The sequence below is a fragment of the Marmota marmota genome, unplaced genomic scaffold, assembly GCF_001458135.2.
Source record: "Marmota marmota marmota unplaced genomic scaffold, marMar, whole genome shotgun sequence".
NCBI classification, from domain to species: Eukaryota; Metazoa; Chordata; class Mammalia; order Rodentia; family Sciuridae; genus Marmota; species Marmota marmota.
Genome location: NW_026000108.1, coordinates 44,453,273 through 44,525,361, shown reverse-complemented (window position 1 = coordinate 44,525,361; position 72,089 = coordinate 44,453,273).

Genomic DNA, 72,089 nt, shown 5'->3' with positions numbered 1-72,089 from the left:
CTGGTAATCTAATTTAGCCTTAAACACATTATATGAATGATAATTAGATATTTAATGAGTTAAAGACGTAAGCAAACAAAAAATATTTTTTTCTTTTTCCTGAGAAGTCAGCAATGATTTCACCGATGGAAAAAATGTACGATGTAAGAAAATCAGTTCCTCATTAAATACTTTTTTAGCAGTTTTTGACCCTAAAGCCTGAGTTATTTTTTTTCTTGGAATTATGGCAAAAATATCAAGTTCTAACACTGAGTGAGCAGTGATGGAAACTTTTATTCTTGGTCCAGAATAGGAGAAGTGGGAGAAAAGCTCAATATCACCCTTTGGGATTTGTGAGATTACAGATATAGAATCATAGAAATGAGGGAGAGTGATAGGCCAATGGAAGGGAGGAAGGTTCTTTTCAACTTGTAATGAAGTTAGCTACTCTGGTGGTCACTCTGGCAGCCATCTTTGATCTAACCCGTTCCAGCAAGTCCACCTGAGAAGAAACTGCTCTCCTGCAGGCATCCAGTCCAAAAAGATATAAGCCTGCGAATAAAAACTCACCAGGTCAATTAGGCAGGACAAGTCCAGGGCTGGGTAACACTTTTGCATGCCACACATAAATACATCACCAAAAACAACCCAAAAGATATTGAACATAGAATACATTTTAAAACAGGATGACAAAAAATCTCATGGAAAATTGAATGCTACTCTTACTGCTCAGGAATGCTCAGAAACAAAGATAAAAATGGTTTATGATTTCAAATGGTAATGGATATTTTATTTATCCTTACTTTTGACTTTTTACTTGGTATACCATTGCTTTTAATGTAACAGCCTCCTGAAAAATAACCCAGAAATACAGCTATATTTTGTGTAAAGTGTAGCAGACACACAAATAAGAATATTCATATATTCAAAAATAAATAAAAATTGCCTGTTTATGTAGATAAATGCTTACATGGACAAACTCTTCATTAAAGACTTAGAATACAGTGAGTCCTTTGACATTTGATACCCATAAAAATCTCCTCACAAAGTCTCAGTCATTGATGTTGCATTTGTGAATGGTAGGAATCACTTCACCTGACATCATTTTAAAGTTAACTTAGGGTGGGAGAGAGACAAATCACCTTGCCTGGCAAACAATATCAGTACTCAGAAGAGAGACACTTTCTTTAGTTTGTCTATCCTCAGTCGTGATTTGGTGCATTTTCCATCCAGAGGACAATCCATTTACAAATACAAAATTGAACAATAAGTTCTGCCTTTTTAGCAAAATTATCTCAAATTTTAAAAATTTAGGTTACTTTTTAGAAACATTTCCAATTCTTTTAATACTGGCCAATCATTTTTAACTGTAAAGCACAATCTCAATCTAAATTATTGACAAAATTCATATGTTTTATGAGAAAAACAAGCATTTACTGGAAGAAAACAAATCTTAGATGACTAAGGCATTATTACATATTGAGAATATGTAGAGTGTGAAAATTGTGATTGAAAGCAATTTTGAAATCAGCATTTCCTGGTATGGTAATATATCTCTTTATATCAATTTCTACCATATATATCATCTCCACCATCAAAAACAAGCCCCTCTGAGGCAAGGCAGCACATGATACAATCAGGAAATTTGTGCTGGGATGACAAAATTGCATGATAAATAAGCTTTCCATTTTACTGACTTCTCAATTTACAGTTATTTTTATGTCTATTTCTGACAGTAAACTTGTGTTGCATAATTATAAAGATTAAACTGCATTGGCTGAGATGTCTGTCAAAGACATTCAACTGGCACTTTGTAGTGTTTCAGACGAAGGAGAAAAATGTGACATCATGACAGAATTTCAACATTTGATTCCCAAACATTTGAAGAAAAATGGTCAGTGTGACCAAGGATGGCAGATGAGAGCCATGGTAACATGAGGAAAATGAAGAATACATTTTGATTGAATTTAAGTTCAAGTGTTTTTCCTGCCTCCCTTTCCCTATTTTTCTCCTTTTGTATTTCCTCTCCCTTTTCTTTTGATGCTGTAAAGGCAGTTTGTACGTCTGACTTTAATAGGTGTGCACTAATGACTTCTGTTACACTCTTGTTTGTTTCATCAAAGCAGTAAAAATTATGATAGATCAAGAAAATATTATGTCATATTAAGCATGGAGAAATGTGAAAAAATGTTTATGTTTTGCTAATAAAGAAGAAAATTGGAGTAAAATTCTTCTGCTGCTTAGGCCATTCTCAAAGAATGTTGATTATTGTAATGAAGAAAAGACTAGAAGGAAGAACACGTTTTATTTATTTTTTTTAAATGGCAGAACTCACTCTAATCATTAGCTTCATTAATTTTATTATTTAATTAAAATTATGATGGTCTACATCTTTTTTGAGGGGATTAAACTTTTTAAAGATAATTTTAAGGAAAATAATAAAACATTTAAATCAAGGAATTAATAAATAAGAGTAGATGTAGTTTAGTTTTCTTTCAGTTCATTGCCTCTTGATATCATTATTGAGTGCTTATTATGTGACAAGCATTTTATTTATCATTGAGGATACAGCATTTACTAAAAAAAAGACATTGGATTCACATTGAATTTGTATCTCAGTGTAAGGAAATAAGAGAAAAACAGGTAGACAAGTAAAACACTGGCTATGTAAGGAAACAGTAATCTTGAATGAATGCCATATTATAGATCTGGGACCAGGAAAACCCAAGATAAAACCCTGTAGTACCTTATATTGCTGGATTGTAAGGAAGTGGTAACCGAAATAGCAAGAAAGAAAAAAAAATAGAATAAAATAAAATGAAATAAACCCACAAACTGATGGGATAATGTCAAAGGTACACATACAAGTACCAGCTTGAAAGAGCTCCAAAATTTGAACACTTTCAGTAAAAAACAAATAATAATATCATTGTACTACAATCATAAAAATACAACATTCTAGTCCCTACTTGTATAAATATATGATTAAGTGAATATATAAAAGTAGAAGAAATCTATATTTTATTTATGGAATAATTACAAAATATATAGAGAGATATTTTCACTTCAGGAGATAGAGTTAATTCCTTTAATTTTGACTGTGAGATTGATGGTGACACTTGAATAGAGCGTAAAAGTTAAAATTAGTGATATTACAATGAACTTATATGTGGAAACCATCTTTCACATGTGTTCAAGGTTAATACTATCATTGTTAAGTTATGGCGATATCATATATATCTGTTACAAAACATGAGAAGAATCCTTCACCTCTACAATACTTTCCCCCAAATCCATAACCCACATTTAATAATAAAAAAATTCACAGAAGTTTTCAAGATGGCAGAATAGAGGAGGTTGCTTTCCTGGCACCTCAGGGATGTGAAACAAAGAAAGCAGATAGGGAGCTTCTCAGCAAGGTGGATGACCAAAAAAGAGGGAGACTTTACTGACCTTTAATACTGGACACTCAAAAGCAAATAAGGGACTCAGGAGGTTGGATGTAATAAAATAAGGAAAAAATCCCCAGCACCACTGCTGCTACTGCTGCCACAGCCAGAGTGATCTCTCCAGAGCAAAGTGGAGGGATAAGGGAATTTAAGGAACCACATTTTTTAGGAGGACAGAGACATGTGAGGGTACAGAGAATTTAGAGATCAAAGACACTGCTCAACACTGAAAGGTGCACTATGAAGTCCTTGTACAGAGAAAAAATAACATCTCTCCTGGTTGTGTGTTGAAGACAGAGGAAGTAAGAATTTTGAAGCTATGATGTGGAGGCTCTCAGATGAGGTAGTCAATTCCCAGAAAATCCAAGTCTGGCACAAAATCCAAGCCTGGCAAGCCCACACTGCAAGACATAGAGTGTGCCTCAGTGACTGGGAGAAAATCAGATGTGGAGACAGATTTGCACAGGGGAGCGTCAGTCACTGAATTCCACCCAAATCTCCCTCTCCCCCTCCAATCCAACTGTTTGCAAGATTGGCTGGAAGCGATGTACCTAGCCTAGAATTCAAAAGTGCAGGGGCAGGAGAGATTGAGTTTGGAGACTGAACCCAGGAAACATGGGGTCTGCCTGTGACACAGTGTGCTAAGAATAGTCTCTTCCACCACATGAGTGGAACCTAAGGGAGATCCCTGGGGTGAAGTCTTCCAGCACGCATTGGGAATTGCTGGGCCTTAGAGGCACTCTCATTTAAAAATCTCCAGATGAAATGGCATTCACTGAAGAGCCTGGAGCCTACCTAAACCTAAAACTCACCTCCAGGATTTCCACCTACAGGATTATCTCTCTTACTCTACTAATACCAACCTGAGGGGGAAGGAAACATCACACTCCAGATGACCGCAACTTACACTGCTATAAGAAAAGCTAAGAATTTTTTAAAATTCAACAAAAGAAATTCTTTTAGTTTTCATAGAGAAATTTCACCCGCCCTTTTATCTTTTCTCTGTTTAATTATGACCTTAATGGTGCATGGACATTTATACATACTCATATTTTTTTTCCTCATTTCGAGCATTTTTGAAGCCAGTTATTTTTCATAGATCAGTTTTTTTGTTTTTTTGTTTTTGTTTTTAGAATTAGGATGTTTGTTCACCATTAGAAATTTTAAATCTTTTTGCAATCTTACTGTTTTATTATAGTAAATAAAGACCATATCACTTTTGTATTGTGACAACATTTTAGAAGTCATAGCTGGAATTATTTGGTTTAATGCTATATGTTATTTGCATTGATAGTTGTTATCATTTGTCTCCCCCTAAATCTACAGGGGAGAAACAGGTCCACACTGTTAGATGTGAAGACACATAAACAACATGAAAAAGCAAGGGAACAAATAACACCAAAAACCCCAGGATACTTCAAAACCAATATCCATTGATATCACAGTGGAAGAAATGTCAGAGAAATTTAGAGCATATATACTTAAGCTACTCTGCCATGTAAAAGATGATGTATGAAGTGAAATCAGAGAGAAAATTCAAGAAGTGAAAAATCACTTCAATAAACACATAGAGATTTTGAAGAAAAAGAAGCAAAAATCCACAAAATGAGGAATCAATTAACCAAATTAAACATTCAAATGAAAGCATCACCATGAGACTAGACTACTTGGGAGACAGACTTTTAGGCAATGAAGATAAAATATATAATCTTAAAAATAAAGTTGTCCATGGGGAAAAAACATGCTAAAAGCCCATGAACAGAATTTCCAAGAAATATGGCGTAAACTGAAAAGAACAAATTTAAGACTTATCAGTACAAGTGAAGGGTCAGAGATACAAACCAAAAAAGTGCACAAAATTTTCAATGAAATAATATCAGAACACTTCCCTAACCTAAAGAATGAAATGGAAAATCAGATATAAGATGCTTAAAGGATCCCAAGTATACAAAAACAATAGGTCATGTTTCAAGGAAAGGATTCTGGATTTTGCTAATTTCTCAACTCAGACACTAAAAGCTGGGTGTCATGGAGTAATGCATACAAATCTCTGAAAGAAGCAGATGTCAGTCAAGAATATTATACTCAGCAAAATCAAGGTTCAAATTTGACAATGAAATAAAAACTATCCATGATAAACAAAAAAATTCACAACTCACAGCCTGCACTACAATGCATACTCAATAAAATATTTCATGAAAAGAAATGAAAAATAAAAGTGAAAAACAGCAAAGGGAGGAACTACACTAGAAAAACAGTCAATCAAAGGAGAAACTAATTCAATGTAAAAACAAGAAATAAATCAAGATGACAGGGAACAAAAATTATTTATCAATAATAGCATTGAATATAAATGTCCTAAACTCATCAATCAAAAGACATAGACTAGAAGATCAGATTAAAAAAACAAAACCAAACAATATTCAGTCTCCAAGAGACTCACCTCACAGGCAAAGATATCCACAGATTAAAGGTAAAGGAAAAGGAAAGAAAAATATCATTCACATGGTTCTCATAAACAAGCAAGGTTTTAATCAACATATCAGATAAATTAGACTTAAAGCCAAAGTTAATCAGAAAAGACAGAGAAAATATTTTACACTGCTTAAGGGAATTTTACATCAACAAAACCAACAATCATAAATATTTATGTCCCAAACAATGGGGCATCTACTTACATCAAACAAACCCTTCTCAACTTCAAAAATCAAACAGACTACAAAACAATAATACTGGGTGATGTTAACACCCCTCTAACGCCACTGGATATATCCTCCAAACAAAAACTAAATTAAGAAATTATTCCAAATATTCTCTATGATATACAGATGCTAACACAGAATGGGGTGGAGGCAGAAATTTGTTTGATTAGGAAAAGGGGAATGAAGGGAAGGGAGGGGAGATGGTAATAAGAAAGAGTAGAATGAATTGGACATGACTTTTCTATGAATACATGAGCAGTGTAACGCCACATCATATACAACCACAAGAATAAGAAATTATACTCCATGTATGTATACTATGTCAAAATACATTCTACCATCATGTATAACTAAAAACAACAAATAAAAACTATTTTTAAAAGCTATAGAACTAAAAATTATAATTAATAATTTAGACTTAACAGACATATATAGAATATTTCATTCACCAATGACTGAATATACTTTTTTTCTCATTAGCAAATGGATCTTTCTTTAAAATAAACTTTATCTTAGGCCACAAAGCAAAAATTGAAAGCATTCCCTCTAAAAACTGGAAGAAGATAAGGATGCCCTTTTTAGCACTTCTATTCAACATGGTCCTTGAAACTCTAGCAAGAGAAATTAGAATAAAGAAATTAAAAGAATAAGAATAGGAAAAGAAGAACTCAAACTATAACTATTTGCCAATGACATAAATCTATAAGACCCTAAAAACTCTACCAGAAAGCTTCTAGACCTCATAAATAAATTCAGAAACATAGCAGGATATACAATTAACACCCATAAATCAATTGCATTTCTGTATTCAATGATGAGTCAACTGAAATAGAAATTAGGAAAACAATTCCCTTCAAAATAGCTTCAAAAAAAATCCTTGAGAATCAATTTAACAAAAAAGGTGAAATAACTGCATAATGAAACCACAGAACACTAAAGAAATTGAAGAAGACCTACAATATAAAAAGCTCTACTATGTTTATGGATAGGTACAACGAACTTCGTCAATACAACCATACTATCAAAAGTGCAATACAAGTTTAATGAAATTCATATTAAAACTCCAATGATGTTCTTCATAAAAATAGAAAAACTAGTCATTAAATTCATTTGGGAAAATAAGAGGCTTAGAATAACCAAAACATTCTTCAGAGAGAAAATAGAAGCAGGAGGCATCACAATACCAGACTTTAAATTATAGTAAAAAGTTATAGTAACAAAAGCAGCATGGTGGTGGCACCCAAACACACATGAAGACCAGTGGTACAGAATAGAAGACACAGAAACCCACATACTATTATCTATTACTAGACATAGGCACCATAAACATACTTTTCCTGCCAGTAAAGCTGGACATCCATTTGTAACAAAATGAAATTAAAGCCTTATCTCTCACCCTGCCCAAAACACAATTCAAAGTAAGTGAAGGACCTAGGCATTGGACAAGAGACCTACCACCTACTAGAAGAAAAGGTAGACCCATTTCTCTATCATGTCTCTTTAGGAACCAAATTCTTAAACAGGATTCCTGAAACACAAGAAGTAAAATCAAGAATCAATAAATGAGATGGTATTAAACTAAAATCATTTTCACAGAAAAGAAAACAATCAAAAATGTGCACAGAGAGCCTATAGAATGGAGAAAATCTTTTCCATCTGCACCTCAGATAGTGCATTAATCTCCAGGGTATAAGAAGAACTCAAAAAACATAACAAACACACACAAATAAATAAATTAATTAAAATAAAAAATAACTAAATCAACAAATGGGCAAAGACTTGTTATGCTCGAATTCTGGACCCCCATAAGACCACCAGAGACCAAGATCTATGTAAGCAGCAAAGAGGTGTTTATTGCGAGCTAGCTCGGTCCTCCATGCACACACAGCAACTGGTGACGCTCAGAGGCCCCGAGCCCAGGGTTTTTGGCAGTTTTATACACTCTTTGGGTAAGACAGGAACTTCACATACATCATAGCATCTCTTAGCAAATCATCACACACCGTGGGAAAATCATAAAACAACTCTAAAACATGATTAGCACATTCACTGGCGGGAACAAGTTGGGTAGGGGTGATTGGTTAGTAAAAGAGGGGGATTCCTTTGAACTGATTGGTTTAAGCCATGAGGGAAGTACATGCTGAACTACATGGTTTCCCAACATGTTATCAACCACCATAAACTACTGGGAGGGTCATCTGACATCCCAGGTATTTCCCTGTCTCATGCTGATTGGTAGCTGCTAGAGGGTTGCTATGGGCCCCCACCTAGCCTGACTGAGTCAGGGACATCTGGCTCAGCAGATCTTTCCTGTTTTTTGTAGATAAACAACTCAGCAGGGTGGGTATGTGCCTAGGAGTGCTCTGTGGGTCTTTCCAAGGACAAGGGTCAAGCCTCCTTCCTCGGACAGGCTTTGCTCTGAGGTAGAGGCTGGTTTTTCAGACTCTGAACATGATGTCAACAATTATAGTAAAAATGTTCAATGTCTCTAGCAATGTATTAGTCATGGTTCTCTAAAGGGACAGAATCAATAGGAAGTATGATTATAAAGGGGAATTTATTAGAGTGGCTTATGTGACCAGAAGCTGGATAGTCCACAATGGCCATCTGCAGGCTGGAAAGCTAAAGGAACCAGTAAAGATACAGTCCAAGAGACTGGAGCCTGAGAACAAGATGGATCATTGGTGCTACCCCAGAATGAGTCTGAAAACTTCTGGAAACTCCCTATATAATCATTGGCAGAGTCTGCTTTGGAAGAGTGAAGAAGCAACAGTCTGATATCCTCAGATGATCACAGCAGCAATCAAGAACCCATTCAAGAAGAATCGAGCTTGCATCTTCTGCTGTTTTCTTGTTCTTTCAACTTTTATTCCATCCAGGCCACCATCCTATTGACTGTTCTGCTGATGCTTAGGAAGGGTCTCCACTTCAGTTTGCTATTCCACATGTCAATCATTCCTAGACACACCCACACTGACACATCTGGAAGCCTCTTAATCATCCATATCCCTTAATTCAATCAAATTGACAATTCAAATTAACCATTGCAAGCAATTAGAAAAATGAAAATTAATATTACCCTGAAATTTCATCTCACTCTAATCAGAATGGCATTTATCAAGAATACAAGTAATAATAGATGCTAGCAAGGATGGGGGGAAGTGGTACACTCATACATTGCTAGTGGGACTACAAATTGGTGCAACCACTCTGGAAAGCAGTATGGAGATTCTGCAGAAAACTTGAATGAAACCACCATTTAACCCAGTTATCCCTCTCCTCAACATTTACCCAAAGAATTTAAAATAAGCATACTATATTGTTGGGACTACATCAACATTTATAGTGGTTTAGTTCACAATAGCTAATCTATGAACAACCAAGGTACTCTTCAACAGATTAATGAATAAAAAAAGTGATATGTATACACAATGGAATATCATTCAGCCATAAAGAAGTATGAAATTATGGCATTTGCCAGTAAATGGATTGAACTGGAGACTATGATTCAATAAGTGAGATATGCCCATCTTAAAAAAAAAAAAAAAAAAAAAACAACAATGGCTAAATGTTCTCTCTGATATGCAGATGCTAACACACAATAAGGGAGAGAGGAGGAAAAAATAGAAGCACTTTGGGTTAGACAAAGGGGAATGAAGGAAAGAGAGGGGAGATTGGGATAGGAAAGTCAGTCGAATGAACAATACTTTGCTATGTTCATATATGAATATACATATAATGCAACTGCCTATCATGTACAACCATAAGAAGTGGAAGTTACACTCTATGTATGTGTAATACAAAAAATATATTTTACTTTCATGTACAACTAAAGAAAACAATTTAAAAAAATAGGAAAAAGAGAAGAAAACATCAGAGAAACCCAAGTTGAAGGCTACTCTTGCAACTAACAAACCAAATCTCTTCCAAAAGATTAAGGTCATGAAAAGTAAAAGTTAGAAAATATGGTCAGTAGAAGCAACTGAGGAGACTGGTTTCTGAAAGTGTCATGGTATCTTGGAATGAATCCTGGAACAGAATGAATAAGACAGTGTATAATTGGAGAAATCTGAGTAAATGTATAATCTATTCATTAGCATTACAGCAAAAGAAGTCATTTCAGAAAATTCTATTATCAGCTAGACAGGGTGAGAGTACTATATTTGCAACTATTCTGGCCATGTAGAATCAGAAAAATATAGATTTTTGTTTAACTTAAAGTGTACTATATATTTCAGATGGTGACAAATGAAACTGGACAGAGTATCCTAATGAATGGTGGGTCACAAAGACCCTCAGTGAGAAAGTGGTGGTAAGCAAACACAAAGAAAAAGAGCAATGCAATAAGATAATCTGCTATTCACTCTGCTGAAGTGGCCACAACAGAGGTCCAAAAGAAAGGTGTTTCTGGTATTTTATTAATCACTATCTAAATTGTTAACATCATAAATTTAAAGAAAGTGGTTTTCGTCTTGTGACATGTTTCCATTTTAAGTCCATCCTTTGCTTTAAAGACAAACATGCACAAAATCCCTTATTTATATATGTATATTTTTATTTGGAATTGATGTTGTGCATTTCTATTAAAATCTTTGACATATAATTTTTAAATAATAATATAATCTTTGAGTGACTCTAAAATTTGTGTTTAAAAAAAAAAAATTCCAGTCTGAAAACATGCCCTTCACTGTATGAACATAATTAGGCACAACTTTTACATGTTATAATGGAAAGAAGCATTTGTCTTTACAATGATAGATCTGGGACTAATGATAAACCATCTGGCATTAATATGCACTAGAAGTGCTGACCGTCAGCAGGGCCTTCAATAGCTCAGTTGGTATTGTGGATGACAGTAAAAGTGCTTATCATCTGATTTCTAGCTGTTTCAAAGCTTTACATATTTTTTCAATGCTCTTTTCAGACATCTACCTATTAGTGCATATTAGTAATACAAGAATGTTTGTAGTAACTATTGACTAGCATCTAATTCAAATAAATTGTCTTGCTGGTAATTGAAGTCTTATTTGTGAACCCAGTGACTATCTTTTTCTTTGGGTATTAAATGGTTATCAGTTCACTAATGAAATCATCTGGCTTAATTCTGTTTTCAGAGGTAATCTGCATATCCAATATTTTAGCTATATTTTGGGTCATGCCAGAAGCAATGTTAACACCTAAATCAAAGTATCTTTCTTTCCTATTATAAATACCTATTTCATTATTAACCTAAATAATGCTCACATAGGAAAAATAATCCCATCCACTGAAAATTGTGAGTCTTCAATAATGGCATTGAGACCACTGGTTAACTCCAATATTAGTCTGGTTTCTTTGGCTCTAATTTAGCACCACACCCTGGGTAATTTAAAAAGAATAGACATTTATTTAGTTAATGTTTCTGGAGGATGGAAAATCAAAGAATATGACTCTCAGCTCCTGATGAAGGTCTTCTTCCTTCACCATAAAATGGTGGAGGGTATCACATGATGAGCCAGAGAAAGCAAATCACAGAAAGCTTGCTTTTAAAGCCAACCTCTTCTGTGATGATCTATTAATCAATTAATCCACGAATGGATTACCTAGTGATTCAATCACTCTTCACAGGTTTCCCCTCCAAATACCATTAACATATGACGGGTGTTTCCAACACATAAATTCCAGGCAACAAGCATTCCAATCACAGTACTCCATGTGCATAAATTAACTCAGAATGGCCCAACAAAATGAGTACGAATACACTAATATGGCTATAAAGTAAAAGGGAAATAACAAGTCCTTGCAAGGCTGTGGAGAAAGAGTAATTCATGCATTAATTGTAAAAATGCAAAAAGGTTTAGTCCCTGTGGAAAATGACAATTCTTCAAAAAGTTAAAGATAGAATTATCATATGACCCAGGAATTCTGGGTATGTACTCAGGGATTCCACCAAAATTCTGTTAGAAATCTGTAATATGGGGCCTTTTAAGAGGTGTTTAAACTGCTAAAAAAGGCTTCTCAGAATAGGTTCAATCTCTTTTGATATTCTACCTTCCTTCATAAAAGGACACAGAAAGAAAGCCCTCACCAGCAGCTGGGATCTTGCTCTAATAAAATTGTGTTCTCAATACATTAGCCAGTCTTAGGTATTCTTTTATAGCAACACGCTGTCTCAGATAATACCTAAAATAAATAAATACTGAAATCAATTCTTGTTCATCAACGTTCATTGAAGCCCTGAATGGCATGCTCTAGCAAAAAAGGTGGAAATATCCCAAGTGTGTACCAAGAGATAAATGAATAAACTAATTGTGGTACTTGTATGTAACAGAATATTATCTTGCTTTAATAATGAGTGTGATACTGAGAGGGCTCCATGTTAGATGAATTTTGAAATCATGTATTTAAGAAATCAGACTCCAAAAGTCACATAAAGCAGAACTCTTTTTATATGAAATATTCTTATCAATCAAAACTATTGAGTCAAGTGTAGATTAGTAAAGATCCTGGGGCCTTGGGGAAAATGGTGGGGAAGTGACTGCTTAGTGGATAAGAGGAGTTCTTCTAAGATGATGAAATTTTTTGCAAATAGACCTTATGGTTGCATAAGATTATGAGTGCACTAAATGTCACTGAACAGTGTGCTTTAAAATGAGTAATTTATGTTACATGACTCTAATAAAAAAAAAATAAGTAGGAAATTCTAATGTATATTGCTAAGTTATCATTTTACTTTGTGATTTGGGGGAAAAATCACCTTTAAACTAGAAATATTATCTGCATGATTTAGAAATAATTGCTAAACTTCCAAAGAAGTAATGATATATGAATGAAAATTTAATGAGAGATTTGAATATTGGGACCATGCTTGAATGGAGACTCAGCATATTTTTTCTAATCTCAGTTTTAAACTATGTGTAGAATATTAGCTCAAGAGTGATGACTGAATTTAATTTAGTTTGAAGTCACTATCTAAACTACCTCCTCTTTGGGATGCCATTCAGAACAGAAATGAGAATTCAACTGGAAAACAAAAAAGCTACCTATGAACAGATGGATTCTTTTGTTGTGCATGAACAACACTTAGTATACTGAGTGCTAGTGAACAAGCTGACCTTCACAAAAATTTAAGTCTTTAGTCTTAGATAGGAGAGAAGATAAATAGCAAGAAAGAACAAGAATTCACTTTTATCTCATCCAACTGTGTTTCCCAAGGTAATTACTGTATCTCATTGGTGTTTAGAAATTGTTTTCAGTGTATTGACAAAAATACCTGCCATTAACAACTTAAAGGAGGAGAGGTTTATTTGGCTCATAGTTTTAGAAGTGTCTGTCTGAGCTTGACCTGCTCTATTGCTTTGGGCCTGAGTTAGAATATCAGGACAGAAGGGCACAGTACAGAAAAGATACTCAGTTTATGGCAGCCAGGTAGGAGGGACTGAAGAGCAGATAAGCTCTTCCAGGGTACAGCACACCATGATCTACTTCCTTCAACTTGGTCCCTCAGGCCAGTAGTTCATTCAGCTATCAAAGAATTAATCCACAATGAGGCCAGAGCCCTCAAGATTCAATTAATTGCCCAGAGTCCCATTTTTTAATACATGAGGTTGTGGGGGACATTCCAGGTCCAAATTATAATTGGACCACTATTGGTAAACCTAGATATTAGAAAGTACTTAATAATGCTTATTAGAGAAATTGGTTTGAGGTCTGAATATATTTTAGAAAAAGTTACTGGCACTAAATTCAATGATTAACTAGAACATGGGCTGTGGAACTAGAGAGTATGGCCCCTTGCCATTTATTAATCATTACCTTGACTTATTTAATATTTATGTAACATATGATGGAAATATTTTCTTCTTCTCTCAACTTTGTTTGTCTTCAATGGCATGTTAACCTATCTACCTGCATCCTCAGTACTGTCAGTCCTTGATAGAAATTACCTACTGTTGCTTGTGATGTCTCTATTGGAAACTATGACTACATTGACATTCATAGTCAATTTTACATCACTTCCTCTAGTGTTCTGGAGGTGTCCAAAGCACATGCTCTATGAAAACAGTGAAGAAACTCTTTTCAATGTAGGAATATCTATCTATCTCTCTATATATGTATGTGTGTATATGTATGTGTGTGTGTGTGTGTGTGTATCGCCAATCCATTATATATATGTCTATAAATAGGTCTTGTGAATATCAGTGTTTTAAAGGGATTATACCATAAGATCTTTTATTTTTAGCCATAAAATTCCTTATCAACACTTCCTTTGCTTCATCATAATGAAGCCAGAATTAGACAGGCAGTCAGTGTAGACAGGTAAATAGACACACTCCCCCCAACCTGTTGCCAAGGTAACCTGTCCCAGGAATTTCCCCTCCCTGCAGGGCGCTATAAGATTGTTAATGTATTCTTGGATACTCCATCCAGCCCTTCCCCTTTGGCCCATCTGTTTCCCAACTTTTGGCCACCCCACTGGGTATTCTAGCATTAGTAAGCAGGAAGGAGAAAGATAAGGAGGAAAAGGCAGGAGAACAAAGGAAGCCTAGGACATATAAAAAGGGCAGAACACTCCTTGGGATACCATGATACCAGTTATGGCCCCCTCCTCCCTCCAGGGAGACGTCTATCATACCCCCTTTTAAATAAACCCTGCTTCATTTGCTTGCCTCAGCGTGCTTCTCTAATGTTCAAACTTCAACATGTTTGGAAGCATGACTCCAAGATAACCAGTGGTATCAATAGGCTACTGAGGACTATAGATTGGAGAAAAAGTTCAAGTGACAAATACATCATAAAATAAAAATTTTCCTCATGAAACTAATTATTTGCAAATATGACTGGGAATTGATGATTTTCATTTCTATCTGTCCCTAACAAGAGGCTTCACAGTCCCTAGTGTCAACAGATTTCACAGGGACAAAATCCACCATTTCAATAGTAAAAAAAAAAAAAAAAAATCTTAGAACCAAGTTATACTCAAATCTCACTCTACCTCACCATAGGCAGAAAAACAGAACAATTAAACAAGGCATTTTGTAAATATAAATTTCCAGTAGTTTTAGTGCAGAGAGTATTGTAAGGGTTTTCTTGCAAAATTGTTTTAGAAATAGGAATCTCTCATCTGATCCAATCCATTATTTTTAGTGTGACTGATTAAGACTGTTAAGAGAACCTCAGCAACAAAGAGAGCATAAAAGAAAGGGAATAAAACAAAGCTATTGATTTGCAACACACATTAAGGGGAAAAGGATTGAGATATTGTACAATATATAAAAGGTTGCTGAAAGACATGAAAGGGGCAACTATAGAGGCCTAAAAGTATACAGAGGTTTTTAACACACACATACACACACACACACACACACACACACACTTTAGGGGCATAAAATTTGGTATGAGAGTTCTAATTTTTTTTTTCCTAACCTGATGGGAAACTGTTTTCTGTTCTGCATGATAATTATCAGTTACAAAAAAGTTTCAACATGGATAAAAATAGTTGTAAACTTCATATATTATCCAGTCATCTATTTTAATAAAAATTCTAACTAATATTTGCCCTTCCCTCAGTATCCCATGAACAGTGGTAGAGAAAAAGTGTTTATACTGGCAAATATGTTATCAATAAAAGAAAAAAATATATATTTTTAAATGTGTAGTTTAGTGTTTTACAATTGATTTTGTCATTATGGAGTTATTGGATATATAAGGTATTTAGGCATTTCTGCTTCTCAATTAGAATATATATTAATATTTTATATAATGCAGGATTGGACTTTTAATCCTTCATCTGTTCTTTTTCATTGTGTTTTGTTTTGAAACAGGGCCTCAGTATGTTGCACATTCTGGCTTTGAACTCTTATACTCAAGTGATTCTCTTGCTTCCCAAGTAATGGGACTACTTGTATAGTCACCCCTTATTCTTGAGATCAGAGCTCTTTCTTTTATGGAATTATAGACAGAATCAAAATAGGATATTACAGGACATCTTTAGAAGGATAGAGACAGAAGATTTTTTTAAGTGAAATTACCCAATACCTTCAAAATGCGCAATCATTATTAGCAAGAAATAGGGACTTTGCATGTTTCATAACACTAGAATTTAGATGAACGTATAAATAAATGCCAGTTTTAGAATTTGCTGAGTACTATGCTTGCAGCCTTGTGGTGGGAAAAGATAAATGGAACCAACTTATGAAAAGCCTGCTCTAGGGCTGACTGTAGGGCTGACTATAGGCAAAGGAAAGGGCTTATTCCAAGGATTTAATAGCAAGAGGAAAAGGAGTGACATAAGAAAGAAAAAGTTCCATGATGCCTCTCTCAAATGAGTTCTGTATGGTTGTCATGAGATACAAAGAGAAAAATAAATGTGACATAAAAATTAATGTGAAGAAAATGATCTTATTTAAAGGGTAAAGAAAAAGTACAAAACTTACCAAACTAGGAGTATTAAGTGGGAAATCCATTTGATGTTTGCTATGTACCTGCAATGTGCTGTCATGAAAAGCCCAATTTACCTGGTGCGTACAGGAGATGGTATGAACATCTTTTCTATTTCTTTATATCTGTTTGATACAGAGGAAAATTTTTAAGTAGGCATTGAATCGCACTTTTTTTTTAATATGTTGTCCTTTCTTGGATGCTATAGTAGCCATCAAATTTGTCTTCAAATTTATTCTTAGTTATCAAGAGACAATGTCCATTTCTTAAATCTAGTTATGAAATATCTCAAGGATTTTAAAACCATTTCAACTATTTCCTAGGCAACCTTTCTAAAAGGTATATAATTACATATTTTCTTCCCTTGACATAAAAATTTGATAATTTTGCCCCTGGAAAATGTGATTATATACAATGTCCTTGAAATTTTTTGGATAGGTTTAAACTTTTAGCAATCCTCCAAAATGGTCATTTTAAAATTCCCAATTGAAATTTAAAAAAAAAAAGTTTATTTAACTTCCTCTAATAGGTTTTATTCTATTATTTACCTTATCTCTACCTACTTATAATGTCATTAAGACTATTCATTAATTTTGAGACTACTTACATTTTAGGAAATTAGGTCTTTTTATTCAAGATATGATACATTTATCTCTTCAGGTATTGTATTTCTTTACTGTTTACTCTTCAATTTCTCAAAGATTTTTTTTTTTTTGGTAAGATCTATGGGGTTTTTTTAGGAGGTTTATCCTAAACATTTACTGTTTTAAGTATTATATTTTAATTATTTAAGACCAGCAAAGCATGATTCCTATGTCATAGTGGTTAGGCTTAGAAATTCTTTCTTTAAAGGTCTTTTTTTTTTTTTTTTTTTTTTTTTGGTAAACAAAACCCTTTCATTGTCATAGAATTTGAGCTTTGATCAAGCAGTTTAGAGGGTGTGCTCTAGAGATGGAATGTAAGTTGCACATATTTTCTCTGTGATTACCTTTGACAAGTTACTCTAAGCTAGTTTCTTTATTTGATTATGAGGCTGAGTTAACACATAAAAAATATATTGGAATAGTTCATGCTACATAGCAGCTGTCATTCAATTTTAGTTATGATGCTAGGTTGTTTTCAAATTCAGAATACTGTAGAATGATTTGTAAATCCTATTGTACTCACAGTTTTGCAGGTCAGATGGTTTTGTGGACTTCATTAAGCATTCACCATGATAGGCAATATTAAAATTGTTATTTCTGTCTGTGGATATTTGATAATTTAGAGAAAATTGTGCTTTGTTTTACATTTGAACATTATTGTTTGTTATTGTAAATTAATAGAAAAAAGAATCCAATTAAATTCTGGTACTTTTGTATTTATTCTTTCAAGACTATAATCTCACACATTTTAGTTAGCAAACAACATCAATATCAAAAGTAAATAAAAGGGGTAATTAAATAAAAGTAAATAAGAACAGGTAAGACTTCCATAAATTTTATTATATGGAAGCTCTAGCTGTAAGCACTTTATAAATATTACCTCATTTAGTAAAGTAACCATGATAGGTGGATACTAATAACTGTTCTCCTTTGATCAGATGAAGAGATTCAGGCTCAGAAAAATTCACTAAGTTTAAACATACAGTCCACTGTTAAGTTGAGATTTGAATCGATGCACTCTGGCTCCAGAATACTTGCCATTGTAGCAGATTATATTTTCCCAAAATGACCACAACAGAATTTCTGGGTCAGCATACTTTTCTAAAGCTTTGCCACTGCCCATCAGGACATGTTATCTGTGTCCCCTTGACCCATCTCTGTGTGCTTGCCCCAATAAATACTGTGTGGAAGTCAAGTTGTGGTTTTCTGAAGCTGGGGCCTAGGAAGGTGAAAGAGCTCCTTTACTATCTCTTGGTATATGCCCTAGGAAGCCTTGAGTCAGCAGGACTTCACTGGATCTTTGAAGCTGTCATGATGGACACACTACATAATTCAGAGACAGGATAGTATAGGAGCCCTAGAAATCCCAGTTCTCTGCTTTGGCCTTCCCAGTTGTAAAGACAGATCGGACATGTTGGCAGATCTTGGTTGATTTCACACCCAGATATCATCTGTAACCACTAGAGGGTTTACCAGTAAAACCCAGTTACCTAGCTAAACACAGGCAACACAGTGAGCTATAAAAGATGATAATAAAACGCCTGTTATCTTTTTAAGCCATGGAATTTTGGAATAACTTATTATACATCAGTATATAACCAAGAAAATCACAAGCCATTCATATACGTACACACACACACACACACATATACACATATATTTTGTAAAGTTTTAGTTCTTTGAAATTATATCAAATTTTAATATTTCATTTTCATGGGTCATTAGCATTATGTGTCTCAAGGTGGAGTAATTATAGCAATGGGTACATTCCTGGGTTTTTTTCTGATTTTAGTTAGAAAGTCTTTAACTTTTAATCATCAGAATTATATATAATGGTTTGTTCTATTCTTTTAAAATTTATTCTAATTAGTTATACATGACACCAGAATGCATTTCAACTCATTACACACAATTGGAACACAGCTTTTCATTTCTCTGGTTGTACACGATATAGAGGCACAGCATTCATGCAATCATATATGTACCTAGGGCAATGAAGTCCATCTCATTCCACCACCTTTCTTACCAGCATATCTGTTCCTCCCTCCTCCCTCTCCTCTGAACAGCCAAAATTCCTCCATTCTTCACATGCTCCCCGCCATTATGGATCCACCTATCAAAAAAAAAAAAAAATTGGTCTTTGGTTTTTGGAGATTGACTTACTTCGTTTAGCATAATTTTCTCCAACTCCATTCATTTACCAGCAAAAATCATAATTTTATTCTCTTTTAGTGCTGAGTAATATTTCTTTGTTTATATATCCTGCAGTTCATTTATCCATTTATCTATTGAAGGGCATCTAGGTTGATTCCACAGTAGCTATTGTGAATTGAGTTAATATAAATATTGATGTGGCTGTGTCACTATAGTATTCTGATTTTAAGTCCTTTAGGTATAGACTGAGGAGTAAGATAGCAGGGTCAAATGATGGTTCCATTCCAAGTACAGAGCCAGGTTTTAGGAACCAGATTCCCTATAATTTAAATTCAACCTACAATATTTACACACTATGAGACCTGGAACAATTGATTAGATTCTCCATGATTCAATTCCCTCTTGTATAAAATGAAGTAAATAATTAATAATAGCATCTAATTCATAAGATTTCTGTTGAAATCTTATACGTTAATATCTGTAAACCAGTTTAAATGGTTTAGATATTAGATGTCCCCCCAAAAGCTCATGTATGAGACGATGCAAGAAAGGCTAAAGATTAAGAGAGTATTAACCTAATCAGCACATTAACCCCTTGAATGGATTAACTGGGTGATAACTGAGGGCAAACAGGGTATGATTGGAGGAGGTGGGTAATAGGGAGTCCTGCCTTTGAGGCATACATTTTGCTTTTATGAGCTGAGTTCTCTCTCCCTTTCTGCTTTCTAATGTCATATCCTGAGTTGCTTTTAACCCCCACATCATTTCACCATGATGTTCTGCCTTACCTCAGGCTCTGAGGAATGGAGTTGGCCATCTATGGTTTGAGACATCTGAAACTGTGAGAGCTAAGTAAACTTTTCCTCCTCTAAAATATTTCTTGTTAGGTCTTTTGGTTGCGGCCCTGAAAAAGCTGACTAAAACACTGCTGAAATCAGTCTCTGACAAAAACTCTCATGTTAAGGTGAATCAGACAATTAATATAATCACACAGTTGTTAATAGGAAGTTGTGACTGTAACAAATCATGATAATGAATTTTGCAACATGGAACCATCCATAAATTCCTATCCTAAACCCTGCTTGAATAAAGTATTCTGGTATATATTATTGCTAAGAGTTTAGTAAGAACACTTGTGTCAGCATTTATGTGTACTTTCCAGACAATTCTTTCTTTCCTTTTTTTCCAGTAAATCATGTGAAAATGAGAATGGACATAAAGATGTTCCAGGAAACTTTCCACCCAGCTACACATTGGGGGAGGTGTAACATAATGAGACCAACCCTCCCAAAGACAGAAATTTATATATATATATACATAAAACAATTAAAAAACAAACACCTCCTAAATAAAGTTTAAGTGATGACAAGGTAGTAAGGTATTATCAGGATAAAACATAAAGTGAGAAGACAAACAAACAACACTGGTTTTTATGTCTTCTGAGATACAGAGAAAACAGCCAAGAACTCTAATGAGAAGTCTTCCCACTATTCCTTAAAATCGAATATGCAGCACAAGAAACTGCAGACAATCTCTCTGTATTAGAGTATAAAATAATATGTTCCAGAAAAAGAATAAAGTAATGAACTGGCCACTGGAGTCCCAATGATGTCACTTCTGTGATCCAACTAAAACTTCAAGTTATATACTGCAATGAAATTGATATCAGACTGGTTGCACCCTATTAATGGACAGAAGCACTCTCTCTAGAAAAAATAAATAAATAATTTTATTGTGGACTCCTCAAAGTCACTACAAATGTTTTCCAAGGACAAATAACTTTAGAATTTAAAAAAATCCTTGATCCTATAAACCAGAGACAATCTGCGATATTAATCAGAGATTTGAATGACCTACCTCAGAATGATTTTGAAAATGGTTTACTGCACATAAATAAATACTAGCTAGCTGGCTTTCAAGAATTAGGAAACTATGAAACATGATCTCATAGATTTTTCATAAGGTAGAGAAAAAAGTCTGTAAAAAATTTAAAAGAATAATGAAAATTAACACTTTTTGGTCAGATAACAGCAGTACAGCATGTAGCTAAGGAGGCAACTGCAATATCGTAAGACAAATCAGAAAGGATTATTAAGATATTAGAGGGATAAAAATGAGAAGAAACATATAGAAGAAACGTTTTCAAATATGAAATATTAATGTAACAAAGTCTACTGTATATTTATTAATATTGCAAATGTGCAGCGACGGGGTAAAACAGAGGTAATATTTAAGAACATAATGAGAAGAAAGTATAAACATTTCAGACAAAAATAATCTGAATTTTTTTTACCAGAAAACAATTATAAAGAAAATTATAATGACTATGTGTTTGATAGAAGGAAGACAATTAGACAAAACTTGAGAAATTAAAATGATGCAAATGAAAGACATGGGATGCAAAAGTAATGAAGAACAATCTTGTAAACTTGTGTTTAGAGCTGTAAATAGTATAGAATGTTTACATGCGTAAGATAACTTAAGTATAATTTTGGATGGAGGTAATGGAGTTAAATTACCCAATACATTTTTCTTAATCAGTAGGAGGATATAGGTGCCTATTAATTAGGACTCCAATATTTTAAAAATGAATGCAATTTCTAGAGCAATTACTTAAATAATAGAAAAAACTTTTAAGGTTCAAAACAAATAAAAAGAAAAAAATAATTTATAAAAAATAATCAATTTTCTAGATATTGTGATATCTGCCTGTAATCCTAGCTGCTTGGGAGGCTGAGGCAGGAGGATGAGAAGTTGAAAGCCACCCTTAGAGACTTAGTGAGGCCTTAAGCAACTTAGAAAGACCCTGATTCCAATTAAAACAAATAAAAATTTTGGGGGATGTGACTAAGTGGTTAATCTCCCCCACACACACACACACCCCAGCCTCAATTCTCGGTATCAAATAAAAATAATAATAATATTAAAATAAAATGTAATCAATTTAAAATAAGGTGAATAGGTGAGAGAGTAGAAAAGAAGAAGCAAAGAACAGAGAAAGCATCAAAGTCAAATGGTTGATTTAAACAAACAATGATGATAATAAATATAATGGACTAAATCTTAGTTAAAATTTAGGATTACCTACTTGGGGAAAATATATTAAAATGTACTGGATAAGAGACACGTGGAGAACATAAAGATAATAAGGCTGAAATGGAAATGCAAACATATTAGAAGCCACACAAACTAACTGAAGAAAAGTTTGAAATTATAGAATTAATAGCTAAAAAACATTCAAGGCATATTGCATTATTGGCAATAATTATGGCAATTTAGGATAAATATTTCAACATATAAAGCAAATATAATAAGTTTACATTTGTACAAATCTTTGGGCATAATCTAACATATTTGTTTGTTTTCTAATGTTGTCCTATCAAAGCATCACAAACTGGGTGACTTAAACTCAGCAGAAATTTATTCTCTCAAATTTCTAAAAATGAGAAATCCAACATCAAGATTGGTAGAACTGGGCAATTTCTGAAAGACAAACTGTCCCAAGCAGTACAGAATTTCTTTAGGATTTTTACCACCATATGTATATATAGATACATTGCTCTGTCTTATAGTAAGGCTATCTGCATGTACAGGTATATGTACACATGTAAAAATATATATCCTAGCTAGACTCTTGTTTATTTTTCACATTATTTCTTGGAAAACATGAGTTTTACAAATTTCTCTTTTCAAATTCATTATGTTTGTGCTTTGGATTTCATTATTATATTTTTCTATAAAGTTCAGATTTGTTTTATTCTTCATATTTTACCTCTTGAATTAAACATGTGGTCTTCTACTGGTTCAAGAAAACCATGTTATTTATTTATTTATTCTTTCATTCTGGTAGTGGAGCTTGAAGCCAGGGATGCTTAACCACTGAGTCATATCCCCAGCCCTTTTCATTTTTTTAAATTTAGAGACAGAGTCTGGATAGGTTGCTTAGGGCCTCTGTAAGTTGCTGAGGCTGACTTCAAACCTCCAATGCTCATGCCTCAGTCTCCCCAGTCACAGGATGACAGGCGTTCACCACAGCAACTGGCTCATGCTGTTTATCTTGATGCCATGATTGTTATTTTCTAATAAATATGATTATAACTTTGACTTCATTTGTAACAGTAATTTTCAGTATCATTGTTTTGAGATTTTCTTTGATAAATATTCTATTAAAATATTAGTTTCTTATATTGTTTTAAAACATCTAATGTCTGCTTTTTATATCATGTATTGATTTTTTCAGCATGAAATACATAACATTTTGTACATATTAACATGCACTTAATATACTACCCTGCATAAAGTATGAATTTCAAATATTTTTAAAGAAATTAAAGTTTTAAAAATATTTTAAGTGCAGTGATGCATACTTGTAATGCCAGCAATTCAGAAGTCTGTGACAAGAGGATCACAAATTTGAGGCTACCTTTAGCAACTTAGGAAGACTCATTCTCAAAATAAAAAGTAGAAATGGATAGGGATGTGTCTCAGTGCTACAGCACCAATCAGTCAATCCCACTACCTCCCAAAAAGTTTTAAAGATCATTTTAATAAATTTTAAATTAATTATTACCATTGTTGTCATAAAATTTCTCTTAATAATTTTATTTTTGAAACTTTAAAGAACATATGACTGGATCCTAACACTACTGCTTCTCTTTCTCTTTCTCCTTAGTTTTCATCCATTTACAAAGCATACATACTTAGCATGTGCTTTTGTTATTTGTGCAAAAAAATTTGATTTTTATACTTTCCAGGAACTCTACTTAATTAATTTCAAAAGAAATTTTATTAAACATATTTAATAAATGGTATAATATTTTAATGTAAAATATCTTGTTTAACAGAACTCAGTGAAGGAGAGCAGAAAGAAGCAGAGTAATAATAACTGCACCAGGCCAGCCATGTGGCGCCCCCTGCTCCTCTTTCCACACCGCTGTGCCTTGGCTCTGGGAGGCTCACTGTGTATCCTCCCTCCTTCCCTCTCTGGCCCTCTGACTTCAATTTGTTTTCCTCTAACACCAAGTGAAGATAAGAAAAATGAAGAGAGTGAAGTTGAAGTTGCCTTCAGAGTTGCCTCTCGGTGGCTGTGTTACAATTGGGAAGTCCAGTTGACGTCCAGGTTCTTGACATCCTGAAAAAAAATTAATTGAGCAAGATACACAGAAGTAGCAGTACAGATTGATTGTGGGTGAAGATAGTACCCCATAAGTACTATGGAGTGGACTGCACATGAGAGAGAAGTTCAAGGCCCCAATGTGTAGAAATTAGGATCTTATATCTCTTCCTTGTATGAACCAGTTTGAAGACCTTTCCCTATTTTCTCCCCTTGGTTATCTTATGATACCTGATTAGAATATTTTCCAATCCCCACCCACTTATTGATTACTTTAGAAAAACTAATTAGAATGCTATGCACTTTACTTTCAATGGCTATTTTAAGATAGGAACCTGTGGTGAGAGTTGATAAGTCCTCAGTAGCAGAAGTTGTCATGGTAATGCAATTAATTTTTTCTATTTTTTTTTTGTTTTAATTATTTATAAATGACAGTAGAATGCATTTATGCACTTTAAGATATCATACCTAGATGGGATATAATTTCCCCTTTTTTTGAGTGTACATGTTGCAGAATCATTGGTCATACTTTCACATATATACATACGGTAATAATGTCTGTTTTATTTTACTGTCTTTCTTATTCCCACATCCCTTCCTCTCCCCTCCCATCACTTCCCTCTACCTAATCTAAGGTAACGCTATTCTTCCCTAGTGTAATGCCCTCTACCATACTGTGAATTAGCATCTGCATATTAGAGGAAACATTTGGCCTTTGGTTTTGTGGGATTGCCTTATTTTGCTTAGCGTGATATTCTCCAACTCCAACCATTTACTGGCAAATTCCATAATTTTACTCTTCTTTAAAGCTGAGTAACATTCCACTGGGTATATATACCACATTTTCCTTATTCATTCGTCTATTGAGGAACACTTAGGTGGATTCTGTTGTCTAGCCATTGTGAATTGAGCTGCTATAAACATTGATGTGGCTGTGTCCCTATAGTATGCTGATTTTAAGACCTTTAGGTATATACCAAGGAGTGGTATAGCTGGGTCAAATGGTGGTTCCATTCTCAATTTTCTGAGGAATCTCCATACTGCTTTCCATAGTGATTGCACCAATTTGCAGTCCCACCAGCAAAGTATGAGTGTACCTTTTTCACCACCAAAACCTTGCCAACATTTATTGTTGCCTGTATTCTTGATGATTGCCATTCTTACAGGAGGGAGATCAAATCTTAAGAGTAGGTTTTATGGGCATTTCACTAATTGCTAGAGATGTTGAATATTTTTTTCATATATTTGTTGATCAATTTTATTTCTTCTGTGAAGTGTCTGTTAAGTGTTCTGTTAAGTGTCTGTTAACCCATTTATTGATTGGGTTATTTGTTTTTTTGGTGTTAAGCTTTTTGAGTTCTTTATATATCCTAGAGATGAATGCTTTATTGGAGGTGGATGTGGTAAAGATTGTCTCTCAATCTGAAGGCTCTCTCTTCCTTTATTGTTTCCTTTGCTGAGGAAAAAAGCTTTTTAATTTGAATCCATCCCATTTATCAGTTCCTGGTTTCACTTCTTGTGCTTTAGAAGTCTTATTAAGGAAGTCATATCCTAGGCCTATTTTTTTTGTTCTATTAGGCACAGGGTCTTTATTCTAGTGCCTAAGTCTTTGATATACTTTGAGTTGATTTTTGTGTAGGGTGAGAGATAAAGGTTTAATATCATTTTGCTACATATGGATTTCCAGTTTTGCCAGCACCATTTATTGAATAGACAATTTTTTTCTCCAGTGAATGCTGTTGGCACCCTTGTCTAGTAAATCTGCTAAACCCAAGGCCAGCATCATTATAAATGGAGAAAAAATTGAATGCATTCCCACTAAAAAATGGAACAAGACAAGGATGTCCTCTTTTATCAGTTGTATTAAACATCATCCTTGAAACTCTAGCCAGAGCAATTAGACAAAAGAAAGACATTAAAGGGATTCAGATAGGTAAAGAAGAACTCAAACTATCACTATTTGTTGATGTCATGATTCTATATCAAGAAGATCCAAAAAATTCCACCAGAAAACTTCTAGAACTAATACGTGAATTCAGAAAATTAGCAGGATATAAAATCAACACCCATAAATCAAACACATTCCTATATATCAGCAAAGAATTCACTGAAAGGGAAATTAGGAAAACTACACCATTCCCAATAGCCTCCAAAGAATAAAAATAAAATAAAAAATAAATAAAATACCTGGGAATCAATCTAATAAAAGCCGTTAAAGACTTCTATAATAAAAACTGCAGAACACTAAAGAAAGAAATTTAAGAAAATCTCAGAAGATGGAAAAATTTCCCATGCTCCTGTATAAGCAGAATTAATATTGTCAAAATGGCCTTACTACCAAAAAGTGATTATTTTTTTTCCTCAATAATTGAATTTAGATTTATTAGGACCCATAACACAATGGAGCTAATGTGAAAATAAAAGACAAAGATCTGGCAAATTGTTTAAAAAGATAAAAATTGTTCAAAAAGCTCTATTTCCATATTGGGAAAATATGTATGCCTGAATAATTATTAAATAATATCATGATTTTACCAATTTAAATACAAAAATTTTAAATGGTTTCCATGGCTTCATTTTGCTTTGTAAGAAATAATGTATTTTCAATTCATTATGAGAGTTTTTAAAGGAGGTGTAGAAACACTGACATTTTTCTAAATGACAACTAACAGCGCAAAATATGCTTCCATTCCATGTTTTCTTCAGTATTCACTCTTTCTTTTCTGCTAGGTGGCTTCTGTGCAGTGGTTTCATGGAGCCATACAATGCTTGAGATGATTGAGAAAAAGTGTTGCTTATGCAAGGAAATAAAAGCTAGACAGAAAACAGAAAGGGCCTTTGCAAACGGGATAGTGCCTGTCCTATTCAGCTGGAAAAAGAGCACAAAGGTGCAAAGAAGTGCAGCCCTCAAAAGTGATTAATTTTTAACACAAGACTCACTTTCTTGTCCTGTCCTTCAGTGGCTTCTTTTTAATGCCCTGTCTCTGCCATGTTTATGTCCCTGAACTCTTACCTAACAGCTGCACTCTTATCTGCTGAAATTGGGGGAGAGGGGATGGGAGGTGGATAAAAGAGAGACACATAAAGAGAAAAACCTCGGGCCCAGTGGATCAATACATCCTGATAGGAATATAGTGACCAAGAGCCAGGAGACTGCATTTATTATACAGGTTTCAACATCAAAAGGATTTTTTGTAAGAAAGTTGTTTCAAAGTGACAGGACCAAGGTTGTAGTAATGGGCAGCCAACAATAATTGTCAATTTTGCACTCATTCTTCCCCACTCTCCCCTGCTCCTCAGTAGCTGGTACCTGAACTTAAGGTCAGATTTGATAGTCTATGGCAGGCATGGAACCTCCTTTAGACAGGGCATCACCATAGCAACTGGGCAGTCTCAACTGTGCCTTTGTACCAGGAGTTCTCAGCTCAGGATGCTCCTCAGACAGCACAATTCAAGGACCCTAATTCAAATCACCACTCAAGACACCTATCCTCTTCTCCCCTTCATGATGAAGAGTATAAAGTTTGACTTTCTGTTCCCCTTCCTACAGTACTGTGCTCTCCATTGAGGTTTTCCTCACACCTTGCAGTTTTTGCGATCTCTTTAAAAAATCAACTTCAAATCTGAGTTGACTGTCCCACCTATTTCTGGCTAGGACACTGACTGGAATATGTGGAAATCTTCTTTAAAGTAGCTTAGACTTCTGGAAACTGTTTAACACTTCATGTCAAATAATGTCAATTCCTAGTAATTAGTTAGCTGCATGTGTACTGAGAAAAAGCAGCATGAAGACTCATCCCATCTGTGCTCTCCTTAGTAGAAAAGTATAATGTTGCTTCCATTCTTATATAAATTCCATATTTGGGAATTAGCACTATCTCAAAAACATGTTTCCCAAGGACTTTTAATGCTTTTTAATGGTGTTGCAGTGTTATATGAAGAAAAGAAGAAAGTAAGACTTTTTGTATCAAAGATCAACATTTGATAAGTCTTGGGAAAGAGATTTAACATTTAATGCCCCAAATTCATGAAGCAATAAGAAAGAATAAAATGAGGAAATAATGGGTCAAGAGAAAAGAAGTAATGGGAGACAAAGCAGAGTTCTAAGTGCTGAAAGAAAGAAAGAATTTTTTTAAAATTCAAGATGGTCAAAGTCCGTAGGAAAAACTACAGAGGTAGAATAGTTGCTTTTAACAAAAAGTGAGCAGCTTAAAGCATGAAATGTGGGGAAAAATATATTTTATGTGCCACATCATTAGTATTAAGAAGTATAATGAATTGAGCACCAAAGTGGTACAACTAATCATGACTTGGACTAATTCTGAATTGGAAAATGGCTTTTTATCAGATAATTTAGAAACAAATAACTTTCCATGTACTGATAAGTAAAAGATACTCTAAGGACTCCTTGCTGTGATTTTTAAAACAAAGGAAAGTTCCTTTTGGAACTTGTATTCATAGAATTTATGCTTCACAAACACTTTCAAGAATTTACATTTGAAGGGAAATTTAACAAACTGGAACAAAATGACAAGTGTTTTGGTTTCCATTACTTTTTATTTTTTTTTCTTTTTGTATAAGGAAGAAGGCAATTTTATTATTACATGTAGCTTTAAATCTAGTATCAATGAAATAATTTAATGAATGCTCCAAAAATTGGAAAGCTGCAACATTTTTGAAATATACAAAAATATTTAGAGAAGTTTTAATGAACATAATAATAGACCCTTAAAATACTTTTTCTGAAGAAGTTGTAAGGATTTACATTTGATAATGTCCCTAGCTTTTGAATAAAACCGCCTGAAATATGAGCAGCTATGAGCCTGTCATCCCCATGTTGGGCCATAACGAACCACAAGTGCTTGTTTTTCAAGAACACATCCATTTCATTAAGTGTGCTGGAATGATTCCTGAGAATAAACTCTATACATTCAACTTTTACAATAATTGTTCTCAAAATATTATGGAAAATACACCCTCATCTCATTAAATTTAAAAGTTTATCTCTTAACAAAGGCTAGTGACTTAAGGTAATGAAACTTGTTAAGGTAAACAAGACGAAACATATGACAATTTAGTCTCTAGTTAAGGTCCAAAGAGCATAATTTTTTGCCTGAAAACTTAAACACACACATGTAAAAATGCAGTGTAGTGTGTTTACACTTAAAAATTTATTCATGTACACTTGCACAGAATAAACTGAAGGAGGAAGTGATTGATAGCTGATGTAGATACAGAAGAGACAAGATAAAAAAAAATTCACTGGAAACATTAATGGCATTTTGTCTATATTATACTTTCAAATGTGGATATGGAGCAATTATATTTTGGTTAGTTAATTATTATTATTACTGTATATTATAAGTTATAGTTTTAATCTCAACTACAAAGTATATATTCCATGCTGACAAGAATACTGTGTCCTATAATGATTTACCCTCCTTCTGTATGGCACTTTTTCCATTAGTCTGTTCCACAAATGTCTTCCTGAGGTTTTTACTTTTCCTTTAATTGACAAAATTCCTTTACCCTCTTTTCTTCTAGATTCCTTGTTCTGTCTTGTCTTCCTGTTCCTGGTCTTGCTATGTTCATGAAGTTATCCACCCTTCAGGGGCTTCCAGGGGAAGGATACATAAAAGCAGGTCTGTGAAATACTGCACACACAGTGTTTTTATGTTTCCTGGAAATCTGACAGATTATTTGGCTGGTGTAGAATTCTAAATTCCCTCAGAATCTTAAGGACATTAAAAAAAAAATCTTATTTTCTACATTTCTTGTAAAAGGTTAATAGAATTTCAATTTTGATTCCTTCATATTTTAGTTATTTCTTCTCTTTAGAGAAGCTTTTGGGAACTCCTCTTTATTCGTGTGTTCTAATGTTTCATGCTTATGCACTTTAATGTACAAATTTTAAATTCATTTTACTGCATTCTAAATAGATTTGTTTAATTCTGAGAACTGGTCTTCTGTTATTTTTAATAACCTACTTTCTTTAAATTTCTCTTTTCTGTCTTTTTATAAACTCCAAAATTAGATACTTTCTTTCAGTTTTATCTTTTCTGTCTTTCTAGAAACTCTGAAATTAGATATTAGATCTCTAGAATTGAACATTGATTTTTTTCTTCTATTTTCTAAGAAAACTTTTTTTTTTAAGAATTTTTTTTTCAGAGAGAGAGAGAGAGAGAGAGAGAGAGAGAGAGAGAGAGAGAGAATTTTTAATATTTATTTTTTAGTTTTCGTCGAACACAACATCTTTGTTTGTATGTGGTGCTGAGGATCGAACCCGGGCCACACGCATGCCAGGCAAGCGCGCTACCGCTTGAGCCACATCCCTAGCCCTCTAAGAAAACTTTGATCTTTTTATTTCTATTACTTCCTATAGCTATCCTGTTTTTGAAATTTTGTAGCAATATTTTTATTTTAATATCCTATTGGTACATATTTTACAATTGACTGTGGCAACACATATGTTTGTAGATGTGCATGTATGTTTGATATAATCTTTTCAGATATAAATGATGTATAGGATACAACCTCCAGTTAAATATGTGTGTGTATGTGTATATAATACACATATTTAATTTTTAATTTAAATAAATAGCAAAAAGATTATCAAAAAATTTTTCATTGATTTTTCAGAATGCATTTATCTGTATCCAACCTATTATGATTGTAATTCACAAAAACTCATAAAATGTTGTGCTAATAAGAGTTGGTTGATATGCTCATTTGCTTTAAAACATAATGCAAAAGTAAAGCAATAAAAATGTGGGGAAATCATTCATCAGTGAAATGAGCTACCTCATTATTAACTTGGATGGTTCCTTTCAAATACTGAAAGAATAGTTCCTCAATATTTCACGCTATTCCAAATGTAAAATATCAACAAATTTTAAGTGTAATTTACACTTTAAAATATTTGTCTTTTTTACAAAGCAATGAATTATGGCAAGAATTATTGCGTTTGAGGATGTATTACAGAGCACTATAGATAGGATTTCTTATCTAATTAATATGTGTAAGTAACACTAAGGGTATAGAATAAAAATGTTCTAAAATAATTAGAAAGTGATGTATTTTGAATGTTTTCATCTTTTTTTTAAACTTTATTTTATTTACTTATTTTTATGTGGTACTGAGGCTTGAACCCAGCACCTTGCACAAGGTAGGCAAGTGCTCTACCGCTGAGTCACAACTGCAGCCCCCGCCATTTTCATCTTTTAAAATACAGTTTATTTAAAAATAAATTTATAATTTAATGTTTCAACAGAATTCTCATGAGATACTGTAGTGCTGGTTTTGGCACAATAGTGTTGCTAATGTTACTTTTACATTTTTTAACACCATGTGAATTTCAAAAACTCATAGGTGCCTTCTAAATGTTTCTTTATTATGATATTATTATTTGCTTAATTATTAATTTTATATATTATGTACACTATAATTACTTTACCATGATTTTTGGGGGGTTCCTGAATGTAGTGGATTTTGTTATTGCTTCATTTTGTTCTTGTCTTTCACAGCAGAGATTTTTGCCATGTATTTGGAGATTCTTGTGGCTTCATCTATATGGAAATTCAACTTAATGCAAAAAGATCAAGATCCTGTGTGCATGCATAGTGCTTCTAAGGAAGAGATCTTTCTAAAATGATGAGTTGACACACTTCCCTTCTTAAGATCTTTGATTGCCAGAATCCAAAGTTTTTATCTAGACTTAAGTTTCAACATGATTCAGTGTGCTGTCATAATTATACTTCTCTGTTTTCACTTGTTACATTTTACTCTATTGTTATTTAATGTCTCTTCTTGTTTGTTTCCATTTTTATTACTTTGTGTATTTTTTCTTTTTGTGAGTTTTGTACATTTGTGTATTTGTTTTTAGTGGTAGCTATCATCTTTTGACCTCTAGTATAGGATTGATTTAAGCATTTCTTATATAATTAAACTAGTGGTCATGAATTTCCTCATTTTTTTTGTTGTTGTTGTTGTTGTCTTGGAAAGAGTCTTTCCTTCATAGAACTCTGTATCTTGCTTCTGAATATAGAGTTCTGAGATGCAAATTTTTTGTTAATATTTTTATTTATATTTTAGGACTTTGAATATATGGTCCCAGTCTCTTCTGCCCTGTAAGGTTTCTGCTGAGAAGTCTGCTGCTAGGCTAATAGAAATATTTTTACATGTGACTTGAGACAATTCTATTACTGTTTAGAAATCTTATTCTTTTTACAGTTTAATAATACTTGAGAGAAGAAAATTTTGGTCATATCTATTAATGGTATTTTGAAATTCATGGCATTAGTATTTTCATTTTTCTAAAAATTTGGAAAATGTTCAGCAATTATTTCTTTGGGTAGGTTTTCTATGCTTTTTTCCTTCTGTATGACTATCACATATAAAATAAATATTTGTTTGCTTAATGCTCTTCCATACATTTCAAATACTTTCTTCGTTCTCTCAATTTTTCTTTTCTCTTTTGCTTTTTTTTTTCCTCTTTCTCTTTTGTTGGTGGGAGTGGGTTCTGACTTGGTTATTTAAAAGATTGGTCTTTAAGTTCAGAAATTCTTTTTTCTACTTTATGTGGTGTTTAGCCTCTAATCTTCATCTTTTGTGTAATTTATTGATTTCTTATCTCTGAAATTTCTGTTTGTTCTTAATAATTTCTCTTTCTTAATATCTCAAATATATCTGGAATTATATTCTTCTTTTTTGTTGAATTGTTTGTAATCTGTTGTATCTCATTGAATTTCCTTTAAATCATTATTTTTAATTTGCTTTCAGGTACTTCATCAATTTCTTCTTTTGGGAGCTGGTGACTAGAGTTATTATTTTTGGAGAGGTCATGTTACCTTGTTTCTTCATGCTTCTTATGTCTCTATATTGATATTTAGGCATTTGGCAAAATTAATTGCCTGTGCCAATTTTTGTAAGGGCGCTTTCAATGTAAAATACTTTCTCTTGTCATGTGTCCTAGGGTATTGGGTAAGTGGGCTATGTTGAATTCAATTCCAGACGGGCCCTTTATTGTTGTTCCTTTCTATCTTCAGGTACAAGTACTGTCAGTCACATTTGCATGTGTTTCAGTGGCTTAGACTACAGAGGGTCTGGAATGCTCTATCAGAGGGAATGTACAGCAGGCTCACTGAAAGCTGTGGCTGAGAGGGTCTTGGCTATAATTGTAGGGTGTTTTTCAGTTTTTATGGTTCATAATTGAGCCAATCCCATGCAAACAAGGGGCAACTTCTGTGCCAGAGGTGTGGTATGGTCAACTTCCATAGGCTTCATGTGGTGGGAGTCTCTCCAGTGGAAATAGGCGTTTATGTGTTATAGTGTGCTTGGTACTGAGGAAGTGTACCTGTCAGGGATGTGGGTCCATATTTATGCCAGACTTCACCAATAGGCCAAGATATACACTCTGTACATATTGAATGATATTTATTACTATGTAAAGATTAATAGGCATTTTATTGCAACCGAGGAAAATTCACTGTGAAAGAATTGCCTTCCAAAGCTAAGAATATCTAGTACAAATTTAAGTTAAAATAACAGTGTTTCATAATAGATAATGCACAGTTCTTGGAATTGACTTCTGAATTTCTGTTTTGTATTTTAATAGTTAAATATTTTACAAGTATGGGTTATGTTAAAACTATGGCCCAAATCCAGTCCACTGTCTATAAATATTTTTTTTTTGGAAAACACTCATCTCATTTATTTTTGTATTCTCCATGATTGCTTCTGCCCTAGAACAGCAGCAATATGTAGTTACAACACAATCCATATGACCTAAATGAATATGTGACTTCTTTCAGAAAATGCTTTGGAGCTCTAGTTTAAGATTTTCATCTAGATATCTGTGATGTGTGTCCCTCAGTTTCTTTGGCTTTAATAAAGGTGCTGGCCTATGCAAACTTTAACATCTTGGTTATATGTCTATATATAATATAATATATATTTTTATAATATAATATTTAATATTATATTAATATTATATATATATATATATATATATATATATATATATATATATATATATATATATNTATATATATATATATATATATATATATATATATTTAATCTTATATGCACTAATTTTGCTGTGTTGGATTTATAGATCCAGATTTCATTAACACTCATGTCAATATTACAAATGTTTTCTTCTGCTTTTCTCTTTTTATTATGAACACATTAAATAAATATGCTATTCTCAGTAGGGCAAACATTAACTGTAAAGGGAAGGAAAAATCAATATTTGTGTCTCTATTTTTCATTCTGTACGGAAAGGTGAAGAAGGATGTTAGGTGATGACAATCAGTCAAAATTTGGGACATAAGAGAAGATTTACAGATTGTTGATTTTTCTCACTTATTTTAAAATTCTTTTGAAAAACATACTAAAATCACAATGGTACTCAATATCACCATCCATTCTAAAACAATGTTCAAAAATAAAAGTACTTAATGGTCTGAATTCTTGTGTGATTTGCTCTCATAGTTGTGTGGGCCTGCCAAATCATGAGATAATAGTTACTTCCCAACAAGGAGTCAAAAGTCAAAACAAAATTTTTTATGCATACTTCAAAAATATAAAATTCCACTTTTTGTACTTAAAAAAAACAAGATCTTTCAAAAGCAAATTGATGGAGCGTACCACCTTGATATGATTTAAAATGAAATTTTAACTGCATTATATGAGGGAATGATGGACAGGAATGTACTCTGATATAATAATCCTCAGGAGTTAAAAACCATGCCCTCGAATATTAAAGTTTACACCAGAAAGTCAGGGACTTATAAACACGAATGCTCTTCAGGCCTTCTTGCTTCACACTGTTTGTTTTTGCTCTTCTCAAACTGACTATTTTATCTAGTCTCTTATTTATTCCTGGCTGAACAATGTTTTCTCTGACAAGCGCTGGATGCCTTTAAGAGATTAGAATGATTTAGTGTAGTAGAGACTGGTGCTTTGCTGCCCTGAAGAAAGGAAGATGCAGATGTGAACGACCTTAAAGGTCTTTGTCCAAATCAGCTTCTTTCCCCCTCCTTTTCTTCCTGCAGCAGGAAAATCAGTCATGTCTACACAAATCCCAATTCCATTAACCTTTCAGCTACTGCTGAGGCATGGTTGTACTAAGGTCCCTAACATTATATATGTCAAAAATGGCTGGCATGTCCTTTATAAGCCTCTCTTGTAATATCTTGACTATTTCAAATAGTTCATAGATCAGTTACCCGAGAATATTAAAGTGCAGTACAATTTTGATTTCTGGAATTAATGCCTGAACTTGAGGTTCACTGGAGGGTTGAGGAGGAGCAAAGACGCGCTTCGGCATACACAACACTTTGACATGCACGTACAAATACACACACACTTCATTTTTATGTCCCCTGAATTACGTTTTTGTAAAATTTCCTGTATTTAAAGTTCACAGAAAGATAACAAAAGGGAAGGAGAATAATACTACACTAAAATATATAAATGTATTCTTTCATTCACTCTTGAAAATATAGAAATGTGATTGAGTTCGTGAGTTGGTACGGTATAGCAAACAAAACAGAGATTCTACAATCAGAAGACATAGTCCCCACTCCACCTTCTCTCTTTATGAAACTTGTGATTTGGGGAAAGTTACCGCTCTTTTGTGCATCCATTTCCACAACCAAGTAGGTACAGTCCTGATAAACATAGTTATTGCGATAGTTGAATCAGTCAACATTTGTCTATACAATAGTAAGTATAGTATTTATCTTTACATTAGGCAACAAAAACAATAAATTAACTTTTAAAGAAATGTAATTTTTTAAATACCCATGTAGTCACTATTTCTCATTTTGTTCATTTCTTTATGTAGATCTTGATTTCTTTCCAATATCATTTTCTTTTTTATCTGAAGTATTTTCATCAATATTTTTATAGTGTATATTTGCTGGTGACAGGTTGTTATAATTCTTCCAGGTTTTGTATGTCTCAAATAGTCTGTATTATTTTCTAGGTTTCAAAAGCATTTTCCCTGGGGATAGAATTATAGACTATTGGCATTTTATTTATTTTTATTTTATTTTCTATGAAGATGATCCTCACTGTCTTCTATTTTACATGATTTGCAAGGAAAATTCTGCTGCTGTCATTCCTACTTTTGTTCTTTGTGCATAATAAGGCTTTTTTTCTGGTTGTTTTTAAATTTTCTCTTTATTACAGATTTTCAGCACTTTGATGCAATGTTGATGGAGTTTTCTTCTTTCTTCATATTATCATTGTTTTGTTATTTGTATGTGTATATTAGCTAAATTTTGGAAGATTTTTGGCCATTATTTCTTTAAACATTTATTCTGCCTTTGAACCTCACTGATGAATTCCAAATACAAATATATTGATCCCACACTTTATCTATGCTCTATGCATATTATGTTTGTTTTCCAATTTGTATTTTCACTCTTTACTGTTGGATAGTTTTCACCTTGATTCCTAATGTTTTCTGCTTTAATAAATGGTCTCTTAACTCTATCTAGTGTAGTTTTCATATCAGACATTGTGGTTTTTACTTAAGGAGTATTTATTTGTAATTTACATGTCTCTGATTTACATACTTAATTTTTCTTCCAGCTTTATGAAACTATGAAATAAATTTTTAATGTCTTTTATGTCCTAACAGATTTGTCATTTGTGTTGGTTTTAACTGATTTATTTTATCCTCATAATAGGTTGTATTTTTTCTGGGTTCTCTTTCATTGGATAACAATTGTTAAACATCTACCTTTTTGGATGCTAGATATGTTCCTATTCATACAAATTTATTTCCTGAATTAAAAAAAATAGCTTTCATCTATGCTATATTTTTATTATTTTAGAAATGTTTTGATACTTTTGTAATTTTTTTCTTTGTTAGGCAGGATAACAGCAAAGTTCATTGTATAATATTTCCTTTACTGTTGAGGCAAGACTCTTCTTTCTGCTAATTATGAGGGTTCATATCCAAATGGAAAATAATACAAAAATCTGTAAAAGCTTTAGATATTATTTCTTGTAATTCTCTTGGATAATTTTTCCCCAAATATTGCATAGTATCCTCACACTCATGAATTGTTCAGTATTCAGATGATCAATCAAGGTATATTCTCTCAGGATGTCTGAACCTGACTCTCTGAGCACCTCTTTCTTCTCAGAAATGGGAAACTAATTGTCCCTTTAATAGCTTCTCTAGAACCCAGCTTCACCTCCTCCTGTCAGGTAGGCTCTCATCCTGTATGTTGTTTTCTCCTTTTTGCATTACAAACTGAAAACAATAAAATATAAAAGTTATGGGACTTACTTCATTTGGTTCCCATATCTCATGTATCATTATCATTATCTGTTTCAGTATTTTGAAAACATTTTTTACATTTTTTGATTTTCATTTTTTTTTTGAATTTCAAGTCCACAGTTAGTTCTTCTAGTGTGATTGAGTATGAGATTCCTTAATATTACACTTTGAGGTCAACTTATAATGAATTACTAGAAGGGACATAAAAATTACTTTACTTACAAATCTATGTATAATATCTTACATCATACTCCATTTTATTAAAAATGTATGAACACTGATAGAATATTCACTTGAACACAAATCAGTCCACAGGTATGAGGAAACTACCATAGCTTTAGGACATTAAGAAGCAATGTAAGCATAACTCACATAAGAATATGATACTTATGACTAGTGGATAAAGAAATGCTGATATGGATTGAGCAAAACCTGTGGCTTATGCAACAAAAGTTACTAATTACAAAAAATAGTAGCATACAGAGGTAAATTGAAAGATTATTTTTTAATTCTGAAATATATCCCTGTGCTTTCCTATGGCTTTAACTACGTAATCATATAGAATTGTAAATTTGAAAATGTATTTTATTTACTAGGAAGCCCAACTCCATGTGACTACTATTTCCCCATAAAATGGTTGAAAAGCTCATTGAAATCTTACTCTAAAGTGATTTAAAATCAAGAATATTTATGTAATCAATTTCAATAGCAACAACTGTGTTTTATAAAAGATGAATGTTTTATTTGCACATTATACACTACAGACATAAAGGCAAGAGAGGGAGCCTAATTACATTTTAATATGTATATCTTATATTCTCAAGATTTTTTAGCATCTATAAATATGAAGAACTTTACTATGAGTGCTATTTATGCTTCAGATTTATTTTTTTCTCCTAAAGAATGATGTATTCTAAGCCTGTTCAAGAAAGATTTTCAGTATTTCCTTTTATCTACCTATATTTTTCTTTTACACTAGACTTAATTGGCAATACCAACAAATAATGACCTAGAACAGAGAGCAAGAACTTTAGCAAAGGGTCTAATATTAACCTAAAATTAACATTTGCCTACTATAACAATCTAACCATTTCATATTTTTATTATTTGTTCCAGGTTCTCATATCAGCTCTAAGTCCTGAGAAAATAAAGCAAAGCCATGTTTGGATCCTCAGAATTGCTGATTCTTTTTTTAATATTTTTAAGTTTTTATAGACCTTTATTTTATTTATTTATTTATATGTGATGCTGAGAATCGAACCAGTTCCTCACAAATGCTAGGTAAGCGCTCTATCACTGAGCCACAACCTCAGTGCCCCCAGAATTGTTGATTTTACAGAATTTATGACTAATTTTTTGCCAGATAACTCCATCAGCCATCCACATATCTCCCACCCATAGTAGCAAAGCAGTGTTAATTGATTTTAAACAGTTAAATTTGATTTCAATATTATCTGTTAGTCTGATAAAAAATTCAATACTATGGGGGGAATTTACATGTTCAGTATTGTTTCTTTATTATGCATCAACTTATTCATTTACTTTTTCCATTAATATCCCTTGGTTTTCTATGTGGCCAAGAATATAGTAGGTACTGGTAATACATGAATGTCTTGAAATGATAGTTTTTCACAGACCTTATTTTTCAGTAAAGCAGAAAGATATTGAACTGTTTATTGAATAAAGGGATTATTCAGGATGTCACTGGAATGTGTTCCAAGTTGTTTTGTTTTTGGTACTGGGAATGAAACCCCAGGATGCTTTATGACTGATCCACATCTCAGTCATTTTATTTATTTTATTTTATTTTTTCATTTGAGACAGGTTCCTACGAAGTTGCTTCAGGTCTTGCTTATTTGCTGAAACAGGCCTCAATCCTGAAATCCTCTTGCCTCAGCCTCTTGAGTCACTGATTCAAGGTTCTTAAACCTTTCTGGTGGAGATAGTGTGGAGCTCATTAAGAAAGTGGTAATTTTTATCCACAAGAGAAAAAATATTTCCCTGGTTATACAGAAAAAATTAATAAGATTATGAGCAGCACTTAATATATAAGCAAGTTGTAAGACAATGCACCTTGGATAATCATCACAAATATTTGGGTGATAAACCTCTCTTGTAACTATTTCTTGTCATATTTTAGGTTCCACATAGCAATGAAGGAATCAATTTTATACTCTAAAATAACTGGAGTTCATTTCTGCATTTAATAAAGATATGCATATATGTGTAAATTGGAAGAATGTTCTTTAATCTTGGAAAATCAAATGGAATAATAAAACTAGGCTAATCATTTATATATTTGTTATTTTTCAAATATATTCACTCTTCTGCAGCCAAGGTCCCTCACAATGGTTCATGACATTCTCATCATTGTCAAGGTTCACTTGCTTTCTGACTCCAGTCTTTATTAATTCCCTTCCATCCTGTAATTTATTGAACAGTAATAGTTTTTTTTCCTGAAATGCAAAGCAAAAATTATTTTCCTCACTCCTAAATAATCTTTAGTGTGTCCCCATTTTGTGAAAGATAAAAGATGACACAAATGTTCAGCTCAACACCTGTAATCCCAGTGGCTTGGGAGGCTGAAGCAGGAGGTGCTCAAATTCAAAGCCAGCCTCAGCAAAGATAAGGCACTAAGGAACTCAGTGAGACCCTGTCTATAAATAAAATACAAAATAGGGCTGGGGATGTGGCTCAGTGGTCATGTGCCCCTGAATTAAATCCCTCGTATCCCCCCTCAAAAAAAAAAAAAGTTCAGCATATCCAAATCCAGACCATAGATATGCCAACAAGTAAACAGATGAATCATATTTGTTCTTACATTCTTAAATGGTAACTTACCCAAAGTGTGTGTTCAAAATCACATATATTTCATCATTGAATACTTAATACATAAGAATTTTCTCTTGTAGTCATTTTCAATAGAGGGGTACTGTTGTTACAAATGATGGAACATTTTGACAAGTATAAAATATGATATGTCGCTTGCACCTTATCATTATAATTGAATAAATAAGTTGCAAGAAATATTCTAACCTCAAATAGATAGGGGATGAATGAGAGTAATAAAGCACTAATTTGCATAATCCCAACTGCCCAACTAGTGATAAAAAACTTAGAAATTTAGGAAAATTATTTCCAGACATAAGTATAAGGCAATGATTTCAGGCATGAAGTATCAAAGTAGACACATTAAAAATAATTAAGTTTAGGTAATTTCTTAATGCTGCACACTTTACAGAGATATCTCTTTCTAAAGATATCTCTTTTGAGAATTGTGTTTTTAATTGGCTAATGCAATTTCATTTTTTGAGAGTGATAACATATTTACCAGTATCATTTTATATAATAATAACTTGTTCATTCTCACTGTCAGAGTTTCAGGCTAACAAAAACACAGAAAAATTTTATTGCAAATACCAGGTGAGGTGACTCCAAAATGACTCAAGGGACCTAAAAGAACCAGAGACAGTATGAGTGCTGAGATGGAAAAAAGAAAAACAGATCATTATCACAATAAAATGAGAAAACTTAAGGAAAAAATATAACTTGTACTGCCTAAAATATCAAATAAAGAAGTATATACTACAGATACCTAGCACCATTCACAAAAATGTTGTCCAGGGAGCCTCCAACATAATTAATTTTAAATTTATTCAGATTCCATATCATCTTATATAAAATAACACTTTTCACACTGTGTATCTTTTACTTTTTTGCATCATGATATGCTTTTAATTTTTTATCATTACCTAAAATTGTGTTGTATGTATTATATAAGTGCAAGGATTTTTTTGTTTATATCCTGTTGTATGTCCATAACTAAGGTAGCACCTAAAATATATTAAATCACTAAATAATAGTCAAATCAATGAATAAATTAATGAAAGCTTCTCAGAGCCTTCCTGTCCTTATTTTTCAGGGACCTCCATTTCTGTTAACAAGAGACAAATTGTTGGGAGAAGGGGAACATGCCCTGTATCATTGTCCATCTCTGAAACTTGGGAGTCACAACATGTATTTGAGAGCTCCTTTAACCTATAATAAAAGGGGTTCAAATGCTATGAAGAAATATGCTTATCCCTCTGCAAGAAAACTAGCATCACTCTAGAAATTCTACATTGGACTAAATTCCCTCAGAATCTGTACATTTTTAATATAAAAACTTTTGTATCTATAAACATTTCTGCTTTAGAATTAGATACATTCTAAAGAGTCACCTGTCTACCAGATCCAAGTATACAGCCTTTTCCTAGCTTATAGACTCACTCTCTACTCACTAAAATGATGAGTTCAGGAGCAAATATGGATAGCTAAAATTTGTCTATATGTTTAATTTCTCCCTTTTCCTCTCCCTCTCCCTCTCTCCTTCTTATTTGTAACAACTCAGTGGAAATAGATATAATAAATAATTGACAAACAATAAGATAAGTCTAATTTGGTAACATTGGCACTTGTCCTTTCATTATTAAATACAAAGAGCAGAACATGAAAGGGTGAGAAACTCTCTTGTGCTTTGATTACGATACTGCCATAACTACTCTAATTTAGAAAACATACTACATTTTGAAAATTGTTTTCAAAATTCCATGTGATGATTTCACACTTAAAAATAGACATTTGATGTTTGCCTTTAAGTAGCAAAGCATAAGAAACAAGCTCTCCAGCATGTTCTATTGGTTAAGTTGTCATAGGATAGGACTTCAGAATAACAAAATTTGTCATATATATAATAGTATGCATTTTTATCTTGTCTTGTCATTATAGAAATAATTGTTCCATAGCTATTCATAAAGCATTTGGGTAATGACTATCATTCTGATACAAAGTTTTATAATTTGGGAACATATTTCATAATTTCAAAGTTTTATAATTTGGGAATATATTTCATAATTTTAAATATTCTGCATTAGTTGCATTATTTGATAATAGTACTACCTAAGCAAAAAGGAGTATATTCAAATTAACTTGTTTTTGAACATCATTTAGCCTTCATTATTTTATTTGCCTCTGCACACAGAAGTGAGTTCATTTGTTTTCTTCAGGCTTGCAAGAGCAGTTTCATGAGCATGCACTTTATTTAAAATAAGGGAATCTCTTCTGTGACAGATTTTTAATGTCAGTTTCAAAATACCTTCTAATTGTTAAATGTATTTAAACTTGTGTATGCCTTAATTCCTTATCCAGGATATAAACACTTTCAATTAATAGATTAATGCAGAATTACTGTGAGCAGTTCAGAGAGTTAAATTCCATTACATTCCCTAAGTGTTAATCAATTAGTCATTTCACTAGCTGTAGGTCACAAGATTGGAGTGCCCCAAGGAATTCATTCCCTACTCTTTTCAAAAAACAAAATATGCTTATTAATTCAATCTGATGAAATGTGTCACATCTATGGCTAATTTTACCTTTCCTTTTCAGTTTCACTCAAAACCTCCGCCCCTGCCCTTTGGTCATGCACAAAAGCCCACCTCTACACATCCCCCTGTGACATGCGATTAAGTGTGCTTCTAACGGCTGGCATGAGCTGTATACTAAATATTGTACCTATCAAGCTTTTACATGTTTTCATTTTGAAATTTCCATTTAAATGCAAATTCTGCCATTTAAATAGAGTCCTTGTGTTCTTTATTACACTATAATTACTATTCCCCATCTTCCTGAGACCAACTCCAAGAAAGACCATAGGTCACTTTACTAGCTCTCTAAAAGTGCGATAGGAATCAAAAAGTCATCATTGCTAGCATTTCTGAGTGACACCCATTTGTTAAGGGAGGCCTGAGGGACTGATTCAAACAGTGCCCTAAAGCCTGTCCTGTCCTGTGATTTACAAGAACAAGAACAAACAAAGCCCACAGCTACCATTTCTTCAGGACCATGTGAATTAAATAGTTTAGCCAGGATTTGGCACAAATAAATAGCAATTGAAATGCTGCCCTCATTTTGAGAGGAGACACAGACCAACTGATAAGAGCTAATTCCAATGTCAAGGGACAAACAAGAAGAACAAATATATTTAGATATTGTCTATTCTTATTGAACAAAATGCAATGAACATTGGTTAGGCTGAATGAAAATGCCAGACATAATATTTTCAATAGGATTGTTTATCAATATTGTTAGCACATAAATATAAAGAGTATAAATAAAATGTGGATTTTAAATCCTTACTGCTTATGAATATAATGAAATTAATTCTGGTAGTTTTAGATTGTAAAACTATAGAGTAACAATTCATGAGTTGTGGCATTTTCAACATTTAATTGCTAACATTTAATAAAATATTGAAATTATGTGAACATGTAAATTTTGCAATTTTTCTTGAGGGGGTCTAGGCGAGTGGGTTGGGGGAATTGGGATGGAAAATGGTAGTAAATAGCAAACAGGAAACAATATGTTTCTGTAGGAAACCTATTTTTAAAATACTTGTTAAATTTATTTGAATCTCTGCTTTGAGAGGCTAATTTATACTGAAAAGAATATAGATATTTGAATCAGACAAATATGGGGTTGAAATAAGATCACAATTATCAAAAGGCTCTCCTTGAGCAAGATATTTAATACCTATTGAAGTTGGAAATTGTGAACTGAGATGAGGGGAGGGTAGGAGGTATTGCTTTAGAAAATAATATTTAACACAGGACAGATACCTTCCCTACAATGAAAATCCCCAAGCACTTAGTTGTGCACTCATTATAGATATCTGTTACTATTTGAATACAGGAAAATAGGCCTCTAACTAGCTGGCCTTCTTGATGTCTCAGTATCTCTATTAATAATCAATATTTTTAGCCCAGTTTGTTGGGTTGCAGATACTAGGAGCTGGAGTGAGTAACGTAATGCCAGTACTGAAGGAGTGAAACACAACCATTTATATACAGGGTAGGTTCAATTTGAGTCCTGTCATCCTTGACAGTATCCCTTTAAAGTATATTAAATCACCAACTAGAAATTTATTATTTGTTCTACTGTTTGCTCTCACCTTGACTCCTTGTGATCTTGTCTCTAAAATAGAAGTAAAGCAGGCTTCATTTTCTGAGTGGAACTTTAATATGACACTGACGTAATAAAATTAGTAAGTCCAATGTTATTCACAAAGTTCAGGTTTGGTAGTAACTGGTCTATGCTGAACTTTTAAAAACACATCATGTCAAAAGTACTCTTTCTATCAACTGTATTATCTATTCTCAGCAGACATCTGAAATTATTTTCCATATACATATTCTAAATGTTCTTGTGATCACATTAGCCTTCATAATTTTAACTCAGCAATTTAATAAATTTGGAATACACTTATAGACTATAAATGGATTTTAAAAGTGCAAGTGTGTTCCTCAGCCTATGATAGAGCTATTTAGTATATGGTATAGTTTTATAGAAGTCATTTAAATATTCACCTCTCTTTAACCTAGATAAATGATCAAATAAACTAGGCTCCACATTTTTAACTATCTGGTTATACTTACATAGTTGATAAGGCTGCCACTGCCAAGCCCTTGGGAGAACTTTTAGGTAAGCCACACCATGATATTCAGTATTCTGACTCAATGTGCAGTTTTAAAACAATCATTCTTAATGAATGATAAAAATACCATTATAATATTGTGTATAATTATTGACTCATGTAAGTTTTAATTTTACTTTTAAACTGAAATCCTAACTCTCTTTACCATTATGTTCTGGAAGATTTTTCACTTTCACATTCATTTCTAGAAAATAATAGTATGGCCTGAACACATATTTCTATACAGAAAATAGATAAACATTCTTTAAATCTTATGCTATGGATTTATCTTTACCTTCATTCTATTTTTTAGACAACAATATTTGAGCTCCATAAATTGTTTCAGAATGTCGGCAGAACTCAATTGCTTTTGTCAAGATATTAACAGTATCAGTAATTGAATCTTTCTCTCCTTCCAATTCCTGGTTCTGGCTACATTGACATCTCTAGTTTCTGGCAGCTTACCAGATTATTACTTACCTTATTTAAACTTCAAAATGCAGAACAACTATAGAAGGCTCAAATTAAAGCCACCTGCATTTCATTTATTTATTTATTCTTTCACTCAATACCAATATATCTACATGCCCAGTCTAGCCAAGTCCTGGGAATAGATACCCAAGTCAGGCAGATAACTCTTTTTGTCTTCATAAATTCTTACATTTAGTGGGAGAAGACACAAAAATATACATACACAAATAAATATATTACATGATTCAGGCACAAGTGCTGTCAGCAAAATGCAACTGACTGAAGTGAAACAAGGTTGTGGGTAAGGGAGGGGACTTACAAATGGAGTGGTCAGAAATATCTTTTATCTGGGTACGTTTTTTGAAAAGAAATCTGAATAATAGGAGTGATAAGTTTTGCAAATATTTAAGGAAAGACTCTCTCAAGGATAGAAAATAGCAAAAGAAAGACTCTGGAACAGAAACCATTTGTTATGTTCAAAGAGCAAAATGCTGGCTTAAGAGAGCCCATTGAGCAAAGAAGACACTGCTTATGAATGAGGTCAGAGGGCCTCTAAGGGCTGTGTCATGTAGGGCCTTCGAAATTCAAAGCCAGGACTTTAAATTTTGTCTCTGCAAGGGGAAATGTTTTGTTTACAAAAAGGTCACTTCAGCTACTAAATGGAGAACTGACTCTCAGTGGAAAAGGAGGAAGACTTACAGCAGTTCGAGGTTGTTCCAAGGCTTCTGGAGGATGAAGGCTCTGTGGACAAGCGTGGAAGCAGTGGGGTGGCAGCAACAGAAGATCAAGTCACTACATGTACATTTAGAAATTAGAGCTTATAGCACATGTTAGTTTTTTGGTTCCCTGATCTTTGAATTCTCTCTCCCTTTTTATTCTTTCCAACATATAATCCATCAGCAAATTATTTTGGTCCAAATTTCCAAACAAAAGCAGAATATAGCCATCTCACTTACTTTGTTAATGCCAGCTTGGTTCAGGATGAATACTTCCTCATTTCTACCCCAGGAGCCCCCTGTCATTGAATGTCAATACAGTAAAACCAGGAAGACACTGCTTAGCTATAGGAAAAAAAATTGTTTTTATGATTAAACCTTTACAGTGGCTGAATCCAAGGTGACATTAGATCCATAGTGACTTAGTTCTTCATATATTCTCTCAGCTCATTCCCTTCCAGCAACACAAGCCCCCTTGCTATTGCAGAAGCATACAACATGGATCTCTACTGCAAGAAACTTGTGATTTTTTTATTCTTTACCTGGAACTCCTGCAGCACAACCTACATGATCTTCTGCATCACCCTTCTACCTGTTTAGTCTTTATTTAATGTCAACATCAGACTTTCCCTGCTATTATTTATTTATTTACTTATTTGATACTGGAAATGGAACCCAGGGCCTTGCTCACTCTAAGCAAACCCTCTACCACAGAGCTATACCACCAACCCAACTTGATTTACTATCTGAAACTACAACCCTGAAGGTAATCTTTCCACTAAACTTCTCTGTTTTATTTTACCCTATAACTTCTACCTAACATATGAATTGTATTTACTTGATTTCTTACTGTATGCCAATATGCAAGAGGTGGGCATTTGTCCAACAATTCGTGTCTTGGGTTATATGGAAGGACTGAACTTTCTTTACCCTGTTGTTTCCCCATGGGACCATGTGACTAGTGCTTGCAAATGAGGTATGAGCAATACAAATGACATGCATATAATTTCTGTGCTGGATGATCTGATTGCTGGTGTTAGGCCCTTCCTAGTAATTTTCCTTCTCCATTTGTGACTGGAAGACATAACTGGCTCTACTACCTGTCTTCACCACAGAATGAGGACATGGAGAGTAAAGTCCCTGAGCACAGCTGCAATAAAGAATAAACCTTAACAACAAATAAATATGTATTATTTTAAGCACCTAAAATTGGGTAATTTAACAGGTTTGTGTGGTCAGGAATTTTTGTCTGTTTTGCTCATTGTTGTAGCCTTAGCTGCAAGAATAAGATCATGCACATAGCAAGTTTGCTGAATGAATAAATTAGGCATTTAATGACTACTAATTACCAGAATATAATTATTCTCTGTTGTAGTTACGAATGGCCCCTGACTCCTTCACTGAACCTTAATATTACCCATTTAATTGCATAGATTCCATAAAAAATGTTTAAATTAAAATATAGTTGAGATTATAATTCTGTACCACATTTATGACTTGGAATATGCATTAGCCTTTGGGATACAGGAGGGCCACAGACTTTCCTAGAATTTGAGTGATACACTTGTATCTTCAGCCATGGGGAATATTTATGGGAAGGAAGGCAAGAGAAAATTAAATGAATTGAGAAATTAGGAATGATTGCAGGTGCACCAGATATCTATGTTGGGTTGCTAATAGAAAGTCCTGTGCTCAGCACTGTAATTCCTTTAGAGAAAAAAAAAGTGGTCCTATAGAACAGAGGAACTTTCTCTGAAATAAGTGGGAGAGAGACATTAGTGACTGAAGAAAGCGGAAACACTGCCCAGTAATGTGAGACTCCATGTTGCTGTTCAGCTTGATCATAATGCTACTCTAGGATAGTTCTGAAAAAGGTTAAAATAATAAACTGAAAGTGCCATAAATATTATTAGAATTGAAGCATACTTTATGAGTTAACCTGCCAGTGTAAATGATTCTGATAACCCTGCTCTGTGTGAGCAGGTACAGTTTGAAGCAGCTAGAATCATCAAGAGAGAGCCATAGTTGATATTTTAGAGACCCATGAAGGAAAATAGACAATCACCCAGTTGTTTATAACAATTTATTGGTGAAATGAATATTTTATCTTTCCTTTCTATTCAGAGCAATTCTTCAGTTTCTTTAGTCTTTGATATTCCGTCATATTTTAAGCAGCTGCCAAGAGCTGCTCTTACAAAATCAGAAGAGAAATCTTTGCTGATAATATCTGTTACGGTTAGTAGAGAAAGTATTAGACTCTAGAAAACATCACAAATCTCTGCTGTTCCAGTATGAGTCTCCCTGGTAAGAGTTGATGACATCACTCATCCAACTTCATGCACATGGAACAGAAAGCCCATTTTTATTCCAAGTTAAATGTCAGATTTGGGATATCCAGAAACTGGTGATATAGATCATATTTAAATCCCCAAGTTGAAATTCATCCCTGAGGTTGAATGGTTGAATAACGTGTGTGTATTTACATATACATATGGATATATCTATGTGTATGTGTGTGTGTGTGTGTATGTGTGTATGAAAGCAAGAGGCATAATTTAGAATAATGCTGAACCTCATACAAAAATATGAAATGAAGAATATGCAATACTTTTTCACACACATAAACACAACATTCTCCTACATATGTGTATATGGATACACAAACATATATACACATATGCAAGACCAGGAATTAGCTTTTATAAATCATTTTTTTTATTTTTATTTTCTGTAGTTCTGAGGATCAAACCAGGGCCTCACACATGCTAGGCTAAGTGCTCCACCATTACACCTCTTTTCTGGTCTTTTCTATATCATTTGAATTTTCCATATAACATACTAGCCCCATAATTAATTCTTACAAAATATTTATGCACTTTACTAAAAATTCACAGGCTAATAAAAAGATAGTGGCTATCTATGAAAGTGAAGCTGAATTAAATAATATTGAAACGGAATGCTTAAATTCCTTCAATTTAAACAACTAGGTTATGATTTAGAGTTGAGGAAATCACAGTTATCAAACATGTATGAAGCTTAAATTCAAGGCTTTAGTTAAATTCATTCAGTCTAATATTAGATTTATAATTTGTTAAAAATATGGGTAATTTGGGGCTGGGGTTGTGGCGCAGCAGTAGAGCACTTGCCTAGCACACAGGAGGCCCTGAGTTCGATCCTCAGCACCACATAAAAATAAATGAATAAAATAAAGGTATTGTGTCAACTACAACTAAAAAAATATTTTTAAAAATATGGACAATTACAAAATCAATTTTCAGTCTGATCTTTCTAAATACTTAGGTTTGAATTTTTCTGGCAGGAGTCAGATGCATCTCAGAAATACCTGCATTGTTTTTCCATAATATCTTTAATTACATTTTTTTTAAGAAAACAAGGGGGAAGTAGGTTCAAGGTCCCTGGAATTCTCTTTTATTAAGAAAACTGTCAGTGTTAAACAATTACTTTAATTTTAGTTTACTTCTTTTGTGGTGGAGGCTTCATGCCCACTATGGAATATTTCAGGACAATGAAATTCTGGGGAATTTAACTAAGGTGATATTTTCATTGAGAAATTCCTCTTTGTCTTCTATTTTACATTCAGTAACTTTCTTAAGAATATAAGGGGATGTTGTATTTGAATTTTGTGACATACTGAACTAAATAAAACTTTGAGTCCCAGTACCAATTAAGATCATGAAAATTTTGCCAGTTGGTGCTTTTTAGGTTATGTTAAAGTTAATTCAGAGGCTTTGTCATAGACACACAAAAGCTATCCAGTGTGTGTGTGTGTGTGTGTATGTGAGTGTGTGTGTGCGTGTGTGTTTGCATAAATTTCTTTCAGCAAATTTTGGATGCCCTACTGAGTCAAATTGTAGAACTAATTTTCAGTTCTTTTTTTTTTTCTCCTGTATTTAAGTTTTTAATTGATTTGTTTGTTCTTATTTCTGTATATCCTTCAGGGACTTTCTAATTAACTGTGCTCATTTTCATAGGTTTCTACCCACAGCGGTTCCTAATCAGTATTGAAATCTTAAATATCAATCCAATGGCTCCTTTATTGCATTTAAGGTTCTCGAAGGACTGGGGATATAGTTCTGTGATAAGGCACTTGCACTTTCATACATGAAATCCAGGGGTCAATTTCCAGCACTACAAAACAAAATAAAAACCAGAAACAAGAAAGGATCTTGAATTTAAGATAGTATTGATTGGATTGTTGTGCACAAGTATGTAGTCATGGGTGTTTCTCTCTAGGTCTTATTGTGACAAATGCACAGATTTCTGTTGAGACAAATGCATAAGTGGTAGTAGAGGCATATTGTAGGATAATAGTAAACCTTCTGGTTTTTAAAACTGGGATTTAGGCATGCCACATGAGTAATTTAAAAAAAAAAAAAGACATCTACCCAAAAGGCCCTGTAATTGAGATATCAGTTTTTCCCCTGAGCACTATATACAGTAAGAACCAGCATGAGACACTATCAGTATTAACAGGGTAAAGTTTTCCTCTTTGAATAAGTGTATTTCACATATTATGCTGGAATCAAGACTTATGGCACAATCTGAGATGTATGAAGAGAGAAGTCAAGGATCAGGATGACATCCACTCTGAGAAGGATCTTATTCGCACATTGCTGTACCTATTCACCAATTATTGAAAATTTTGACTTTCATAGGTTAAATCTCTAAGAGAGGCTCAATAGGACTCAGTGATTCAGCAAAGAACAACAGAGTTGAAAATGCCAGGTGGTCAGTACACAGAAATTACCAATTACCAATCCATAGCAAACATGTTCCACAGTGGTGGAGGTCATCCTTGGGCGCCCTGCTACAATGTTCACTTTGCCTGTTATTGTGGTCACAAAAAAATATCATAAATGAACTTTACCCTTAATTCAAATAACAAGACTGATGTTCACATACTTGCACTAGGTGAGTATGAAAACATATAGTACTCATATAATGAGACTTTTAGAGAGAGAAAGAATGACCCAAGTATTTCATTTGTGAAAATGAGTTTGTGACACCTGTGAGAGGAGATGGGCTTGGATTCTGTGGTGGTTAAGGTATGATTCTGGGGGAAAGGTAGTGGCTGTGGCAGGGGCTTACATGGTTTAAAACCCCACTTGTGTTAAAGGAGGGATAACTAGATTGTCTTATCTGCTTGCCAAAATTGGAGCTGAAGGGGAAATCATCAATGGTTGGAACTGTATGAAGTTGAACTCTTTATTCTGTTAACTTGACACTTTTATTTTCTTCCTCCCTCCAACTCTCACCTGTTCAATCCATGACAAACGAACCCAGCACAGCAATTAAACATACCATATTTTAAGTGAAATGATTTCTCAATATCTCTGAGAGGCTGAACCATCCACATCACTAAGTTTCTTGGCTGGAATACAAAATGTCCCTGCTCCCACCTTCTCTTTGGAACACCTAAAACCCTGCAGAGTTTAGCAACCGCATCAGTCATATGCACTGCAAAATAATAATAATAATAATAATAATAATAATAATAATAGTAATAAGCAACAAAAATAATAACACTACCAATCAATAATAATAATAAAACAAAGAAAAATGACTACAGGTAGGTAAAAGAGGACATTGCAGTCAGTTGCTTACAAAATGGGAGAGTGCTAAGAGGGGATTCAAGGCTTAGTAAAATTGAAGTAACTTTCAGAAATACAGAAGTGATTTGACAAATAAAGTGCAAGCTAAAAACTACTGTAGAAGCTATCCCATAATTAACTGTGCATTATCTCATTATTTAAAAAATAAAGAAATAAAATAATCCATACAGAGAGCTTAGTATATTGTCTAAATAAAACTTAGAAATAAATAACTGTTTCTTTGTGCTATGGTATATTTTTCTCTTATCCATAGTTTAATTGACATAATTATTTTAGAGTATAATTTTATTATTTTCTTGTTGAAATGAGTAAATATTAACTCTGTTGTTATGATATCTCTTTTAATCACATGGCCTTATTTATATTTATTTCAACAAAATATGAATGTTTAAAATTATGCCATGTTCTAATCACCATGTGTTGATTCAATTAGTGGTTCTATATTAAATTTTCTTAGGGAGTCATATAATGCCTATTTTCTTTACTGTGAAGCCAAAAAGTTTCTAATTGTTCTAATGGTAAAGCAAGCCTGGGTTCAATCCAAAGAACTCTTCCACCCCACCCTCAAAAAAAGAACTGCAAATTTAAAATAAAAACAATTTTTCTTCTTTCATATAATATTTCAGCTAAAATGCAAATCTCATTAAACATCCTTCAAAGCCATATAGTGCATCACACAAAGCAAATCTACAAATTACCAATGTTAAGAACATAACAGGTATTGTTAAGTCTTTTAATTATGTTTAGGAAGTCAGATAACTTTTTATAAACCAGTAGAATCATAGAATTTTCTTTTCAAAATTCTTGGCATAGATGAGTAAAAAAACATATAGACTCTAATCTGGCAGCAAAAGCACTTCTTTTACTTAAAATAAAATTATATATTATAAATTCTATATTAGTTCCATTATATACAGACTTTCATATGTTATGTGAGAGAACTTTAGAAATATTAAATTTTAATTTTATAAACAAGAGCAACTATTTCTTGAAGCAGTTGGAGTTATTTGGGCTTATTTTGGAACATGAAACAAACTTGAAGAGTTGTTCAAATTTACCTAATCGAAAAATATTGGTAACATCTAAGATAGTCATTTTTCCATTTTCTTTAAAAAGTGTAAATCATATGCAGATATGTCACTGCTATCAAGATAGAGAAAGTATGCTTTTTATTGAGTTCCATATTTCTTCAAGTTTATATCACTTTAGACATTCTGTCAATTTATAGATTGCCACAAAGTAATTAATCTTTCTCCCTGCAATTTTTTGTTATTTTTTGAGTATTAAATAACCTACTAAATTGCCAAATCAGAAAGAGAATTACATTTTTCTTCATGCTTAGATATAATCCACTATCTTTATTTGCTAAACTCTGAGCAACACAATTCTACTTCCTGTTTTGGTAGAAAATACCCAACACTAGTCTCCTGAGTGAAAAATTTTAGCAAACAAATATGTTCTAGAAATAATGGGGATTCTAACAAAATTAATTGAAGCTCAGAAATATCTAGTCAAGTTCTGAACTTCTTCAAGCTAGATCAGTAATTGAGTGGTTTATAAGAACAAAATGGCATTATCTGAAACAGAAAAAAATACAAACTCATTACAATAAGAGGATGAATTTCCAGAACTTTACAGAACCCTAACAAAGAGTTAGGAGCCACCTCAGATGGGATATATGTGGCAGGATCTTCTCTGTTAAATTACACTGGTGAGAAACCTACACAGGGCTTCACCAGGAAGGTGGAAATGATCCCCTAAAGCCAAGAAAGACTCTGTAGAGTTTAGTACAACATATCAACATAGTCAGATGATTTCAGGTGGGCAGAGTTCATATTCAACTTCTTATTCTTAATCTCAGTCTTGTTATTTTACTCTGGCTCTTTCTTGTAGTCTTCAATATGAAATAAGAAAACTAATGCATCATAGATTAGTTGTGAGGAATAAAAATATGTATTAACCATTTAAAATAATCACTTGTTTAAAAAGATTGTAAATGCATGGTAATCTGGGATAGCAGTGTTTCACTTAGGAATTAGTGCTTGAATACACTCTATTTGGAAGGAGCTTAGAGTTATTGTAGTTTTAGCATAATTGTTTCACTGATTTTATTTTAATTTAAACATATTTTACTGGACCACTTTTAAATTAAAAATTCTTATTGTTCACTGTTATTGACAGGCAAATGTCTTACTTGTGCTACATGCAAAGGAAGTTATTTTCTTGCTCTGAATACCTCTACACCCGTGAGAGATTTAATTTTTCAATGCTTTGTGGTGTTTGTCGTCTACAGTCTAAAATGTAATTTAGGTACTGCATCACGTCAATATTTCCAGAGTATATTGCATTTTATGATCTCATAATGAAATGCAAGCATATGTAATCTAATAAATTTGATTCAGAAGAAAAAAAACACATAGGCACAAACACACAACACAGCTTTATAGAGTCCCCAAGGAAATATTTTTGCTTTCAAGCTAGCAGCCTACCATTGGTGACATCTGAAATTGTAAGAGTTTATAGGCAATATTTTGTGTCATATATGGAAAAAGAATGAACCCATTGTTATGAATAATTAACTTATCTTTAGATTGTTAATGATGAACTAATATTACTAAGGGAATTTCTCTGAATGCAAATTGGCACTATGGTACCTGTACAAGGTTTGGCCTACTTGAAACTCCAAGTAATTTACTGTACTTTCATTATGAGTTCAGATACCCTCCACTAGCAGATAAGCAAGGGCACCCACATTTCCTTTATTTTAGAATATGTATGGTTAGACCTTTAACTATTAGTTATTGCAATTCTCAGCTGGGTATGCTGGCTTTGGCTGACTTGACTGATCCCCAAGAAAAGAGTTAATTTTATCCTCAAGCACAGTCATGATATACTTGAAGATGCAAACTACTTTAGCATTATAATGGGCTACAGAATTGTGTTACATTATCTAATTTATATCTTAAAGCAATATTGTGGGAATGAAAAGAAAAAAAAAACTTTATTATTTCTACTTGAAATTATGGAAACCAGATTTCAGGTGAGGTATAATGTTTTAATTTCTTCAAAACATAAAGAATGGATTGGATATAAACTTAAGCACTTAGAGTCTATCCTAAGTTTATTTCTTCTACAACACCTTACCTTCCCAAGTAGCAGGCAACTTTGATAAGTAACATCAGAATGCATGCCATCCTTGTCAGACAGTAGAATCTGAAATCTCCATTATATTTACTATTCTTTCTCTGTCATTGATTTTATTCATGGGACCATCACAGATAAGCAGATTCATAATGAGATCATCTCTGAATTCAAGAAAGCTGTTAATAAAAAAAACATTTCAGTATATGAATGTGACAGCTGTATCTGGTACAGTCCTTGATCTTTCAGATTATAATAGATGACATTCTTCTTTGTTAACCTGTGGTTTTGGAAAAAAGCATAATGCCACCAAAGACCAGCTACTTATTTGCCTTGCAAATGAATTTCTAAATTGTTTGACCCATTACTGCTGTTAATAAGCTATTTAACATTTCGAACTAAAGATTAGTGGCAACTGTCAGCTCATTTTTCCTCTGATGAATCAGGATTATGTACGGTTAGAGGTTTTTCCTCCTGAACAAATCCTCCTTAGATTTGAAAAACAGAAAAACATTAGAACTACCTATATGCTTTTCTCCTTCTGTTAAGTAGAATAGAAAGCAGAACAAAAGGAAAAGTAAGATCCTTTTACTCTTATTTTTCAAGCCTAAGAACAAGTTAACTGTTTCCCAAACCATACCCTAAATTCTCAGTGTGGAACTAGAATGACCTGTGGGCACACATAATCTAACCAGAAGAGCTAAGTACCTACTCACCCTCCCCAACCCCCATAACCAAATGTACTTTTCATCTTACAGATTTGTGGCAGCCCCCAACACCTTTCTCACTAAAGAACAAGTGTAACTTTTCCAGATTATTAAATATGATCAATTACTTCCCTACTGAAGCTTCCATTCTTATGTTTAAATCTAGGGGGAAAAAAGGATAAAGTGAAGACAATAACATATAAAAATGTTTTAAGAATATATGGTTGATTTTCTACTTCTCATAAGTATGTAATTTTAATTATGTCTAATCTTGTTCTGTCTTTGCATTCAATCTATGTACTTCAGCATTATTACTTCCATTTATACATGATTTCTGCTATCTCTTACAACTACAAGGATATATATATAGTAGGATATACAAGAATATACAGTCCACAAAATTATGTTACTTTACAATGAAAAGTACTAAAATTTTACCTGAGCCTACAACTGTTTTTCTGTTTGTTTGTTTGTTTAGCGGGGATTGAACTCAGGGGTGCTCAACTACTGAGTCATATCCTCTGCATCTTTTCCCTTTTTATTTTTTTTATTTGAGATTAGTTCTTCCTAAGTTGCCTCTGGCCTACCTAAATTGCTGAGGCTGGCTTTGAACTTCTGATCCTCCAGCCACAGCCTCCTGAGCTGCTGGGATTACAGACCAGCACCATTGCATCCAGCTAAGAGTCTAAAACTTATTGTTTATTAAAACTAATTTTTTTCTAAGCCTTCATAAAAAGAAGGGCAGTGAGGACAGGAATTATTTTAGTAGAAAAAAATATTCTACATCAGGCTTAATAATTTGCTAGATAAAACAAGCACTCTCCAAGAAAAAATAAAAATGAAAATTGGAAATCAACAAAATTAAAAACTTCTGCAGTGTGAGACACATTCAAGAAAAATATAACACAAAGATTTAGGAAATATTATTTATAAATTTTGTACCTTAAAATTATTAAAATATATTGTTGAAAAGTTATAGTAGTTTATAAATTTTGACTTATTTGATTTGATCTTTATAACATCACTTTGAGGTAAATTATCATCCCTACTGAATCAGTGAAAAGCAGAGATAGAGATTGAATAACTTGCTTGAGTTCACATATATATAGGAGAATGAGAACTCCTTGAGGCAGTCACACCTGGCCCTACTCTAAGCCATTATACCACATCCTAAATAGTGAGTTAGTTTATTCAAGATTTAGCAACTTGTAGACTAAAGGATTTTCTAAATCTGAATAAATGATCCTCATGGGGTCAATCTTTGTCCTCCTGGCTTCAATATGAGATTCAATTGAATCCAAATGAAAATATCAGTATACATAAAAATATACAGAAAGGTGAAAAGATATATGAATAAGCAATGAGGAAATACTCATAAATCGAACAAAATCTATATAGTATAAAACATAACATAAAATTATCCATACATAATGAGAGATTTTTCAACATGACTATTTATCAGGAGTGTTGAGAGCCACAGCCAAAGGGGCCCCAGCAAACTTCCAGCTGCCAGCAAACTTCCAGCTGCCGGCTGATGATTGGCTCACAGCGGCCCCAGCAACATCTAGCTGATTGGCTCCTCGGCCCCAGCTACATCTAGCTGATTGGCTCCTCTGCGGTGATGCTCATTGGACTGTTTCCCTGCCCTTTCAGACCAAGGAGCTGCTCATTGGGGGACTTTTTTTGGCTCCGCCCACGTGACCCAGCCAATCGGCCTCAAGAGCAGGAGGATTGTGGGAGGTGGAGAGAGGCTTGTGTGGGAGAGAGAGGCTTGTGGGAAGCCGGTGGTGGCAGTTGAGGCTCTGAGGGTTTTTCCTGAGAGGCTGTTTTGTTTGGCGTGTGTGGTTCTAAAAATAAAGTTAGTTTCTTTTGACAAGTGGCTCCTGATTGTGCCCAGCCAGACTGCGGCATTTGGTGGCTCGCACGGGGAGCGACTGAGGGTAAGTGAACTGCTCGCCCCTGAGGGCAGGGCGAGAGGATGGGTAGCCATTTTAAGATTCTTCTTTTGTTATTTTGTTTCACTTTTGTTTTAAGTTGCCTGTCCCTGGAGATGTGTAAGATGGAAGAAAAACCGCTCACATCTGAGGAACAGATAGGGAGAAAGGACGGATGGACATTTCAGGAGGCTATTATAATGATTTTGTGTTGTTCCAATTTTGTTTCACTCTGTTTCAGTTTTGTTAGGCGTTATCTTGTTGGGTTGTATTATAGTAGAAATACGGGATCAGAAATTAGTAAAAAACAAACTGAAAGAGTGTTAAGTAAATTGTTAGAGGAAGGAGGCATCTCAGTAAAATCAAGAACAATCAGGGCATACGTTGATACAATACAAAAATGTAGCCCATGGCTTTTTAAGGAGGAGTTGTTAAATATATCACAATGGAACCATCATGGTGAAGATTTAAAAAGAATAGAAAAGAAAAGCCCAGGGACTCTGCCAGTTGGCACATTGCCATTGTGGACGTTCATATCTTGTTTGCTTAGTCCAAAGCCTTCAGTTCAGACAATGGTAGAGGAAGAAGAAGACATAATGATTCAAGTAAAAGAGAAGGTCTCTCAAGTTAGTCAGACAGAGGAAAAGATTCAAGTAAAAGAGAAGGCCTCTCAAGCTAGTCAGACAGAGAAAGAAAGTGTAAAACAGAAAAAGCCATCAGGGGGAAAGTTACAACAGGAGACTGCTACTAACACCTTTCTATCACCAGAGGGTGTAAGTGTCCAACCAACAGCACCACCTCTACAGGAGACTGCTACTAACACCTTTCTATCACCAGAGGACGTAAGTGTCCAACTAACAAGGCCACCTCCATATGCTGGGAGGTCCCCAACCCCCGCAGTTGATAGTTGGGATCCTGAGACAAGATCTCAAATATTAACATGCCCTGTATTTGAGGCAGGAGGGCAGCGATTTTACCAAGTTTTAAATTTCAAAACAGTGAAGCAGCTAAAAGAGGCTGTAACAACCTATGGTCCTCAAGCACCCTTCACTGTAAGCATGGTCGAATCCATTAACAACTTGAACATGACGCCAGCAGATTGGGCTAATATGTGTAAAGCTGTGCTAAATGGAGGACAATACCTGTTATGGAAGGTTGCCAATGAGGAATTTTGCAAGGAGACGGCTAGGCGAAATGCAGCAGCTGGTTATCCTCAGAGAAATCTAGATATGTTGTTAGGAAAGGGACCTTATGAGGATCAGCAGCAACAAATTGCATATGATCCTGGTGTATATGCACAAATTGCTGTAGATGCAATTAAGGCATGGAAGACTTTACAAGGACATGGAGGTTTACAAGGTCAATTATCTAAGGTAATACAAGGAGCTAATGAACCTTATGCTGAATTTGTAGATAGGCTTATTCAAACAGCTACCAGAGTTTTTGGGAATACAGAACAAGCAATGCCATTACTAAAACACCTGGCTTATGAGCAAGCGAATCGTTGGTGCAGAGATATCATTAGACCATGGAAACATGAAGATTTAAACACATATATTAAATTATGTAGAGACATTAATGAACAAGAGCAAGTCGTGGCAGCTGCAGTAAAACAGGCTTTAGATGCCAGAGACATTAATGAACAAGGGCAAATTGTGGCAGCTGCAGTAAAACAGGCTTTAGATGCCAGGCCAAGAACATGCTACAATTGTGAACAAACAGGACATTTTAAAAGGAATTGCCCCATTGGAGGAGGGTTTAACAAAACTAGGTATCAAAGGAGTAGAATACCAGGTATTTGCCCACGATGCCGTAGAGGGAGACATTGGGCTAATGAATGCCGTTCTCAAACCACCATAGAGGGTACTCCATTATCAAAAAACGAACAAGGACCAGGTGTTTATCCACGATATCGTGGAGAAAGGCATCGGGCTCCATTGCCAAAAAATGGACAGGGGGGCCCAATGCTCCGGGGCCCAAAACCACAAATATACGGAGCACTGGAGGAACCCAGCAACCCCATCAGGGTAGTGCCCAGGACACATTGTCCATCAGATCCCTCATCAGACAAACCAGAGGGAGCGCAGGGTTGGACATCTGCGCCTCCGCCAGAGCAGTACTAACTCCAGAGATGGGAGTTCAAATCATTCCCACAGGGGTGAAAGGACCTCTTCCCAAAGGAACAGTAGGCTTATTATTGGGACGCAGCTCTTCTACTCTAAAAGGACTTATGATAAGTCCTGGGGTAATTGATCCCGATTATGAAGGTGAAATAAAAATTATAGCCAGTTCTCCAAAGGGTATATCAGTAATTTCACCAGGAGATAGAATAGCACAGTTACTAATAATACCCAGCCTACATGATAAATTTTCCAGTCGTACTGTAGAAAGAGGTTCCAAGGGATTAGGCTCCACAGGTGTAGATTGGGCTATGCTTTCTTTAAATTTAGATTCTCGCCCCATGCTAAAACTAAATATTCAAGGACATGAATTTAATGGGCTACTGGATACAGGTGCAGACCTTAGCATCATCTCTCGTCAAGAATGGCCAAAACATTGGCCATTACAACAAGCCACTCAAACGCTTCGAGGCCTAGGAGTGGCGACTAATCCCCATAGAAGTGCAATGGTATTAGATTGGAAGGATCCTGAAGGATGTGAAGGAACTATACAGCCATATGTATTGGATCATCTTCCCGTAAATTTATGGGGACGAGATGTCCTAGATCAATTAGGTTTGACATTAACAAATAACATCAACCAAAATGCACCCACTATTATGACTAGACAAGGTTTTAGGAAAGGAAAAAGATTAGAAAAACAAGAACAAGGTATAGCAGCACCAATACAAATAGATCAAGGAACAGACAGACATGGGTTGGATTTTCAGAAAGGGCCACTGAGACAATAAAAATTACTTGGAAATCAGAAAGACCAGTATGGGTTCCTCAGTGGCCCCTGACTAAAGAAAAGATACAAGCAGCCCATGACCTGGTCAAACAACAATTAGCAGAAGGACATATACAACCTTCTGTATCTCCCCATAATACTCCCATTTTTGTCATCAAAAAGAAATCTGGTAAATGGAGATTATTGCAAGATTTAAGAGCCATTAATAATGAGATGGTTATTATGGGACCTGCTCAATCAGGGATTCCTCAATTGTCTGCTTTGCCAAAAACCTGGTATGTTTTAGTTATAGATATTAAAGATTGTTTTTTTTCAATTCCAATTCATCCTGAGGATAGTCCACGTTTTGCATTTACTATCCCTGCACTGAATCATGAAGGTCCTGATCAGAGATATGAATGGAAAGTACTCCCTCAAGGGATGGCTAACAGCCCAACTATGTGTCAAATTTATGTTAACAAAGTAATCCAGCCACTTAGAAATCAAAATCCTGAACTACAAATATTTCACTATATGGATGATGTATTATTAGCACACAAAGATAAAAACACATTGCTAGAATGTTATGCCACACTTACAAACTTATTAAAAAATTATAATCTAGAGATAGCAATAGATAAAGTACAATTAAATTTTCCAATTAATTATTTAGGAGTTCTATTATCCTCAACCATGGTCCGTCCACCAAAAATTCAAATACGAGTAGATCAACTCAAATCACTTAATGACTTTCAAAAGTTATTAGGAGACATAAATTGGATAAGGCCTTATTTAGGTATACCAACAGGAGAGTTGGGACCTTTATTTGATATCCTAAAAGGTCCATCAGATCCAAATTCACCCCGAATGTTAACGCCTGAAGCAAGAAAGGCATTAAAAATCATTGAAACATATATGGAAAATATGCATTTGGATAGAATTGATATAAGTTTGCCTTTATTATTTATTGTACTACCAACAAAAAATATTCCTACAGGAGTATTTTGGCAAGAAGGTCCATTATTATGGATACATTTATCTTATTCTCCTAACACTATTCTTACTAGGTATCCTGAGGCTGTAGGACAATTAATACTCAAAGGAATAAAAGCAGCAAAGGGAGTGTTTGGAATTTCTCCCAATAAAATTATTACTCCATATACTATGAATCAAATTGATGAGTTAGCTAATGAGTTAAATACTTGGGCAATAATCATGTGCAAATCTAATGTTTCATTTGATAACCACTTACCATCTAATCCTTTATTGTCTTTTTGGTCATTGCATCCTGTAATTTTTCCAAAAATGACAAGAAAAACACCTATCATGAATGCTCCAAATATATTCACTGATGGGTCAAATAATGGTACAGCAGCAGTAGTTACCCCTGATCAAACTTTTACATTTTTAGTACCCAAACAATCAGCTCAAAAGGTAGAGCTTAATGCAGTTTTACAAGCTTTTGTGATGTTTAAAGATTCTGTATTTAATTTATTTTCTGATAGTCAGTATGTAGTTAATGCTATAGTATCTCTTGAAGATGCTGGTAGGATTTCCCCTTCTTCTACTGTTTTCTCTTTGCTTTCCACTATACAAAGTCTAATCTGGGACAGAAAAGATCCATTCTTTATAGGACATATCAGGGCACATACAGGATTGCCTGGAGCCCTTAGTTTGGGCAATGATTTAGCAGATAAAACTACACATGACATACATATTTTCTCTACACTAGAAGAAGCTATAAATTTTCATAAAAAGTTCCATGTCAATGCTAATACTTTACAAAAGCGTTTTAAAATAACTAAGGAACAAGCTAGACAAATAATAAAACAATGTCAAAATTGTGTGACCTTTTTACCACAAGTTAATCTTGGAGTCAATCCTAGAGGATTGATACCTAACCATATTTGGCAGATGGACGTCACACACTTGCCAGAATTTGGAAAATTAAAATATTTGCATGTTACAGTTGATACTTCTTCTGGATTTTTGATGGGCTCCCTTCATGCCGGAGAAAAAACTAAAGATGTTATAGCTCATTGCTTACAAAATTTTGCCACTGTGGGTGTTCCAAAACAGTTAAAAACAGATAATGCCCCTGGTTATACTTCTACCTCTTTTAAACAATTTTGCTCAACATTTGGCATTACTCATATAACAGGAATCCCATACAATCCACAGGGACAAGGCATAGTTGAAAGAGCTCATCAAACTATTAAAATGTACTTATTAAAGCAAAAAGAAGGAATTGGGAAGGGGTATATATTCCCCAAAGATAAACTTAAAATAACCCTTTTTACTCTAAACTTTTTAAATTTGGATTCATCAGGACTTAGTGCTGCGGAAAGGCATATGTGTCCAAAAAATGTACATAAGCCCAAGGTACTTTGGAAGGATATTCTAACAGGACAATGGAAAGGTCCTGACCCAGTAATTGTCTGGAGTCGGGGGTCTGTTTGTGTGTTTCCACAGGGAGAACAGCAGCCGATTTGGATTCCAGAGAGATTAACCAAGGTCCTGACCCAGTGATTGTCTGGAGTCGGGGGTCTGTTTATGTGTTTCCACAGGGAGAACAGCAGCCGATTTGGATTCCAGAAAGATTAACTAAAGCGATTTCTACAGACCAAAAAGAAGATGATTTGGCTCAAATCCATAACAACTGATATCCAAAACTCCAGTTTGGCTATTCTTACATCTGCAACAGAACCAGGATGCTTTTTTCAATATCTATTTTATTATTGCCCTTTGCCATATCATGAAGTTCTATTTTGTTTTTTGAGCTCATACAGACCTAGGTTAATGTTTTGCTGATCAGTTCTATTTTTTGACTATAGAGTTTTTAAACATTGCAATGGAGATTTCACCTGTAAAAAGTTATAAGGCCTTTACTATAATGTTATGTGTTGTATGTATTATATTATGTGTGCACACTTGTGTTTTGTGTTATATGTTTGAATGTATGTATGTCCATATATCATATATGATGAGCGCTCATGATAAAATGGATCCAAAATTTTTTTTTTCACGTGATTTATATGGTTTAATTTAAATTGGGTAAACAACTGTTGAGGATTGTTTTAATATGTAAACAAAAAAGAAGGTTAACAGATCTGTTTGTTTACTTTCACCTTTCCTTTTCATTATATTTAATAATTCTCTTAAAGACAATGTAAATTGTTAAGAAAATTGTTTTCTTTTAGTGCCTTCTGTAATGTTACATAATTTTTTCTTTAGCCATTATTGCCAGAATTCCTATCTTCATCCCAGTGCTGGTGAAGTCAAAGATAAAACCAATCTACAGCTTCTACAATAGCCATCACTGAACTGCTTGCAGAACTTGCCTGGACACATTGTGAGCTCACCTGTATGCATTGTGAACTATCTGTTGGTGCAGCGACTTGTGGTAGTGTTGGGGTATTTTTGCTGATGATGTCATCGGTGGTACAATTTTTCCAAAAGGAGCCGTCAATTGGCTTGGTGTATCTTCCTCCCTTCTGCTTGTCATGATCGTCCAGCTAAAATTTGGGGGCCAACAGAGGTGAGGCAAAGAACCTCACCCCCCCGCTGGTACAAAGACCTCTCCACAGGTGTGGCTGTATATTGGACCGGTAGTCAATGACGGGTAAGATCCAATTGCAATGGTACCAACCTAACGGGTAAGGACCATATGTACTATTGGACAACCTAAGGCAGGCACGGTCCCTAAGCCACATGCTTGTTGTTTAAACAGAGAGGGGGAGATGTTGAGAGCCACAGCCAAAGGGGCCCCAGCAAACTTCCAGCTGCCAGCAAACTTCCAGCTGCCGGCTGATGATTGGCTCACAGCGGCCCCAGCAACATCTAGCTGATTGGCTCCTCTGCGGTGATGCTCATTGGGCTGTTTCCCTGCCCTTTCAGACCACGGAGCTGCTCATTGGGGGACTTTTTTGGCTCCGCCCACGTGACCCAGCCAATCGGCCTCAAGAGCAGGAGGATTGTGGGAGGTGGAGAGAAGCTTGTGTGGGAGAGAGAGGCTTGTGGAAAGCCGGTGGTGGCAGTTGAGGCTCTGAGGGTTTTTCCTGAGAGGCTGTTTTGTTTGGCGTGTGTGGTTCTAAAAATAAAGTTAGTTTCTTTTGACAAGTGGCTCCTGATTGTGCCCAGCCAGACTGCGGCACAGGAGCATGAAAATTCAAACCAATATACACCCACTAAAAAGGCTAAAGTTAAAAGAAGGACAATATCGACGATGTGGAGTAAACAATGACAAAGATGTGGAGTAAACAAAATTCTCAAATATTGCTCATGGGTGTATAAAATGATACAACTATTTTGAGAAAGACTCTGACACTTTCTTATTATTTTAAAATAAATTTACCAAACTACTTAGCAAATCTACTCTGAGGTGTTTATTCTAGAGCATTGAAAACATGCCTAAACACAATTTTTTTTTTCTTGGAATTTCCCAGCCACATTTTTGCAAGTCTAGCACTTGACATAACTCAAATTTCCATTAGCTGGTGAATGGATAAACAACTTGTATAGAAAAAAAGGGGGGGGGACACTTCTCATTTACATAAAATGACAAAACATTGATGCCTGAAGTAGGAGCATTGAATCTCCAAAAGATTATGCTAAGTGAAATAATTGGGATATGTAGAAGTAAAACTATACAATTCCATTTATGTTAAATTATAAGACACACGAATATAATTTACAGTGATAGAAAGTAAATCAGTTGTTGCCAGGGGTTAGAGTCAGATAGAATTGATTACAAAAGGCCACAGGCATATGTGGTATACAAGGACTCTATACCTTGATTATAGTTATAATTATTAAAACCAACTGAACTGGGCTGGGTATGTGGCTCAAACGGTAGCGCGCTGGCCTGGCATGCATGCTGCCAGAGTTCCATCCTCAGCACCACATACAAACAAAGATGTTGTGTCAGCTGAAAACTAAAAAATAAATATTAAAAATTCTTTCTCTCTCTCTCTTAAAAAAAAAAGACAACTGAACTTTACACTTAAAATAGATGCAGAACTTACTATGTACAAATCATATTTCCATAAAGATGATAAAAACTATACAGTGAATAACCTGAAAACAATAAGTAAAACAAAACTAAAGAGGCAAAAGGAAGAAATCTGTCAATCTAAATTAAAATTTACTATGAGTTGACTTAAAACATACATTTATTCCAGTGCCTATAATCAGATGGAGATTGGCCCAAACACCCATAGTGTTAGCACCTGCAGGAGGTGGCATTAGCAGGAAAAGTGCCAGCAGTGCAATTTTAATACTTTTTACCTATGTAATTCCTGACTTTTTATTTTAGATTCAATTGAAAGAAGCCATTATGGAAAGCACTTCCTCTCTGTCTTACAAACACACAGAGACACATGAACCACCCACTTTTAGATGCTCATGAATTAGTATACAAATGAAGAGAGAAAATAAAGAATATGAGCAATGAACGAGATTAGCAGATTCCTCTGACATCAAAATGCTGAGAAAGTACACCTGCAATTTCACATCTCCATTCTGTATATCCATTCAATATGATATTGGGAAACAAAACCAGCTCTGAAACTTTGATATTTTTTCCCCTTGAAATAAGTATTGAAGGTTGGATATTTCAAAGAATACTAAACAAGTACCCCAAGTTTTTAAGATTATTTAAAGATTCTGTGTGTTTGTAGATAGATAAATAGATAGATAGGCAGACAGACAGATGGTTAAATAACTGTCACCTAATTTCCATGCCTTTTGTGCATTTGTTCACATCTAAACTGTGTTAATGATTTAAATTTCAATGATATGATTTTCCCAAATCCAGGAATAACAGTTTCCTGCTCTCTCCTTGTAGAAGAAAATTTAAAAGATACACAATCACAGAAAGAAAAATTAGGAGGTAACTGCAATTTAATTCAACATAATTGCCTTGCCTATAGGAAAACTGGGATTCAAAGAAAGAAAAAGAAAACAAATTGAATATGTCTGACAGAGTTGATATAATTTCCTATGTGGAAATTAATTTATTTATCACCAAAGATTATTTTGTCAGAATCCAAATCTTCTAATTTTCAGTTGCATATTTCCGTCATAATACCTCAATACATATAGAATAGACACAATTTCAAGTGTAATTTTGTATTTTTGGCAACAATTGCACCAAAGTATAAATTTCTTTGCACATATTTCCTTTACGTAATTAACTTACTGAATATTCCCATTCACATGATGTCAGGTAAACACTGCCCTATTCCTTATGTATGCAATATTGTTAAATTAAGTTCTTGAGATCCTCATAAAAGCATATATGGTCATTAAAATGATTATTATAGATTTTTATAGTTTCCCTATTCTTTGCTTATATTTGGTAGAATAATATTGGTTGTTATAACTTCTAAAGCATTATTAAAAATCAATAAGCGGCTTGGTATTTCACCATGTGATAATATTATATTTGATAATTATTCTCCTTGTACAAATGAGGATGGTCAGGCCTGAAAATATTATGGAGCTTTTATAACATAGCATGTTTAGTAAACCATATGCATATTCTACTTGTGTGATTATATGGACCACACCAAAGGCTTTCTATATTACCTAAATTGTCATAAAAATTTCTACATATATCTTGTCAATGTGAATAAGAAGAACTGTATGCCTGTGTTTGCTATTGTTAGTTTTTACCCAATCTTGAAGAAATAGAAATATTCTCATCACTGAATTGAAAGGATAAGATCATTTATTAGTGATACAGACATAAAGATTATGAAGCCTCTCCACTCACTTAACACAAAGAATAAGCTCTTTCCCAATTTTACTCTTACATATAAAACTTATGCTTAAGAGAATTTTGAATTAATAATAAAATTTGTAAGAAAAATACTATAACATTTGTATTAGGTTATTTTGTATCCACTGCAGTATCTGTTTTATGTCAGTGACAAGAAAGAAATGGAAGATTTATCATAGCATCTATCTGTAAGTATTTTATTTTGAAATAGAATAAAAACTTCTATATTTCATAAGGTTTGGTTTGAAACTTCATTTTGCTACATAGCAAGAATCATTGGACTAATTTTGATAAAGTCAATTATATTATTTATGACTCATTTTGTAATGTTGTTTTGTAATATATATATATAAAGTGTACATCTCTGCCAGTATAATTTCAGCTTCTTAACATTAAAAAGAATCTCTAATGGTATTGGAAGAAGTAGTTGCTTATACATATATAATAGTCTATTACTTTGGGTTTTGTTTCCTTTTTTTGTTACAAAACTGTGAGAATACATGTGGGCATTTTGCAAGAATAGCATGCTTTGGAAAGTTGCATCAAATACTCCATACCTTCAACTTTACATTTGGCTGGATTAGGATACTCAGATGGAAATTATTTAAGATATTTTGGTATTTTACAGCAGAAAGTATATTTTTATGTATGTATCAACTTATTCATATCCATGTTATGTTGTTGCAATTAGAATTCTTTCATTTGAGTTTGTCATCTACTATCAAAGTCCTTAATTGGCTCCGGGTATATTAAGTCTTATACAATGTCATGTGAGCTAGTTTAGGCCAATGAGATAGTAGTAAACACAAGACAAAAAGCTGGAAAGTGTTTTACCACTTGCCTTTGCGCTGTTCCTGCTCTGGAAATCTTCCCAATGTGAAAATAGAGCATACTCTGCTATAGGATAATAGAGCAAGTGAATGAAATTCCTTTTACCCCAGCACTGTGAGGCAATAAACCAGCATTCCCACCCAACCCAGCAGCTCACCAAACTACAAAACAACCCAGCTGAAATGAAGTGAACTAGGTCTACACCTATCAAGCAAGCAGGGGGGCCTGACCCAAACTGTTAAGCTGCACAGATCTTCTTCCAAGAACTGTATTGAGAATTGTGTAATGTAATGTATGGATAAATGAAGAGTTCAGAATAGTATATTGAAAAGGGAAGGACAATCACTACACAGACTATTTTAATTATTAATATTCTCTAAGAGAGAAAATAGTTTTCATTCTGGAATTCTTTGAATATATCAGAGTATATAATACTAATATTAACCTCTCCATGTTTTTTTTTTGATTGAGTTTAATTTCACAAGTTATGAATTCTGAGCACTTGTCACACATTGCAGTCATTCCTGCCTAGACCTACCACAATATCTCTGCAATGTATGTGACAAAGCAATGTTTCTTGCTGTGAGAACATGGTTTTGCATAAGATGGCTGCTCTAATATTGTTATTTGGATTGTTTCTAAGTTAATTTTAGTTTTGCATATATGGAGTTCATTTTGTGAAACATTTAAAATATGATGTGATATTAGTAAAATGCTTAGGCTTGAATCAATTGAACAGTGAAGGATGAAAAGAATCTAGACTCCTTAAAAAGGAAAAAAGTCCAGACTACAGATTTTGAAAAGAACCAGTTCCCAGTAACTAGGATTTAATATTAATGAAACTAAGAAAAATAAGAATATAAGGAAGATACCAACTTAGCCACCACTCTGGATAGATATACTGGGAGTCCACCTCAGTTTCCTTACTACATTTTATATATATATGTGCTAAACACCTATACAAGAATGCCTACTACATTATTGTGGATGATACTAAATGACATTAGGCAATAGTAATATCAGTTGTATAACGGATGAATAGCTGTATATTTATTAAGTGAAATATTATATGATAATAAAAATATATAAACCATAACCACATAAAACAATGTATATGGCAGTATCTCATAAGCTCCACTTGAGCAATTCTGTGTTGCTAAGCAAAAACATCAAAATAATTTTGTCATTGCTTTTGGAAAAGAAATAAGGGGAAATTGCTTAGAAGCAGAAAAAGGAGGAATCTACAGAAATGCTAGTATTTTCTATTTTGCATGTCATTTTATTATACCTGTTACTATCAGTAAATTTCCTAGTCATATATATATTTAAAAATGCTTTTGTACTGAGATTTTACCCAAGGTGCTATACTTCTGAGTCACATCTCCAGCCCTTTTAATTTTTAATTTTGAGACAGGGTCTTACAAAGATGCTAGGGCCTAGCTAAGTTGTTGAGGCTGGCCTCAAACCTGTGATCCTCCTGCCTCCCAAAGACACTGGCATTACAGGTGAGTGCCACTGAGCCTGGTCTTTTATATTTTTTAACTCCACCCGTGATTAACAAAGATCATAGCATTCATAAAGCTCACATACTGCCGCAGTCCGGCTGCAGCAAAATAACCGGGGGGTGACGAATAACTTGTGTACGTTGATACAGCAGGAGTAGGAGCCCTTTATTGCAGGACAGGAGCAGTATTTATACATTCCACACAGCTTATCTAATTAGCATAAACTAGATACATCAGTCAACCAATCAGGAATCTCTACACCTAATGGCTCGGTTTTGTTACTTCTCAAACCACTCCCTCTGACATTTTGCCAGGCACCATCCAGACTTGTTTACGAACTTTAACATTCCCCTGGCAAAATGCCAGGTGTTATTTTGACTTGTTTACAGACTCTAACATTTCCCCCTTTTGTTTAATTTAAATAATGACCATAGTGGTTTTTACAGAAACACCATAAATAACCTGCTACAAACAGAAAGGGAGGATACAAAATGCCACAATACCAAGCCACTTGATGGCTCCATGCAAGAAGCCCTTGGAAAAATTATACCAGCAATGACACTGTTAGCAAAGATACCGAGTTACAATTTGTTATAGATTACAGTTTGTTGTCTCAGTCCAGATGAAGCAGTGTCTCAATAGATTAACTCACAGTCCAGGTAAATTCTGCAGGCAGCTAGCTTAAATCACAGTCCAGGTAAGTTCTGCAGGCAACTAGCTTGATCCGAAGTCTCGTCCGTTTCTCAGCGGAAGTCTCGTCCGGTTTTCAGCAACACTGGAAATTCTTCCACCTTGGTCTTTACCAGCACTGGGAGGAAGGCAGGAACTCCAGATGGCTAAAGAAAATCCTGTAGCATTCTACTAAGAAAACAACCTTCTGAACAATTTAGTACATTATCTCAAGGTTTTTTTGCATTTGAAATAAGCATTAATAGTGCTCATTACTCATCAGCTTCCAGGTGTGGGAGAACCATTGTAGCTTAGTTATTGGCATTGAAAATGACCAAACATCAGGGACACCAGTAGCATCTTCTGCTGGCTGTAGTGCCTGGGCAGCCCCAGATGGCCCTGGGGAGTGTCCCGGACTCAAACTGCTACTGGGCACAGGGAGCAAGAGCCTGCGAGACTGTGCCTCCAGGTCAGGTCTAGATTTGGGCTCGCGGCAGTGGAAGAGCCAGCTCCCCGGCCAGGAGGCGGGGAAGGGCCAGTCGCCGCCGCCTCTTGGAAAATCCTTGCTGCGCTGTGACCGGCTTGCACACTTGGCAGCCGCCTCTCCGCTTCACGCACCCTCCGGTAAGGAAAAGTATTTAGTAATAGCCTTTTGTTGCAACTTTTTTCCTGATAATCCTTCCTCCTCTGATAATCTTTCTTCTTCTGAACTTTCTTTTTCTTTCTGACTAGAGTTCCTGGGCTCTTATCAACACATGCCCTAACTATTCTTGGTTCCACTGGGGTGTCTTCTTCTCTTAGTAATTTACTTCTCACCCCTTCCATATTTTCATCACAAAGACAATACAATACACTGAGACAAAACAAGACACAAACATACTGTATCAATCTTCTCCATTTTCTTGAAATGGTCATTTTTCCTCTCGCCCTATCTGCCTAGGGACGAGCAGATTGCCCCCGTCCTATCTATGGACGGGCAGCTTTTTTTCGTCACTTACCCCCGAGTGTCCCGGGGCTCCCCGTACGGGCCACCATCTGCCGCAGTCCGGCTGCAGCAAAATAACCGGGGGGTGACGAATAACTTGTGTACGTTGATACAGCAGGAGTAGGAGCCGTTTATTGCAGGACAGGAGCAGTATTTATACATTCCACACAGCTTATCTAATTAGCATAAACTAGATACATCAGTCAACCAATCAGGAATCTCTACACCTAATGGCTCGGTTTTGTTACTTCTCAAACCACTCCCTCTGACATTTTGCCAGGCACCATCCAGACTTGTTTACGAACTTTAACATTCCCCTGGCAAAATGCCAGGTGTTATTTTGACTTGTTTACAGACTCTAACAACATACTTATAAAAAAATAAAATAAAAATAAATCATACACCACAGTGTAAACACTAGAGAAAAAGGATAGAAAGGAAGTAGAAAGAATACCTGTCTTGTGAGAAGTGTTGTAGTTTTAACAGGATGTTTGAGAAAACTTGACTTAACAAGAATTCCAGGCAAAGATCAAGAACAAGCAATGGAGTGAGTTCTCAGA